The 68,846-nt window shown below is 45.2% G+C and overlaps 4 protein-coding genes and 3 long non-coding RNA genes across 15 annotated transcripts; 6 read left to right on the top strand and 1 right to left on the bottom strand.

Annotated features, from left to right (window-relative positions):
* Window positions 1-1,384: 1,384 nt before the first annotated feature.
* Window positions 1,385-2,577, top strand: LOC135328779 (uncharacterized). Its single transcript, XR_010389826.1, has 3 exons — window positions 1,385-1,451; window positions 1,712-1,804; window positions 2,514-2,577. It is a non-coding gene; the product is annotated as an uncharacterized LOC135328779 (long non-coding RNA).
* Window positions 2,578-3,479: 902 nt separating this feature from the next.
* Window positions 3,480-6,504, top strand: LOC135328778 (maestro heat-like repeat-containing protein family member 2B). The gene is made up of 6 exons (XM_064514443.1): window positions 3,480-3,547; window positions 3,694-3,813; window positions 4,867-4,974; window positions 5,332-5,482; window positions 5,938-5,978; window positions 6,317-6,504. Exons 1-6 carry the CDS (start codon window positions 3,494-3,496, stop codon window positions 6,488-6,490), a joined length of 648 nt encoding a protein of 215 aa, XP_064370513.1. The 5' UTR covers window positions 3,480-3,493; the 3' UTR covers window positions 6,491-6,504.
* Window positions 6,505-6,917: 413 nt separating this feature from the next.
* LOC135328792 (maestro heat-like repeat-containing protein family member 1) lies at window positions 6,918-9,983 on the top strand. The gene is made up of 7 exons (XM_064514469.1): window positions 6,918-7,014; window positions 7,121-7,173; window positions 7,489-7,596; window positions 7,937-8,056; window positions 8,224-8,346; window positions 8,876-9,028; window positions 9,843-9,983. The coding sequence occupies exons 1-7, from the start codon at window positions 6,918-6,920 to the stop codon at window positions 9,981-9,983; spliced, it is 795 nt and encodes a 264-aa protein (XP_064370539.1).
* Window positions 9,984-10,325: 342 nt separating this feature from the next.
* Window positions 10,326-11,243, top strand: LOC135328777 (uncharacterized). Its single transcript, XR_010389825.1, has 3 exons — window positions 10,326-10,409; window positions 10,890-11,022; window positions 11,157-11,243. It is a non-coding gene; the product is annotated as an uncharacterized LOC135328777 (long non-coding RNA).
* A 452-nt stretch (window positions 11,244-11,695) lies between these two features.
* Window positions 11,696-19,153, top strand: LOC135328791 (maestro heat-like repeat-containing protein family member 2B). Its single transcript, XM_064514467.1, has 12 exons — window positions 11,696-11,843; window positions 12,212-12,335; window positions 13,097-13,200; window positions 13,792-13,944; window positions 14,972-15,126; window positions 15,389-15,551; window positions 15,861-16,054; window positions 17,365-17,502; window positions 17,699-17,810; window positions 18,001-18,147; window positions 18,453-18,654; window positions 19,008-19,153. Exons 2-12 carry the CDS (start codon window positions 12,242-12,244, stop codon window positions 19,151-19,153), a joined length of 1,608 nt encoding a protein of 535 aa, XP_064370537.1. The 5' UTR covers window positions 11,696-11,843; window positions 12,212-12,241.
* Window positions 19,154-19,825: 672 nt separating this feature from the next.
* On the top strand, window positions 19,826-20,836 carry LOC135328776 (uncharacterized). Its single transcript, XR_010389824.1, has 3 exons — window positions 19,826-19,886; window positions 20,379-20,501; window positions 20,750-20,836. It is a non-coding gene; the product is annotated as an uncharacterized LOC135328776 (long non-coding RNA).
* Window positions 20,837-35,787: 14,951 nt separating this feature from the next.
* ALDH18A1 (aldehyde dehydrogenase 18 family member A1) lies at window positions 35,788-68,223 on the bottom strand. Of its 9 annotated transcripts, none has more exons than XM_064514437.1 (20): window positions 68,054-68,223; window positions 66,752-66,859; window positions 65,937-66,048; window positions 58,809-58,932; window positions 55,294-55,517; window positions 54,149-54,298; window positions 53,952-54,056; window positions 52,888-53,046; window positions 52,187-52,277; window positions 50,411-50,535; window positions 47,326-47,470; window positions 45,805-45,878; window positions 45,021-45,120; window positions 43,697-43,917; window positions 41,996-42,133; window positions 41,691-41,886; window positions 41,433-41,554; window positions 39,387-39,573; window positions 37,749-37,844; window positions 35,788-36,693 (listed from the first exon to the last, which is right to left on the bottom strand). In XM_064514437.1, exons 4-20 carry the CDS (start codon window positions 58,900-58,902, stop codon window positions 36,512-36,514), a joined length of 2,409 nt encoding a protein of 802 aa, XP_064370507.1. In that variant the 5' UTR covers window positions 58,903-58,932; window positions 65,937-66,048; window positions 66,752-66,859; window positions 68,054-68,223; the 3' UTR covers window positions 35,788-36,511. The 9 variants fall into 9 exon arrangements, with proteins under 9 accessions (XP_064370507.1, XP_025971644.1, XP_064370511.1 ...); XM_026115859.2 differs by lacking the exon at window positions 68,054-68,223 and adding an exon at window positions 67,464-67,618; XM_064514441.1 differs by lacking the exon at window positions 58,809-58,932.
* Between the last annotated feature and the right edge of the window lie 623 nt (window positions 68,224-68,846).

Genomic DNA, 68,846 nt, shown 5'->3' with positions numbered 1-68,846 from the left:
AAGGGCACCCTTGCTGAACAGCTTTCCTGACAGCAGGTTGTTTGCTTTCCCTCTGCCCTTCTCTGCAGCACTGAGCTGCATCCCGTTTCTGGAAATGACCTGGAATGTCATGTACACCATGCTGGGGCGAGTACAGAGCAGCAGGATGAAGCAAGCCTTCTGTGCTGGTAAGTGTCCACCTCTAGTGCCAGGGCTGCACTGGGATGCAGAGGGAAGGGGAAGTTAGTGAGCGGCAGTCGGCACCCAAGTCTCTTCTCTCTCAAGCTGCTACTGCAGGTTCTGAACCTCTAGGGAGCTCCAGCCCTTTAAAGCTCCAAACAGTCTGTACAACATAAAAGAATGTCTAAAGCTCAGGAGATGGCTGTGGCCAGGAAGGGAATGGAGTTGTTGGAGTTTTACTACTCAGCTAATTTTACTACTCAACAGCTAATCTTGGAGGGGGGAAAAAGGACTAGCAGGAACAAGGAGGAGAAGAGGGAGGAGAGAAACAGCTTAGCATTTCAAGGAAGGCATTTTCAAACATTTCACGCCTGCCCCAGAACCCAAAACTGCTCTGGAGCTAAGTGCTGATGAGCATGGGACGGCAGTTTGAGACAGGCTGGAGTGATAATGCAAACTCTTCTCTCTGGGACATACTTGACAGAGTGACCTTTCTCCCCATCTTTCATGCAGTTCTGGAAACGTGGTCGAAAGGGGTGACTGTTTACTTCCAAGACTGGGCAAAGTGCTCCTTCCCTCGAATAGGGGAAGCCCAGCTTTGTGAGAAGACATACCCTTTCTTCTGCTACGTGGTCAGAAACTGGCTGGACTGTGAAGAGAAGGAGGTGAGACTGGCTGCCTTTGTGGCCCTTTAGCAGCAGCAGCTGCAATGCTGGAGTTCACCTGTCTTTCTGGGGAACAGTGGTGTCACGTCAGGAGAAGTGCTTTCCAGGGAGGAAGCAGGTCGTTGAGGCGTTGTCTAGAGCTGGGAGCCTGCTGCAGCTCGACAGTGTGGAAATGCTGTGGGCCAACAGGCAGTGTGCCTGGAGTCCCGCTTTGCAGCCTCGCGATGAACTAGTGAGGCCAGGCCGGGTCTGGAGAACCGCCGCTGGGAACCAGCCAAATTCCAGTGGCCTTTGAGCCCCAAGGGTCTTGGGTTTAGAAGAGGGGAAATGTTCTCTCTCTTCTCGAGCAAGACCGTTTCCTCCAGAGGAAGCTGGGAAATGGCCGTCTTTGGGAAGGGGGAAGTTTGTGTCTGGGGGATGCTGCCTCCTAGAGCAGAGCTTCAGTCGGAGCAAACAAAGGTCTTCTGTCTTCCTTGTGTGCAGCTCAAGGAGGACATCATCAGGGCTGTGGCAGCTATGATGGGCCTCCTCCTTCATCAGGAAGAGTATCAAGGGCATGTGTGCGACCAGCTCTGCTGGCTCTTGGACCAGTATGAAGAGGTCCAAGATGGTTTTCACGTGACCAAGGTGAGGTGTCTGGCAAGATACGATGTGGCTGCATGGGTCAGGGTGAGTGTGTGCTGGGATCAGGGAGCTGTGGGAGTTCCTGGAGGAGCTGGGAACCTGTTAGAGAAGAAGCCAAGACAGTCGCACACAGATGGAGGGGGAGGCTTGATACTGCCTGTTTTTTCAGGGCAGAGAACAGCCAACTGTGGAGGCATGCTGTCCTGTGTTAATGAGCTGCTCTCACTCACAAGCCACCCTCTCGTTTTCACTTTTTCTTGTAGCGTCTCAGGCATTTCTTGGAAGCTGTGGAGAAAACTGAGCCCTTTATCCCCAGGGAAAGAGTTTTTATCATCTGCATTGTTGTGCACAACCAGGTAAGCAGGGGCTGAACATCTTGCACTTCCCTCTGGGTTAGCAGGTCTGCCTCTGGTTGGCAGGAAAGACCCATGGGGTGGCAGGGCAGAGTTTCCCTCCTTTGGGCTTTTCTCATACCTTGCAGTCAGGTCCATACAGCTGTTGAGGCCCCCATTCCGGCCAGGTGCCCACGGACTTTTCCAGGGCTGCTTTGCCTGGTTCCAGGGACAGCTCAGTTCACAAAGGAGTTTCCTGCTCGGGCAGAGAGCAGGAGGAATCTGGAGCCCAGAGAGCTGAAGCTGAGCCTTGGAATCCCAGCCAGCCCTTGTATCCTAACGGCCTTTTGCTGCTGCGGAACTGACTGGAACTCAAAGGTTGCTCTTGCCTCTAGGGCGTAGCCTTTGTTTTGGCTGTGGGTCCCCTGTCGTAGGCTCAAACTCCCTCTGGAGCGTTAGAGTGGAGCTGACAAGACGCTCAGGAAGGTGTTCATCTCTGACTCCAGGATCTAGAAGCTGTCTGTCAGAGCACAAGCTCATCTCTGGCCTCTCCGTAGAGTTCCAGAGAGACAGAAGGGTGGGGGGGAAGCAGAAGACAGCTTTGAGAGGACAGAGCACTGTCCTTCTTGAATGGCATCTTTCCCTGTGAGTCCCCAGGGAGACAAGACCTCATAGGAGCGATTCTTTTCAGTCTCTCTCAAGACTGATCCTAAAACGTACCTCATTCCCACAGCTCTCGGATGTGACCAAGAAGCACCGCATTGGCCATAAAACAGAGCTGTGCCACTGCATGCTGCTACTAGGTAAGGAGAAAACAGAATTTGGCTGTGGTTTCTTTGAAAGCTCTGCAATGGGAGAAGAGCTTGATTGTTAACCTAGAACATGATTTCTTCCCTCCAGCCCGAAGCTTCCCTGAGGAGACCATGGAGTTTCTGTACTCACAACTGGAGGCTGAGAACGAGGCTTCTAGAATAGCAGCCCTGTCTCTGCTGAGATTCTTTGTTCATTGTGACTGTAAGTAACACTAGGAAGAAAATAGGAGGAATGATGTACTTTGGCTGAGGGACTACGAGCAGAAACAGCCAAGAGCTGAAGCCATGAACTGCCAGAGCCTGATCAGAGGAGGTGTTCAGGCTGTGCAGTTGGGCTGTGGTAGACCAGACTCCTCTGCAACCTGAGTGCACAAGAAGTGCACACTCCCTGAGGTATCTCAGAAGTCGCCCGAGTCCCCTTCAGCTCTGAGAAACAGGCCAGCAGCCTTGTCAAAATCCATGGAGGGCACACGCTTAGTGTGGACCAAGCACCTTACCATGTTTCAGCTGAGAAAGGGTGAAGCACAGAAATGCGTGGGTGCTTACAAAGACTATGTTACCCAAATGAATTGTAGTCTCCAACCGTATCAAACCCAGCCGAGCAGTCTGTCTGGATAGTTATTGACCACGCTTCGTCAGGGGTGACAGCTGAAGCTCAGTAACACTCCGAGCATAAAGAGTAGTGAATTCCAGTGTGGATCCCATTTTTCTAACTCTCTGTGTTAGGCAGTCCCTGTTGCTCCTGGCTTCTGCTGCTTCCCCTGAAGTCAGATTTTGGCCCCGTGCTTTCTGTCTAGCTGTCCATGAGAAAGCAGAGACATTTTGACAGTGCTCTTTTGGAGGGGTGGGCTCTGCCTCAACGTACCTGTACTTCCTTTCAGCAATGGCGATAAGAAAGAACATGTTCCTGGTTGTCAAGGCAGTGGAAACTGTCTTTGGAGACCACCGGAGTAAGGTGAGGTGGCTGGGGAAGGGATGGTAGCCTGATGAGTGACAGGGGAAGCATTTCCCTACGCAGTTTGGATCTAGCCTAGGCATATGTTTCCTGCTTCGGAGAGAAGGACTCATGGTTACTCTTGTTTGCAATCTCCTCCCCGGCAGGTGAAGGTGGCTGTTCTTGGTTTCATCAAGGAACTGTTCAGCTCTGGTGTCGAGAACTGTTCGGCCTGGGGTCTGGTGGCCTATGTTTTCAGGGAGTTCAGTCGGGCCACCAGCAGACTGGTAAGAGGAGAATGTGACATTTGGGGCTTTGTTTTGTGCCTTTTGTCCACTGACTACTGCACTGAGCTTCCCTGAAAATGTGGAGGCCCCCAAGCAGCAGCCCTTGAGTGCCTGGTGCCATGACCTCATCAGCATCCCAACCGACTTGAATCGTGGGTCTCTCTGTTGCTGTCAAGGGTGCGGCTGTGGTGCTACACCACCATGTCATGCAATGGGAGGCACCGTGGGAGAGTAAGAAAAGAGCAGTGGTGCTGCCAGGGATTTCAGCAAAACTGCTTGGCAAAAGCCACCCTGGAAAAGTGGATTCTCAGCAGGATACAAAGGTGGACAAGTCTTTTCTGAACTGCTGATGGATGATCAGCAAAAGACAGAAATTGTGGGCTAAGCAGGACAAGCCGGAAAAGCTCTCCAGTTCTTTCCTTGTCCTCCATATTTCTGTCCGAACCTGTCCTGCCCTCCATGCAGTGCTTTCGGGCCCTGTGTGCTTTCTGGAAACAAAGGGACCACAGGCACCTCTTTCTTAGGTGTTGCCAGCCAGGTCCACAGGGAATGACTCCTTGTAGGTGGCTCACCAGAACAAGGACTTGGTGAAACTCTTGGCTTTGGCTGTGCCTTTCCTCTTGTTCAGTCATTTGCTGTGAGGCTCCTGAAGGCTGCATTTGTAAGGAGAAGCGTGTCAAGAACTCCCACCTCCTCTTCCTTGTCCTTGGGGCCAGTTCTGCTCTCCTTTCAGTGCAGGAATTGAGCAGAACTCCTCTGAAGAGCGTTTCTTTGGTGTCATTAAAACAGAGCTCGGGCCATTGAGCATCTGCTGTCGCGAATAAACCATTTACCCCCATTGGTTGGGTAATTGCAAACAGGCAGTTGCTCTCTCTGCATTCTGTGTAGTTTTCCTTGCAGTCCAGGATGTGACCCCTACTATAGGATTTCCCATTGTCTTACCTCAGGTGACCTGTGCTCCCAAAGCAAAAGCCAAGTCTCCTACTGAAGCCTCTAGCCTCTTCCTGAAGAAACAGTAGCTGATGGGAGTGTTTTCAAACTTGTGTCTTGCAGGAGACAGGAAACCTCTCTGAGAGGGAAGCAGTGGCAGAGACCGCGCTTCAAACTCTCTGCTTACATGTCCTCGACACCCTGGACGTCTCAGCAAGCGGCATGACAAGAGTAAGTCATCCCACCACCTGGTGCTACTCCTTGCCTTGAGGATACCTTCTTCTAGCCCTCCCCCTCCCTGCTGACAAGCTCTTCCGAGCACGGGGCTACCAGAATGTCTTGTCGGAGGAGAGGGGAAATGAAGCCTTGTGAATAACAGTCCAAGAGATGGGCTCAAGTGGGGATTAGGACAGTGGACTAGAAGGAAGAGAGACAGAAGAGAAAGGGTGGGAGAGACATGAAGTAATGCCCTGGAGAGGGCTAACAGTGGAGGGGCTGGGTCATAGCCACAGAGGACAGCCACTATGAAAACAGGAGTTGAAGGGATGGAAAGAATGACGTGCTGAATTGCTGTATTTTGCTCTGCAGCTCCTATGGCCAAGGCTCCTCCAGTTCGTAGTGCCAGCTCAGTACACTGGCACTCTGGTCCCACTCTCCCGCTGCCTCAGGGAGCTCGTGGAGAGACAGGAGAGAGCAGAAGAGAAGGAGGAACCCAATTACCTGTGCTACCAAGAACGCGGTAAAAGAGAGAAACTTCCAAAGTATTCTGTCCTGCTCTGTCAGGTGGACAGGCTGAGCCTGTGTGTGTCTCTGTCCCCTGGCAGACCCAACTGGGAGGCTGGGAAGAGTGAACAGCACAGCCTTGCCCTTCTGCTAGGTGACAGGGAGTCCTGCCCTGTATTTCCTTTGTGGAAATTTCCTCTGCATTTCCCAGAGAAAATGCTTTGCTCTTCATTTCTCAGCATTCTCCCTGTAAAATGGAGGACTCCTTGCTGGTAGTGCTGGGGAGCTACCTTCCTTTCGGCACGTTAATTGCATGGATACCCTAAGATGGGAAAAGCTGGGGGAAGGCAAATTTATCAGCAGATTATCAGGCCCCTTCAGTCCTGTCCTGGAGGCTTTGCCTGGGATGGACGGGTGATCATCTTGTGTGGGACTTGGCCTGCTGAAATGGATCTTTTTTTCTCTTTCCAGCCAAACTGCCAACTCCCCAGGCTCTGCTGGTACGTCTCCTGGTGAGTAGTTGGGGACTCCTCGGGGCAGAGTTTTCCTGACCAAGGGAAAGGGGGAGAGCTCCGGATGGAGACTGCTTTCAAGGCAGATGCTTGCAGCCTTCAGGGAGGAACAAGCCTGCCGGAGGGCGTCTTGCCCTCCAAGGACTGCCTGGGCATTCCCAGTGTGGACCTCTCGAATAGCAAGGACGCGCCATTCCTCAGGGAGGCAGTGCAAAAAGAGAAGCAGTTCTGCTGTGTGCTGCCTGCCATGGCACCTGCAAAGCCCCTCTCCTTTCTCAGACAAACTGCTGTTCCTCTGTCAGGCTGGAGCTCTAATTCTCTCTCCTTCCCTCTTCCAGGTGCTTGCTTGCTCTCCTTATGAAGGAGGTGGCCATGGAGCTGTTGCCCTGCAGCTGCTGAAGACCCTTCACAGGGCAATTCACAGAGCGGTGGGGATTCCCTGGATGGCACAGATCCCTTCCTTGCTGCAGTACCTTGAAGGTAAAGTGTCCGCTGGGAGGGGATTGATTTGAAGAGGACAGAAGGGAAGTCAGGAAAAGGCAGGTCCCCAGAGTGCCTGAGGACAACGGAGCCCTTGAGTGTCTTAAAGCTGTCTTGTTCTTCATCCCTCCCAGTTCCAGGGAGTCTGATCCCTGTGTGGGCTTTAGCCTGGCATATTGCATCAGAATGGCAGGCTCTGGCAGCATCCTCCCACCCTTGCTTGGACAGTGTTTGTGAGTGGTTACATTCCCCCTTGAGGAGATTTTGTGGCACTGCCCTCTCCTTGGAAGTTCAGAGTCACCAGTCGAGTCCAGCTTGGCAGTGGCAGTTCTCTCTTGCACTAAGCTCCAGCTGGTTGTGAAAGGCCCTTCTGCCTCATTTTTCTTCCTGTGAGGAAATATACAGCTGCTTTGACCAGCAGTCAGTATTCCCCAGCGTTGATTCCATGGTCCTGAAGAAATGGGACTTGGACATACCTTGTGCCTTTGGACTCACAAAGGGGCTGGTGGAGTAGCTGCCTTTGAGCCCGGACAGAACAGGTACATTCTGGGAGCTGGTAGCCTGGGAATGCTGGACTTTTTGCTTCCAAAGGAGACGTGTGGATGCTTCTTTTGGGCTCACTGTAATCAGATGACCTGCTGTTGTGTCCTCTTGTTTCCCAGGAAAAGATGAGAGCTCCCTGAACTATGCAGAATGGGAGTGCCGTCTGCTGCAGGTACAGAGTTCTTTTATGACAGCTGGGAGGTGGGGTCTTGGCAGTGAGGTTTTGGGCAAGCCTGTCCTCTCCCAGAACTTGGGCCTGTTGTCCTAAAAGCGCCACTGCCTCTTTCTCTATAGTTTCCTGAGACCCAGAAGGATCTTAGCTGCCATATTGGAAGAAGGGTCTGGGGCAGATTAAAGGGGTGGGAAGGGAAGATGGATTATCCGTAGTGTGAGCTGTCCCCAGACACCTTCTTGTTACACTGGAATGAGAGAAAGACCTTGACAAAACCTGAGGAAGCATTTGCTTCACTTTTTGTTTTCTCCATAGTTCCTGAGAACATCTCTGGAAGCCATAAAGAATGAGACCTGGAATATGAAGCTGAATGGCGAGTTAACTCAGCAGATGGCCCACTATCCAAACTTTTCCAAGGAGAAGGTTGGTCCTCTGCTAAGACTTGCTCTTTACTTTTCTTCCTTGAGAGGTTTGGTGGCAGAGCCACAGGATGCTTCTCTCCCTGCATGGTTTTTTTCAATACAGTTGCTTTTCACTGCTTCCTATTCTCAGCCCTACATAATGTCTTTTTTTTTTTTTTTCCTTTAATTCTCTGTATAGAGCTGGTAACTGGATTGGGCCAAGAAATGGGCTGTTTTTATAGTCTTGGTGCCTTGGCTGTCTCTTGGTCCTTGAGATGGGGTGGTAGCTGGGTGTTCTGCTTCTCCAGTGATGACAGGTTGATGTGTTAGCAACCTCTTCGCGCTGGCCTCTTCTCTTTCAGAATTTCCTCTATAAGGCTGTGGGGGGAGCACTGGCAGCGTCTCAGAACATCAGCTACATTGAAGAACAGCTGCAGAGCTACTTGGAAAGAGTCAGACGTCTGGAACCTTCTGAGAGAGAGGTGGGTGCTCTCTATCCCTGCGCTCTCCAGTTTTCCCTCGGCAGCTTGGATCTCGTTGCCTGACTTGGAGCTTTTTCCTGCTGATTCCCTCAGGCAATATGCTTGAAAGCTTGAAAGGGATGAATGTGTGGGATGGAAACAGACTCACTCTTTCCCTTGTGTTGCAGGGACCGATTTCGGTGTTAGCATCCTCTGCTGAGGGCCACTTCGACCTGGCCTTGAAGACAGTCCACGACTTTGCTGCTGCTGGGGAGAATAGGAGACTTCCTAGGGTCTTCACCCTCCAGAAGGTAAGGGAAGCAGGTTTTCTCTGTTGTCTTGGCTTTCTTTGCTTGTGTAAGAACTGCCGGAAGCCTGTAGCCAGGAGTTCTGGTGCTTCAGGCGTCTTCAGGACAGATCCCATTACAAAGTCATGGATCAAAATTCCCCAGCAGTGGCAACAAACAGCAACTGGCCATTGGAACAGTGTTGGGTGTGATTTCAGTTCAGCTGGCAAATGGAAATGAGGGATGGTCAATGGGCAGTGCTCAAACTCCTGGTGCTGTCAAGGAAGGAGGTTCTGCACTTCAGCCCTCCTTTGTCTAAGAGTTCCAGCTCTTAGACACAAGAGAGGGAGACAGTGGGAGGGAGAACAGCTCTCTTCCCCAGGGAGTTAACGGAAGCATTGAAGAGTTACTTGGTGAAATGTTTTGAGAAGTGTGGATGAAAAAGGCAAGCTCGTACCTGTTTGGAGGCAGTTTCTCAGCTAGAAGCAAAGGGGAAGTCTAAGGTAAAATGAAGAGGCTCGACTGAATCCTCCTGACTTTCCCAATTTTCCAGGAGCACCAGAAGGAGAACGGAGCAAAGACAGCTGCTGCTGTCATGCTCATCTACAGTAAAATAGCACTCCATGCACCCAAGCAGCAGCTTCTTGCCCGGGTCGAGACGGACATTGTAGAGAACATCCTGTGCCAGTACAGAACCAGCCCTCAGGTAGGAGCTGTGAATGCTCGGTGTCGGGACAATTAGTCTAGAGCTAGCTCCCACCCTCCTCTGAACCGGAGCTTACTGGGACAGAGCATCTGTTTGGAAAGATCTGCTCTCAACAAGAGTCCTGGATCTCCAGTTCCAAACCTGCCACTCTATCCCTTTGACATATATCCCCGTGTCATTGCTGGTGTTCTTTGAGTTTTGGGGGACTTGTCTGAGATGTCAGAGACCCGAAGCACAAGCAGTATCCCAGGTCCAGTTCTAGCCGTTGCTCCCCATGCAGGGGACAGAGGGCTCCAGATGAGTCTCTGCAGCCTTGTAGTGTTGGCGGTAATCTGAACTGCTGCCGTCTTTCGCATACTAGTGTTTTCTGTTTCCCCGACTCTCACTCTTTCTCCTTGCACCTTGCAGGCACCGGGCTTCACTTTCCCAGCCCCAGTAAATGCTCCCTGAATGAGCCTTGCTCCTTGCCCTTCTCCCATTTCCAGTTTCCGTTGTTCCAGATTTGCTTTCCCCACTGCCTTGGGCCAGAGTCCAGGGGGCTCTCTTTTGGGTAGGAAGCTGGGGAAAGCTCCTTTCTGCTTCCAGGTAGTCCATGTCTTCCTAGGATCCCAGGAGAGATCTCCTTCCACTGAAATAAGACCCAGAGGCCCTTCCCCCTAGGCTCCTGGAGGATGCAGTTTCTTCCCTCCGCAGCACTTTGAGAGTAGCTTTGGCCCTTGGGTTGATCTTTTGGCCCTCCTGTTAATCTTTTGGCCTTTGGTCCTTTGAACAGCTCCTCATCTATGTCACCTTGTTTTTCTCTCCTGGTCCTCAGGACACAGAACTCAAGCTGGCCCTAATCCAGAGTGTCACAGAAGTCAGCTGCGCCCTTCAAGGTGTTGGCACCTGTGAGAACTTCAGCTTTGCTTCGAAGAGGGTGCTGCTGGAGATTGTGCTGGTGAGTGACATGGAGTGAGAGAGGCTGTCCTGCAGAAGAGTTTGTGCACTGAGAGGGGTTTCCTCAGAGAGGCACTGTTCTCTGTGGGCTGAGAAAGGCCTTGGGCAAACTTGGGAGTGTCCGAGGCCTAGGCACCAGCACACTAGGGTCCCTTGTGCTGCCAGCTTGTGGGCGATCCCTGGGAAGAGCAGTGGGTCTGTCCTCTCTGGAGCTGCGGTCTTCCGGCAGTTCTGGGAGAAACCTGCATGGAGGCTGTCTGTGTTAGCCACACGCGCGGAAGAAGAATCTGCTCTTCTTGCTGAGGCAAGGCCCTCTTCTTTCCTGCCCTCTGACCTCTGTGTACCTGTCTCTCTGTGACCTGCAGGACTTCATGAAGCAGGAGCCCCTGGATTGTGTGGCTTCTCCCGTTCGCTACAGGGCGATTCTTGCGGTGGAGCACTTGAGGTAGGGCTTTTCCTCCTGTGTGCTGGGTATTCCTCCGCATGTCACAGAGGAGCTGACTGAAGCTTCACAGTTGACCTGAGTGTGGGGTGAGAAGCTGCCTTTGGTGTGGGGTGAGGTGATGGTCCCCGTTTTGTATGATCCTGGAAGATGTGATGCGGTACAGATCCTGGAGCCCAGTGTTGGAGAGAGATGGCCTGAGGCTGTAGATTGGAGAAGTGTGGAACAGAGAGTGTTCTGGGCTGCAGAAAAGCTGCTGGCTGGCTGGCTGGCTGGCTGGGGGAAGAGAGCTCCCAGCTCTCTGTACCCTGGGAGTCTGATGGGCAAGAATCCATGGGAGTTGGCGGAAGTGCTCCCTCTTCATGGAACAGCAGTGTTGGGAACTGGGGCTCCAGCTTCAGATGAACTCTAGCTGCCACTGGACCCCCTCTGGCAAAGAGTAGCAAGTGTCCTTTCTGAACTCTTTCTTTTGTCTTCTGCCAGCAAGATCAAGCCATCTCTGACCCAGAAGGAAAACTGTCATCTTCTTCAGGAGTGCTTCCGAAGCCTATTTCCCCTTCCTCCCCTTGAGCAGACAAAAGAAGGGGAGGCAGCAGATGATGCTGAGCATGCAGAGGTAGCTGTCAATCCCCCTCTGCTGCTCTGCATGTTCAGAGCTGCACCTTATCATGCACTGAATGCTGGCAGCCTCTCTGGCTGAGTTCTGAGGCTCTCTGATTTCAGCTACCACTCCTTCTCTCTTGCTTTTAGGCTCTCTATACACGATCCCTGGAAGCTCTTGCTCGCCTCATGACAAGTCTTGAGGAAGAGCTGACCTTGTCATGGCTCAAGGAAACCTTTCACGTGAGTAGCAAAGAGGAGAAAGGGAAACTCTCTTTTGTCAAGAGGAGAGCCAAGGATGGAGGGCCTCACGCTTTAGGGGATCATCTGAGAATAGGAGATGCTCTGGAGGCAGGTGCAAGGCATGCAATTCTTCCCTGGAGGTGGAGAAAACTATGGCCCGTCGTGGCTGTAGGAGTTGTGTTATTGGTTGTCAGGGCATGTTGCAATGGGAGCTGTTGCCAAGATGGCCATGGTGGACGGATACAAGGCATTCCCAATCTTTGCTGATGAGTGAGTGCTGTGTGCAAGTATCAGATACACTAATATAAGAAGCCTTCAGTGTTTGTGTACCTCACAGCGGTGATGAATTCCCATGGAGGCCAATGTATCCTTAGTGTGGTTCCTGGGGGAAGAAAAGGTGGGAGACTGTAAAGGAGTGTGTGTGTGTGTGTGTGAGTGTGTGTGCGTGCAAACGATGCATGCCCTGATCTAGCTGTGGTCTTCCAACAGCTCCTAGAGGCCTGGCTCCGCTCTGGGAAAGAGTGGGAGAGAGAGAGGGCCCTTTATGCCTGCACTCATCTGCTAAAGACTTACACCGAGAGACTGGAGGATGCTGTGAGTATTGACTCCCTCTTCCCAAAACTCTTTGGGAGTGCTTGTGGGTTCAGCTGGAGTCTCTCGGGGAACCAAGACGAGGGCAGCCCTGGCGAGCCAGGAGGCCCTGCAGGTCTTCTCTGCAGCTCTGCCCTAACCTCAGCACCCATCTGCCACCAAGACAGCATTGCTTCTTAAGCCCTTCTGCTTCCCTGGCAGGGAGGTTTGCTCAGAGCTGTGCTCTGGGTTGCTAATCTCCTGGGAGGATAAAGCTGAGCTTCTGTCGATCCAGATGCCCTGCTGTGGGTCAGGAGTCAGTGTCAGAAGGAGAAGGTTGAAGGGCCACTCCTGCAGCCTGAGAACTTTCTTCTTTCTTTGATTTCTACCAGAGAGAAAACTCTTCTGAGCAGTTTGGCTCCATGATTGGAGTGCTGGGGCCTCTCAGCTGTGACTCCCTGGCCACATCACGCCAGCGGGCAGTCGACTGTATCAGCTGCCTTCTCTCAACACAAGGTGAGAAGAACAGTCATTGCTTCCCACTTCCTTCCGCCTGCTCTTCCCTCTCTTCCCTGTCTGGCAGCAGAGGCAATGTGCAGGGAGGGGGCTCCATTGCCAGAGGAGAAGAGTAATGGACAGCAGACTGCTGGTTTCTTGCATCCAGACCTTGGTCATTCTTTTCCCTCCTGGCCATAGCACAAGGGAGGCCTGGGAAAGTTCTCTGAGCAGCCCTGCCTCAGGGGCACTTCTGGGTGCTGTGGAGAATGAGAGCCCTCCCACATTTCTGTCTCAGGGCAGCACTCTCAGGCGCCAAGGATTAGAGGACAGCACTTTATAGCTTTGTAGAGACAAAGTAATGATCCCAGTTGAGAAATTGTTTAGAAGGGAGTTGTACACCTGGGCTTCTGGAGTGGACTTTGGTCAGCATCACCTGTCCACACTGATGAATCTATGGAGACCCTCCTCCCAGTCAGAGGATAGGTGTGACCTGTGCTTGCACATGGGATGGAGGGGCTGAGAAAAAGAGGAGCCATAGTTGAGGACAATAGGTATAGTCTGAAAACTGCTGTAGGAGAAGGAGAGTGTTTTTTCTGACTGGCATAGAGCAGAATCTGATGGCCTGACTCGTAAAATGCTGCACCCAGAGTTCAGAAGGGTCCTGCACTACCCCTGTGGAATTCCCTACCACCATTTGGTGATTCCTTGATCAATGGCTGTGGACTGGGGGTTCATTTTCAGAAAATGTGCGTATCCTTTCCCACCTGTGTTTCTTTTAGGCAAGGTTATGCACACAAGGGAAGTGGATCTGAATCACTTCTGTGAGGAGCTAGTGGCTGCAGATGTGGATTCGCTGCTGAGGACCTCTTCCAAAATCGCAAAGGTTACTGACTCCAAAGCCAGAGCTGTGGCTACCTGGTGGCTCAGCTCCCATCACTTTTCTCTTCTTTACTTCCAAGATTTCTCTCCCCTTTCAGAGTGGCCTATAGCAATGGGGCCTCTGTTGTTAGCAAGTAGTAAGAGGGTTTTGAAGCATAACAATATCTAGCGTTCCCACTGGGGAAAGAAGTAGACTCCATGAAGTTTCTATGAGTTTGTGTGTTTGTTTTCATCCATCCACACCCAAACACTCTCCATCTGGGGAAAGTGAGCTGTTGAAGCAAAGCAGGGAAGTTCCTTAGCCCGATGGCTTTCTCTTTATTTTAACATGTATTAGCTTGCCAGCTCTTGAGAGTTATTTTAAGAACATAAGTTGTGTAGGCAAGCAACCGACCTCATGGAAGAGCCTTCCAACTCTATGAGCTTCATAAATCAAAAGAAGAAGTTGTATGTGCAATTGGAATACAAAGCACCTGCCACCTTCAGGATTAGCTAATGGCTGAACTGAGAAGCTGCTAAAGTTTTCTTGTCCTTTGCTTGTAAGAGAGGAAGCAGACTTCTGATGTTGTTTCTCCTGTTTCTCATTTCTCTCCAGGTTGCATGCAAATCCTTTTGCTCAGAGCAGGCAAGAGGCTTTCTGAAGGCTGTCCTGGGCAGCATGCTGTCCTTCAGCCCCACTTGTGCTAGGGCAGCAGGCGAGTGGATGCTCATCTTCCTGAAGGAATGTGGAAGAGAAATGTTGCTGGAGGTAAAACACCCCTTGTTTATCTTTAGAGTTGGAACTTTGACACTGAGCTGCTGCACTACCCCTTGTCTAGCTGCTGTGGTCTGCAGAAATGCATCTTGCATGCAGAGCCAAGAATGTCTTGTTTATCCAGCTGAAGTCCTGGCAACCTAATCCAAGAGCTACTGTGCATCTGGTGCCAGCAATACAAACCCTTCTGGAGCAAAGTCTCCAACTGTTCCAGACACAGTGCCAAGAAGGAGCAAATCTGATAGACACAATTTAGTTGAGCCCCCCCCCCTTTCTCTGGTCTGTGCTGTGTCTCGGGGTCCACTGGTGAATGGTGCCAGCCATCTTTTCTCCTGGGCTCTGTTCCTTTCATACGTGGTCAGCAGATCGCTTGGTGTCTGTCCTGTGGGGAAAAAGAGCAGACAGATAGTGTCTTGATGGCTGTCATCCACAGGAGAAGTGAGTAGTTTTGCTCTGTGCAGCCTACGGCCACAGTTTCTGGCGGTGAAAGGATCTGCCAAATGTCTTCCTCCAGAGCAAAGTTGTTCCCTCTGGGGAAGGTGTTAAATCTATGAGAAATGAGGAGGCTGGAGGCAAGGACAAGTATCCCTGGAGAGCTGGTTCCTCCAGGAAGGACCTGAAGGCCCTTGTGCAGGCACTGCATGGTATCTTCGGAAGGTGTGAAGAATGTGTTAGGTCTTGATGTTGCATTATTTCAAGCACATAGTTAGAAGCGTTCAGACTGCTCTGGGTGAAACGTTAAAATGTCTTTTGTGTGCATGAGAAGAGAAGCTGAAAACAGAAGGGAGCCAAGGCATGTGCAATGACAGCACATCTGTGTGCGTGAGAGGGCAAGGAGCACACTTAGACCCAAAAGAAAACCCTCCACTGTGTGGAGTGGTAGGGCTGAAGTTTAGGGTGAGATCTTGACAAATGGTCAAGGAAGCAGGACTTGCTCATGTGCTGAAGAATTGGTCTGGCTTTAAGGGAAGCCCTAGGAAAGGCCTAAAACAACCTGCTGTTCTTTCCTTGTCCCTTCCAGGTGCCAGAAATCCTGACAATCCTTTACGATCATCTGCCAGCTGCTCAGCAGGGCAGCCTGAAGGAGTTCCTCTTTGAGGCAGTGTCTGTCCTGGGCTGCTATCACCCTGAGGCAGTAACCAACAGCCTCCTCCAGAGACACCTGCCCATGGACAGGTAGGTTCCCCTCCCCTCTCCTTCCACTTCAGGAGCCCAGAGACGCCACAGCCTGGCGGCACTAGAGGGGACTCTGTTCAGCAGCCAGTTGTCTCTCTCCCCGAGGAGAAAAGTCCGACTGTTGCCAGAGCATGTGCTTGTGACTTGCCAGGGACTGGGGCTGCTAAAGCTCCGCGCTGGGAGGGGGGGAGTATTTAACCTGCCTTTGAGGGGCTGCAGGCCCAACAGTACACGCGATCACGGGTAAACTGTTCACCTGCAGTGATACCGTGGAGCTGTGGAGGACTCTTGGCAGAGGCATCTTTGCAATTGAAATGCTCCAGTTGCTAATGGGCAAACTGGAGAGCGCTGAAGACACCCCCGCCAGAAGCAACTGCCTCGATGAGGAAGGGAGCGACAATCTGGCTGCGCTGGAGCCTCTCATGGTATGTGAAGAGACATTTCTGCCCCTCTTTGGCTGAGGATCCCGTGGAATGAAAGCGAGGGGTTGGACATCCTCCTGGTACACAGGCACTTGTAAATCCACATGCAGAAGCCTCACAGTGTGCTTTGCTGGGTCATTCTCATTTTGATCACTGTGAGAAGCTGTGAGAGCTTGTTGTTGCCCATCCACAAGCTTGTGACAGAAGTCAGAGCTCCAGAGGAGAGCAGCCAGGCAGGCGGGCAGGCAGGTGGGGTAAATGGTGGCAAAAGCTCTTCCTTTCCAAGCGGTTTGTGACGGCATTTCTTCATAGGTAACCTGTGCCCTCCGTGAGCTGGTGTATTCCCTGGAGCCCCGGGAAAGTGTGTCTCTCCTGCTGCCACGGCTGTTTCCAATGCTGCTGAAACAAATCAGCAACACTCTTGGAAAGGAGCTGCCTTCATCTGCAGGAAGAGTTGAAGACGAGCCAGTCCTTGTGGCAAGTGGTGAAGGCAGCAGTCCTTGCAGGTAATGAGCAAAATGGGCAGAGATGAAGGATGCAGCTTTAGCTCACCTCACCAAGCCAGTCTTTGTCTATGTCTGTCTCCTCTCTCTGCGTTCTTGTCAGGCTTTGCTCCACTTTCTTAAAAAGCCTGTGAGTTGTCTCTTGTGCCCTAGCATGAGCTCAATATGCTTTTGAAAAAGTAGGCTGGTGGGAGCTAGTCTGAAGAAAATCTTGTGTGGCCCTGGTGAGGAAAAGCTACAGCAGAAATGAAGGCGGAACTGGCCCTCTCAGCACAGCTAAAATTCACCTATTGGTTTACTCTGTGTCATGCACAGGGAATTCTGCTGTTTCATCTATTTCTTTGGGCTTGGTTTTTGTCTACTTTGTTATTAGTCTTCCCTGGGCATCCTTGGTTGGATGATTTTATTCCCCTTTGGAGGTGCTTCTGAATCAAAAGTCTCAGTTATTCAATGATTGGGGTTTGATGAAAGCAGGAACATTCCTGCCTCACCAGACATGAGTGGAGACAGCTACCTGGCCTTCAGCTGAGTCGACCCGTTTGTCAGCATTGGAGGATATGGCAGGACATCCTTCTGGTCCTTCCAGTCTTATAGCCTTGAAGGTAGCTGTTCTTCCTATGAGAGAGGCTTTTGTGCTCCATGGACAAGATTTCTGCTGTCACCATGTTTAATCCTTTCCTTAGGAAACCAGAACTGAATTTCTCTTTGTCCAGACAGTGGCCACAGAAGGTTTCCAAACATTGCTTGGGGTGCTGTTTGTTTTTCTCTCTCTCTTTTTTTTCTTTCTGGTGTATGAACCCTGAGAGACTTTGCTTATATGAATGATAGAGAACAAAGTACCTCTTGGCCTTGCAAGGGCGACTGTCCCCTCAAGCTGTGCTGGGCCTCCTGTTCTGCTGTTCCTGGTCTGTTCAGGGAACTCACAAGTGGTGATGCAGCGACAGCATGGTGATTCCTGCCCACTGCAATTCATTTCCCCAGCTCGGAGGACCTTGTTGTGCATCTTTTGCATAAATGGTACTCTGGTACTGCAGAAGACCCCTCAGGTTCTAGCATCAAAGAAGTTGAGGCTTCTGGGTTTTCCCCTGTGTTCAGTGAGTTTGGGGGCATCAAAGCGAGTGATCATGCCAGTTTCCTTTTAGCCTGATGCCCTTTGGGATTATGAAGTGTGCTTTCAGGGGGTGCTTTGAGTATTACTCGCTGGGGCTTGGAAGAAGTTAATGAGTGCCTCTGAAAGTGGCTGAGCTTCCTTAGTGATCCTGACACAGTCTCAAGTGCTCCGATTCTGATATATGTATATTCTTTTCAATCAGGCTTTCCATCAAAGCATTAGATACTGTGCTCTGCAAGTGCATCAGTGAGAAATGGATGGGGATTCTCCGGAAGCAGAACACATGGGCTTTTCTTGAAAATCCCCGGACATACCATGAGGGCATGTGTCTGCTGACTAGGTAAGAGCCTTGTGGAGGCCTTCTCTCCTTCTTGGGGGTGACTGTAAGCCAGAAACGGTCTGGATGGGAACCTCTCCAGCATATCTGCCTGGGGAGGCTGTCCTGAGTTGCCAAAGATGACCGTCTGCATCACAGCAGCTGACTGTTGGAACCTCATACTCTGTCGCCTTCTTGTCTTCTTGTGTTGTGTGTGCAGTGTTCTCCTCCAAACTGATGTGGTCACGCTGACCACCATACGTGCTGTCTTGCCATGGCTGGACTCGCCATCAGCAAACCTGAGGATCATGGCAGCATCTTTCTTTGCTGAGGTAAGACAGAAGGTGGAAAAGGAAGGCTTGAGAGCAGCTGTCTTTGCAAGCTGCTGTCTCGGCCATCTCTTTCTCCAGGAAGATCCTAGCAGAAAGTATCCCAGCCATGCTGGAATCCATGAACAGTTACGCATGTGCCATGAGTGCTCAGGATCAATCTAATGCTAATGGTCATGGTGCTCTTTTCTAGCTGATGAAGGCGCCAGTGCTTCAGAAATGGAAGCTGCTTCAGCCTGTCCACCGTGCATTGGTGGACAAATCCCTGGATGCCAGCAGCACTGTGCGCCGGATGGCAGTGAGGGGCCTGGGCAATCTGGCCAGTGGAGCACCTGAGAAGGTGAGCATGAGCTTGCACTCACTACAGAAAGCTCCTAACCAGACAGGTCCTGGTAAAGAGCTGCACAAGGCTTACAGAAGCTGGACCAACCACAACAGGGAAATTCTGGTGTGTCTTAAGACCATGCTCCATTCTCCGACATCACTCTGGCTTCAAAGGTGCAACTGGAGACAGAGTGTGTAGCCTTGGGCTAAGGTGTGCTCTGGACTGGTTTCTTGCCAATTCTGTTCTTGGGAGAAATGGTAAAGAACTTCTGCTGTAGGCATGAATGGTGAGGAGCTCTTGTGTGCCTTCTGCTTTGACAGCTGAGAAAGCACAAGAAGGCCATTCTGAAGGCGTTAATGAGGGCCATCAAGGACGTCACCTCTTCTGAGATCGTGGGCGAGAGTTTGTCAGCTCTGGCGAAAGTGGTGGCAGAGCTGGGAGAGAAGGACATTGGAGTCACCTTTAAAGAAATCGCCCTTTATACCAAGACTTTCTTTGATGTCGTAAGTGAACGAGCAGTAGGTAACTCTTGTTTTAGTAGTCTGTGAGATCATCTGAAAGGTATGATGTGAGCAAGCACAGATGAGGACTGTTTGGGTTCAGGGAAGAAGCCTCATTCCTAGAAAAGCCTGAAGAGAAACTGATGAGACTTGGGATGATGTCTGCTGATTCCTAGCTCCATAGCGAGCTAATCACCTTTGGATTGCCCTTGGGAAGGAGTGAAGAAAGGCTGGACACTGAGGGAGGACGTCACCTCCCTTCACAGTAGTTCTCCATGTCTGGTCTAGCCCTCACAGGTTCTTTCATTGTCAATGGAGAGGAAGAGCGGTGTTGAGGGTCTCCTTTGCCTAGCTCTGTACCCTGGGTCTTTTCAGCATCTACCCTGGAAAGGAGGGCTTGCGCCTTGGACTGCCTCTTCCTCTCCATGGCCTCTACAGTCTGGAAGACTTGCTTAGATGCTCCTCGCAAATGGCAGGAGTTCACCTGCTCTGACATGAGAGGTGCCCATGCTGTGGTATGACAGACCACAACAGAGTCTTCTGAGCCGGAGTTCTTCCACTGAGCAGTACCAACTGGAATCAAGTATTCCATTTTGTAGAGCTTTTTGAATGTGAGGGGTTTTTTTTCTTTTTCTTTTTCTGAGGGAAATGGAAACTGACTGTTTACAACTCCCTTACAGGCCACCTGGAGGGCTGTCTCTGTCTGAAAGCCCTGAAGCCTTAGGAACGTGTGAGGCTGCCAGGTGGCTCTGAGTCTGGGAACTTTGGAGTCCAAGAGCTTCTAGGTTTTTAGCTCTCTGTCAGGTGCCAGTAAAGTGTTTGAGGACCTCGGAGACCAAAAGCCTAAGTGCCCAGTAGCTCAGGAGGCACGGTCCTGAGAAGCTGAGCAATGGACAAGGAAAGACTCAGCATAAGGCAACCCTTTCTTGATGCCAAATGGTGTCTTTCAAAGAAATGGATTCTCTTGATCCTCTGGCCTTGGACAAACTGCCTAGAACCATTGCTCAGGATATGGGCTCAGCATTTGGCTGGCCAGGAGATGTTTGTTTTGGGGTCCTAGGCAGCAACTTGGTGACTGGGGTTTCCTGATTGCAGGACGAGGCAGTCCTTCGTTCCTCAGCCTTCACCTTGTATGGAGTCCTGGCCTCCTCTGCCAAGAGGAAATGGAAATCTTTTCTCGACAAAGAAATTACAACTTCTACGTGGACCAGAATTATGCTCCATCTTCAGGACCCAGATCCAGAAGTTTGCAATGTAAGAGCCACCTTTCACTTCTTTCTTCATGAGGAGGGTGCTACATGGTAACAGCAGAGCAATACTGGCCTTCCTGATAATGTCTCTGCATGGAAAGACAACCTCAAACTCTTCCAGCAGCATTTTCTGTTTGAGGTGCAGGACAGTCTTCCCAGACTCTGCAGTGCTCAGGCCTCCAAGCCTTTGCTGACCACGTCCCTTCTGATCTCCCCTGCTTCCTGAGATCCGGGGCTTCTCCCAAGGGCACATCAGTTAACAGCTATCACGTGGCGACAGCTCTCAGGCACCGATACTCTCTCTGGAGTGCCACATACCAGGCCAGGGGAACGATGGCTGCTGTTGCAATCCCTCCCCTCTCCTTTCTATAAATGGCGTTGAGTGAAACATCCCCCCCTTTTGAAAGAGAACAGCAGGGCTCAGCTCAGTGAGGTCCCTTGAAAGGCACCTCGCTGGTCCTGGGGAGGGCTGAGCTGGGGCAACGCTCCTTTTCAGGCCTGTCGAAGCACTTTCCTGCTCTGCACTCCATTCCTGGGCCTGCAGAAGCTGCAAACACAAGTTGCTCTGAACACTGAGAAGAGTGCAGAAGAGCTCCAGGAAGCTGTCTGCAGTCACCTGGTGAGCAAGCTGTGGCCCAGGGTGAGACTGCCTGGTGGCAGTGACTTTCTCTGGCTCAGAGACCTGGAGCATGGAGTGGCCTTCAGGGAAGTGGTAGGGTGGGAACTAGCATGGCAATGATGGGAACTGTCAGTCCCTTGCAGCCTCCGTCTCTTTTCTTCCTCTCCTAGTTCATCTGCCCTCTTTGCCAAGGGTCAATGGCAGGGCCTTTTCAGCCAAAGAACTCCTGTTTCTCTGTTTTCTACCAGGCCAGAGACATGCCAGAGCTTCTGGAAAGCGTCTATGACACCCTCCAGACCTACTTCTGGAGCTCGTGTTGGGGGATGCGGACTGCAGCCATCCAATTAGCTGGTAAGAGACAAAGCTGATATTCTCTTCTGCTCCTCCCTGCAAGGGACAGCAAAGGACAATCTCCACTTTCTCTGCAGTGGCACCAGGGACAGTCACCTGCCTTAGGAGGGTGGCAGCAGGAGGAATTAGTTACAGGCTGTAAAGGGGCTGAAGTCTCTAGCAAAGGCACAGTGGAATTAGTGCTCCACATTAGGCTTGGCCCCTGGCGCACACAGTTGCTCAGCTCTGCCTCCTGCTTCTGCCCAGGAACTTTAAAGCGGGAGGGACCCTTCTGGTTTGGTATTTCTAGCTTTCCCCTGCGCCCCAAAGCCTACCATCCATTGTCCAAGACCAGGAAGCGACTAGATTGGGAATTAGGGCTACCACAGGAAGTGCCTTGATGTTTACTTATTTGCATTGTGCGACTAGGTGTTATCCTGGAAAACGCAGACAGCCAGTGGCTGAGAGAGCACAGTACAAGTTTTCTGAGCACAGGTAGGTTACAGTTGCCCTTCCTGCATTCCATGGAAAGATGTCACCACCTTCCACTGCCCAACGCTGCCCCTTCTCTCTGGTGTCGTGCCCCAAAACTCATCCTGGGTATGACTTTATGTCAGCTGCACATGGCCTCCGTGCTCTTGCATCCCCAGAGAGAGAAGCTCCTGATAAACTCTGAATGTCTTTTGGGTAACCGCTGGGAAAAGTCAGGCTCTTGAGAAACTAAGCTTTTGCACACATTCGGCCAAATGGCTGAAGTAGAAGAAGCCTCCTGGCCACTTACAGGGAGGTGGAAGACTCCTGATGGAGGAAGCTTTGGTGCCAGGAGAGAGCTTCTCTCGCTGACTATGTGCAGAAGGCCAAGGGTTTGCAGTGACAGTGTGCAAAGCAGACCACTCATCTCCCACCCTTCCCTCCCTCTCCCAGGACTGAGCCCAGGGAAAGCTGCCCAGCTTTCTCGAGTGGTGCTCGCTCAGAGAGTCAGGGACGGCACGACCGTTTGGTCCTGGGCTTTGGCAGTCATTTAGGAATCTGCCTGTGTCATTTTCAGCTCTCCACTTGTTCCACGGAGACGAGCATCCCAGCGTGCAGCAGGCAGCAGCTCAAGTCCTCAGAGACAACTGGGTGGAGCTCAGGAATCTTCGGAGCAACTAGGAGGTCCTCCAAAAACATCTTTGAGTGCAGAAAGTGAGCAGCGGGAAGGCAAGACAGGCAAGGCAAGAGCAGGCAGTCCACAGAGTGTTACCACGGAGCCAGTGCAATCAGCTGACTGAAATAAAACATTGCCTATTGAACAGAAATCCACGAGGTGCTTCCTTGGGGTGGAGGGCCTCTGGACAAGCCACTGGCCAAAGCAGGGCTGTTGTGTGCGTGGCCCAGCTGTGCTGGCAGTGTGCTTGAGCTGTGTATGGCAGGGGGGAGCTGGAGAGGGCTGTGCGTCTGGAGCTGACCTTGAACACCGTGAGGTGGGCGAGTGATTCCAGAGCATATTTGTCTGTGGGGGGGGACTGCGTTCTGGCCAGATGGGGATTCGCTTTCTGGAGTCTGGAGTAGCAGCCTCTGGCCATTCCTGTGTGTTTTGGCTCTGCTTTTTACGGCCCCAGCCGTGTGGAAGTAAGGACTGACTGGAAGACCTTCTCCTCTCTGGTGCCCCTCCTTAGCCATGTAGAAAGCTCAGCAGAGGCCCACCAGTACTTCCAGCACCCAAGCCTCTGTTCAGAGGGTACTTGTGTGTGTCGCACACGCAGGAGTCCTGTACTCCTCACCAAGCAAATGCCAGTCAGTAGAAAGAATGTGAGACAGCAGAGTACTGCTAGGGCTGTCTTTGAACTGTCAGGTCCTGCTGCTTTCAGTGCAAAGCGATCTTCACAAAAGGGCAGAGAAAGAACAGGCCGTTCAAGAGGCTGCCAATGTAAGTAACTGGAGAAATGAAAGGAAGCCCTTTGCAAACACCTTCAAGGACTGGATAAGAAGTCTTTGCTCTTTTGTGACGCTCCCCAGAGTTCTCAGCCTTGCGAACTGTAGGAAAGAAACACAGAAAATGCAGATTGTGCCTAAAAGGCACAGTGCAGAGAACTAGGGTTTTGTCTCCATGTGCCTCAGCGGTGGGTTGTGGAAGGTGATGTTCAGCGAAAAGGCTTCTCAGAAAGTCCACTCCAGGCAGCTGGAGCTAATTCTGATCCCACTCCTGATGCTGAGTTTCCTTTGCCTTCACTGAGCTGCTGTGCTGACAAGGACATGCAGATTTACTGCCATGAAAAATGCCAGAGCCACTTTCAGTGTGTCACAATTCCACGACACTCATGTTGGCTCCATGCTCCAGTCAGGTTCAAAACAGTAAATTCGCCTGTTCACACACACGCCAGCACACAGGGCCATTCTCACAGCCTGCTCCTGCTCCTGGGCAGCACCGGGAGGCACCAGCTGACGGGGCTTCTGAGTGCGGGAGGGGACACGCGCGTAACCAGCTGGGAAACGTCTGTGGGCCAGCAAAGGGACATCTAAAACCCAAAGAATACTGCAAAGAACCACATAATAAAGAGTCTTAGCAGTGGTTCCTTGGAGCTATTTTGTCAGGTTTCAGTTTTGACACCACATTCTCTGTGTGGGGAAGCAGCTAAGGACAGGTTACCGCCTCTGAGTTTCTTTCAATTCATATTTAAGCATAGCAGCCTAAATTATAATTGCTAATAAGTTGCTTAGAGGCTTATCTGAAGCTGAAAGTAAGCAAACTGTTGCTGTGATAGAAAAGCCATATCCAGTAAGCAAAGTAATGGTGTGTATAGAAATCAATACAGTTTTAGGTGTGGAAATTCTTCACGATAGCTTTCAATTTGATTCTTCTAACAGAAGCAATTGATCCATTATTTTTTAATGAAACACTTCACCAAGTGTAAATTCCTGTTTTAGTATATAAATTTTCTGATGTAGGCAATGTAGTTGACAACTTAGTAAGTTCTGTTATATTGGCAGATATTGGATGCATTGCAGTAGTGACCCAGGGACTGGAAATTTTACTAGAAACTATCACAGAACCCAAAGAAGCATGTTGTACCAAAGATCTTATATTCCAAGTATGTTTTCATTCAACAGAGAGTTATCCATCTAATAGACATTTTAGAAAATGTTATGGACTATTGTGGCTCCTGAAGATAGCTTCCAAATTAGACATTAAAATCAACGATAAAACCAGAAGTCGTTTAACTATATTCCACCTACTTGGGAAGCCATATGCTGAAATTTACCAAAATCTCAAATAGCAAGCCAGAAAAATGATCTTTCTTTATGATCTAAACCTCAAATACTCTATGTCCTTTTGTGATAATCAAGTAACTAACCTATAAGTTGAAATGTACATGATTAAAGACATTTTTTGAGTAGAAAGAGCAGAAAGTCTTCCATCTCCTTCTTAAAATTCATTACTGTCCAGATATGACTGAAGAATTTTCAAAACCTCTCATCTTCAGAAGTCTCTGAGAAGTTGCATGTGATCAGATTTTGATCAACATTTTCAGTGTTCATTCTGGAGTGAATAGGGCCAACAATCATTTTGTAATAATCTAACAGTTCCAGCACTGTCCCAAGGCATTGGAAATCTGAGGCCTAGACTTTCACCAGGTTGCTGAGGATATTCACCCAAGTTCCTAAAATTTGAGAGAGTACCCTAAGCACAAGGGTGAACACATTGTTCAGTTTTCCCATTGAAAATGCACAAAAATGCACCACTGTATAGCCAAGACCATAAGAGAAGGTAAGAGAGATCAGGCATTTATCTGAACAAGGGCTTTCCTGAGAATTTCTGACCTTATTGCTAGATTATTCCTATTTTATCCAGTACTGTTTAATATAAAATTGCATGAACAGTGCTTGGAACCATGCTACCTGATTTTCATAGTCTGTGTTTCACAGCTGATGACCACAGACTACTTATTAGACATTTCAATGCTGAAATTAGGCAGCTAATTTGGTCAGATTTTTTTTTTCTCTTGAGAGATTTCCATAGGTTATGTGGTTCTTAGTGACTGGCATGGGGTTCTTCCTTGTTAACAGTCTTATTCTCCTGGATAGAATGACTAGCAGAATATCATTGTGTTTCATACAAGAAATATTTACAATTCAGTGACAAGTGAATTTAATCTTCATAGGCCACAGTCTCAACTCTAATAGACATAAGCACCGCAGTTAATTGTTATTACAATCACTGTGAAATTGATCTGAAAAGCTCTAATCTATAAATTACAAAAGAAAAAAGAAACCCTGAAAAATACTATCTGAAACCTCTCAGATTCCAACCCTGGGCAGCTCAGAAGCTTATCTAATGCAACGACAAGAAAGTAAGAAACCCCTTCAATCCCCCCACCAACACATTCTACTGCGGAGATCAAAACTGACCATGATCTAATGAAAAATATTTTCAATAAATATCTCTGAAGGAGTACATCGTGTTCCTTACATTTAATAGATGAACAAAAGGCTGAAAATTTCTTAGAGCAAAGCTATGCAAAACACAGAGATGGGGCCCACAATTTACATAGTTCTGCATAGTATCACCATATGAGGACAGAGTTTTGATAGCAGTATCCAGTACAGAAATACCCTTTTAACTCAATTATTCACTCTAGTTACTAGGAGGAAGGGGTTTTTGTTTGTTGGTGTGGGGGGGAAAGGGTATTCAGTGGGAAAAAAAAAGAAAGACTAAGTTATGTTTGATAATTTGGGAGAAATTAAGGCTTTTTGAGTCATGAAGTTCTCTGTGATTGCTAGCATGAATTAATAAATACATGTATAAATAAACACAAACAAATCTGTATTATGTTGGATTAAATGCTAGAAGGATATTTGCATGTGTCTTGGTATGATCCATACAATTCATTCTTGTCAGTAGGTCCCATTATATTAATAAATGATTTTTATGTAGCACAAAACGAAATATCATTTCTTACTTTATTCCCTGGTTACACATTATTTGGGAAGGGAAAGATAAGAATGGTTCTTACAAAACTAATCTTTTTGTTGTGGTGGGACTGATGTAAATGAAATCCGTGGTATGTCAGTACGTCTAGCTAATTACTGCTATGAATCATGATAAATTTTTGTTTATTTCATGCTGTTAACTTAAAGCAAAAGTAGCAGAAATGAGCTTTCCTCCTGTGTCAGAGAAGCAAATTTTAACCATGAATGCATGAATCCCCCAAGAACTAGCAAGACCTCAAATTTTAAGTGAAATAGGAGTCATGCTGCTTAATTCTGAAAGCAGCATATAATTCTATTGGTTTTGGTTGATACATGGGACCAGTGATGAATTTCTCTGGAAAAAAAATCATTTGTATTCTAACATAGATACTTTGCTATATAGGTACAGGTTAATAACTGCACATGTTGATTCACATAACAGCTCTTAAAGATGTAAAGAAAGAATGTGCTCTCATTATAAGAAATTGTTGGGAGAATAAAATAGAGGAATCTCATGATATCATGCAAGTTAAAGGTGGAGAACTCTTACATCAGAAATATCACCATCACTGAACTTTAAGAGCCTACAAAATCTGTGAACAATATGGTGGAAAATATTTTTCTTTCAGTTCAATTAAAGATATGATATCTTTAATAGTAAATGCAATTTAAAATACAGATTTCTTTGGAGAGATGTTTATATAAGCTACTTACATTTCAGGATTTCTCTCTCTGGTACACTCTTATCTTCACAGAAAATTACTTGCATAATAAGTCAATCATTAAAATCAAATAAAAATGCCATCTATTTTTGGCCCCTATGATGTTATTAGTCCACTGGAAGTTAAAGCCTACAGGTCTCTAAAGAAATTATTGTTCACTTCTGGTTAATCATTGCTTCCAGTAAGGATTTATTTCAATTTATTTTATGTATTTATTTCACCAAAGTGCAAGGGGCCATTTAGTTACCTCTAAAGACTATGTCTTTTTCTTGCATCAAAACAGTCATCAGTTGTTTGCTCTGCCCTGATCTTATAATCGGATCATCACACCAGAAAAGCAGCCTCTGCCAGCTGCGACCAGGACTTCCAGAAATTACACCACTGACAGCCCTCTCCTGCTACTGTGAAAATTACATTTACCTGCAGTGCTGAAGCGCTAGAGTCATCTAACTAAATTTGTGTTTTACAGTGTAGCTGTCTGCAGCTGAGCCAGTTAACCTTTGCTTACTGAACAGGCATTGGAAAAAACACTGTGTAAAACAGTGTAACTCACCTTGTTCTGTCCAAAAAACATGTGAAATACATCAAATGAATCTAGAAGTAACTATTTCTTTATACAAAAGGAACACAATGTGACTGTGATAGGTGTAGATGTCTACATACAGGCACCTAAAGTTTAAATGGGACCCAGCCCATAGCCTCACTGTAAGGTTGTGGTGGAACTAGAGACGGCAAATGGGCTGACTCTGCTGAACTTACTGACTAATATAAACTTATTTCCCATAGAACATCCTGACAGTTTAAACAAAGTTGTTTCAAAATGATCTTTTATATTGTCCTGCAGGGTCACCCCAACTGTCTTAAGAAGGGCAGGAATGAGGATATGGGCAACTACAAGCCAGCCAACCTTACCCCAAATTCCTGCAAAGGTGTATTATTTCCAGCCGTATGAAGGACAGAAAAGTGACTGGGAGCAGTCAGCATGGATTTCCAAAGGGGAAATAGTGCTTGCTCAACCTGATCCCCCTCTATGACGAGATGACCGGCTTGGTGGATGAGAGGAGAGCAGTGGATGTTGTCTCCCTTGGCTTCAGGAAGGCTTTTGGCACTCTCTCCCATAATATCCTCCTGGTCTTGATGAAGTACAGGTCAGAAAAGTGGACAGTGAGGTGGACTGAAAACTGGCTGAACTGCCGGGCTCAGACGATTGTCATCAGTGGCATGAAGTCCAGCTGGAAGCCGGTCACTGCCGATGTCCCCCAGATGTCAAGGATGAGGCAAGTTCTCTAACATCTTCATTAATGATCCAGATGATGGGACAGAGTGCATCACCAGCAAGTTTGCAGATGATACAAAGCTGAGAAGAGCAGCAGATACATCAGATGGTTGTACTGCCATTCAGAGGGACCTCGACAGACTGGAGAAATGGGCAGAGAGTGACCTCACGAAGTTCAATAAAAGGAAATGTAAAGGCCTGCACCTGGGTGGTGGTGGGGCAGAGTAACTCCATGCACCAGGACAAGCTGGGGACTGATGGGCTGGAGAGCAGTTTTGCGGAGAAGGACCTCGAGGTACTGGCAGACAACAAGTTGGACACAAGTCAACAACGGCCCTCGTGGCAGAGGTGGCTGATATCGTCCTGAGCTGCATTAGCTCCAGCTCCAGTCTGAGCTTAACAGCTGCACGAGGAAGAGTGTTGCAAGCGGGTTGCAGGAGGGGATCCCTCCCCTCTGCTCAGCACTGCTGAGGCCACACCTGGAGTCAGGCTGGGTCCGGTTCTGGGCTCCCCAGTACGAGAGAGACATGGAGCTACTGGAGCGATTCCAGCAAAGGGCCAGGGATGTTTATAAATATCTGATGGGAGGGTGTTAGATCACAGCATGTGTAGAAGAGTTTTTAGAGAATGTCATCAACCAGAAAGACTCAGAACATATCTTGTATTTACACACTCTTACCAGCACCGCTTTGTCTGCCTGTCCAGCTGCGGTGTCCTTAAATGATGGCAGCTACAAGCAGCTTTTGCCCCCTGGTCTCCAGGACTGGCTCTTTAACAAGTATTGTTCGTTCTGGTAGAGCCCAGAGTGACCTGCCACTGACTGCCTCAGTGCATGGTGATGCACACAGTTGTGGTACGATGCCGAAGTCAGCCTTGTTAGCAAGACTGTTTGTGTCATCAGAAGACAAATACACAGCCTCTTTAGTAATAAATCCAGACAACATGTTTAGTATTTTGATTCAGTGAATTATTCATATATATGACTTTTTCTGTAAGAGGGGAGTTGAGAGGTAATATTTCTCTTACCAAGCTTACAGCTGAATTAGTCACTCAGATCACTGCTTATCATCACTGGAGAGAAACTTGCAGAACACAATTTTTATTATCTTAAACATTTAACATTAACTTTACCTATTCTTTGCCTGTGTCTCTCCATCTGCTGTGAGGAGAGCTTAGTTTGACTGGTTCAGCTGTAGACATTCTGCATTGCTTAAAATTAGGTGAATTAAGTGAAATAAATATTAGTCACATAAAATCAGTGGGACAATTAAGAAGCTTAGAGGTGAGCTGGTTTTTGTCAAAACAGTGTTCTGAACCAGAATTTTATGTTAGCTAAAAATACATTTATAATTTTATTTGAGTAACTGGCTTCTATAAACTCTTTGGTGTCCACATGAATATATGTTTGTGAATGCAAAAATAGATCTCTGTGTGTATACATGTGTGTATGTATAAAAATTCACTAAAATCTTCATTAAGGAATATTTTATTATGCTTTATAAATTAGTATATAGAGCTTATCTCACTGGGATTACTCTTAGTAGTATCTTAAATGTTTTTCTCTCAGTAGAAATAAAGAAATAAAGCTTGGCTGATTGATAGCTTTTTACAGTATTATTCTATTGACTTACAAGGCATCATTTCCTCCACAATTCCATCTTACTACACAATTGGACTTCTTAAACCCAATTCTTTCAAGAGTTTTTTGCCTACTACCTAACAGTTAAGAATTGCATGGAGAAGAGACATGGAAAGGGAAAGGGGAAAGAGAAGAGGAAATGGAAGAGGAGGAGGAAGAGGAAGGGGAAGGGGAAGGGAAAAGAGAGAGAGAAAGAGAAAAGAGAGAGAGAAAGAGAAAGAGAGTGGGGACATGACAAATCTATGGAAGTCAATGGGATAAGGATCATGGATTTTTTTTTTTTTATTATAATCTCATATAGCATCCCAAATAATATTTGCTGAAATTTTAATAATAAATGAAAGCTTTGACTTTAAGAAGAGTCTGGTACTGTGTGTCTTGTACAGATACATCTCAGGATTATGCTTCTAACCTGAACATTAATATTCGTAGAGAACTCCACTGGTGTCTTATTCTGTTCTATTACTGAAGCAAAGAAAAAAATAAGAAATTATTTTTTCATTTATATTATTAAGCTTCAGTACACTTCTATTCATAGAACAGTATAAAGTACCCTCAGGTAACTGAAAATGAGGCCTGAGAATTTTAGTTATCTGTTTGTATTTTGGGGCATTCAGTAGTAATGATAAACCATTATACTGCAGGATGAGCTGGTCTGTTAAAGACATATTGACATTCAATAAAAGTTCTGTCTTCATACAACAACTCTGAATAAAAAAGATTCTGTATATGGTTAAAGTGAACAAACATATGTTTATGACTCAGTACTTAAGCTCTTTCATAGTAATTGTAAATCTTTTTTCTGCTTTCCCACTATCTACCGAGATTTTTCACTTGAACATTCACCAGCATTTATAAATTGAATGTATTCTGTTCAGTAAGTTCAGAAACTGATTTAAAACCATATTAGGCGGCAAATGCAAGTAAGCATTAATATTGGAGGTCATCATTGCTCTCATTGATTCACAAGTGCTATCTTGCTTATCTCTATCTAACACAGAAAATTCCTTCTGAAGTTTAGTCAGATTCCTTGGATTAAAATCATTCAATTAAAAGTATTTTAAATTAAAGTTATTAAGGTAAAATTCATTTTAACAGCAACAGGAAAAAAATCATGTGCGGCTCATGTGCAAATTCACAACTTTCAAAGAGTAATGAAGACAATTTTAAAATAATTTCTATTTTAGAACTGAATCTAATGGATTTAATTCTGTAAATTTAGTGCAAACTTACAAGTGTTGCATAGGATAAAACTTAGCCCAGGCAGCTTACATTAGATTGTTGAACCCAAAGCCCAAGGAGAAAAGTTTTACTAAAACCTCCCAGGTAAGGAAAGAAAAAAAAAAAAAAACCAAAAAACAAAAACCACACCCTGTGGGAAAAACAAAGCAAAACAAAACCCAGAAACCAAAAATAACACTTGCCAAATTTAGAAGAACAGGAAATAATCAGTTATAGCTTTTGCTCTTCAACCAGAAAGGTAGACTCTTAAAGATACCTACAGGGCTTATTTTATAATTTTCTATCACTCTGTTCTTCTCTGTCTATGCAGTACCCAAGGGAGAAAAAAACACTTAAAATTTGTTTTTACAGAATCAATAACATGCCCATTTATTCCTTTTCTCAGATTTCTTTGATTTTTTTATTGTAATTTCTGTATGTTTCTTTTTTTTTATTCATCCAGAGAATCTCAGAGCCTCATTAAACTCTATAGATTTTCATGACAGATATGAAATAGCCAAAACACATTGGATTGACATTAGGTTTAAAGACAGGGATCACATGCCTAATAAAGAGAATATAAATGTATCCTGCCTATATTCTCAACCACTTACACTTTTTTATTTGTTAATTATGATATTTTGCCTATATGTTAACATATAATATTACTAGGATCAAAATAAATAATAGTGTTATGCTCAAAATCTTGTTTATGGGCAAAGAGGAAACATACCTTACATATAAAGCCAAGAATTTAGTGTTAATATAGTGGGAATCTTAACGGTCTAAATGCAGGATCGTTATTCGTCCAGAAGAAATTGTTACATGAAAAGAAAGGTTCTATACACCAAAAAAACTCAATTATAATAATAATAATACTGTTAAAATTGTTACACTTCAGAGTTTCTACCTCTTATCCCAGTATTATGTTCACCCTTCCGCTGCTCCGTAGGTCCTAGGTCAGTGGTTCATTTATGGCGGGATGACAGTGGGTGTTACTGCGAGTTGTCAGCGTCGGGGCTCCTTTGCCGGGAGGAATATGATGTTCCTGGTGATGATTTCCTCTTACTCACTCTAGGATTCATCTGGGGCTATTTTTATGTGTTTTCTAGCATGCTTTTACATCATTCTTTCTTCATTGGTCTGCAGCCCCGTGTTGGATACAAATTTCTGGTGTTTGGGGCCTTTTACATAAGTTAAATGTGCATTTTTTGTTGTCCTGTTTGTTTATCAACCTATGGTTCTACCGTACAAAGGTAAACACAAGTAAAATAAAATAGCCATCGCCATCCAGGCAGTTAGAAAAACTGCTGCCCCAGCTAAGCCGAGGGAAGCAGAGCTGCAGGCGAGACGAGTTCAGACAAAACTTGGGCCAAGCCTGACCAGCCGCAGTCCTGAGGCCTTGCAAACTCAATGCGAAGCTCATGGCCAGGAGCTAGCAATGCCCATACTGTATTACAGGGCCACAGGGTTACAGTAGTAATTGTAATGTTTTTTCATCTGGTAAAAATCTCTCATATTACAAAAATTCAGATTTGTTTTATAAAAACAAATTTAGACATCTGAACTGCCAACGTCCGCATATGAACTGGAAACTCGGAGCAGTCGAACGATAGGCGAGACAAGTCATAAAGCAGCTGTCTTCTCATGTGTCTGACTACGCTTAACCTAAATAATCTGGGAATTTAAACTGGTTCCCAAGTCTGGCACACACCACTTTGACCCATTTACTCCAGTTTTTGACAGAGACTAAACCTGGGTTCACCGCCTAGGAGGCAGCCAAAACACATCTAACCCGGACCAGGCGAATCCTTGTTTTCTCTCCTCTCTATCACCATTCCCAGCAAATCTATGTACAGCCTGAATGAGCAGCACATGCCAAATTTGGGGGCTGACTCAGGTGAGAGTCAGAACCATTTACCAATAGGTAAATGCAGCAGAGATAAGGCATAAGGGTTCATATACACCACATAAGAAAATGCAAAACTCCCCTGTTGTTCCTGCTGCAGTTCATTACATCTCTTCTGAAAGACTGAGAAGAATAACTAGATCTCTGTTTTCGTAGTCTTCTGATAATTAACAGTTTCTATAATTAAAAAGCATTTTTAATTTTTTTTTTATTGTGTAAGTACTTCGAAAGATTCAACTGCAAATGTTCTTTAAAGTTTAAATTAGATTTTATTGCTATTTCTACAAAACTGATCATGATTTAATGAACTTTGCTTCATAAGAGTTGTTTGACTTCATAATCAACCCGTTTCTTATCTTTCCATGTGTTTATTGGCATAAAAAAGGGAAAAAAGATAAAAAGAAAAATGATGCTTTTTTTTAATATATATATTATTCAAGTCTATTTGGTAAAACCAAGATAACCAACTTATTTTGGTTTCCTTTGCTATTTTTCTAAGAATTAATTGTAGTCAAACAGAAATTAATAGCTGATATTACATTTTAAACAACTTTGTTTTTAGATTATTGCACCAATTGAGAGGAAATGATACGAGGAAATACCCAATGATTTCTCATATGGAAAATCAGAAAAAAAGAAAAGCTGCTAAGATATAAGCAGTATACAAATGTTGCTGCCGATTTTGGCTCTCAGAGGCACAACGACTTCTTATCCTGTTGGCACATGTACATTAAAATCCACATGATTTGGCAGCTTAAGTTAATGCCAAACTTGTTCCCATGGCTTTTAAAAAGCTGACTGAAAAGAGTTAGCTAGAACAGGGATAATTATTACCATTTCTATTATTATTAGGATTGCTAAGGGCTGAAGAAGAAATTATTTTGAATAGTTTTCTACCATGTAGATTCACAGAAAATCATGGAGATTTATAAACATATTTTTATGATGTCATCCCATAGAACGACATTCCTTTAGACTATTTCATGACAATCGAGGATTCTGGCTCAAGAATTCTGGCTTAGGTTTCTTCTGCCGGATGTAGTCAAACGTACCTGAACGCAGTGGCCTCGCGAGGCAGTGACACGGTGTCCGTGGGGTGGCTGTTCCAGGGTCTCTCGGGCTGTTCCAGGGACCTCGGACAGCAACGGTGCTGGTCGACTTTCCCTTGTGCTGCACAGCAGGACAGCTCCGCACCGTGCCCTCCCAGCACCGCCACTCCTCCCAGCAGCTGCCTAACCGGCCCCAATCCTGAGCAAAGCCACGACCCCCAGGCGCGGCCGGGTAGTGGGAACCCCCCTGGCAGGGAGCTGCCTCCCCTGCCCGCCACCTCGAGAGGCGCAGCATGGCCACCCAGTGGCCCCGCCTGAGAAGACTACACCTCCCAGCATACCGTGCACGCGAAAAGGGCGGCCCGGAAGCCCAGTGACGGAAGACTACTGCTCCCGGCATGCCATGCCAAGCAACATGGCCGCCCGGAAGCCAAATGCCGGAAGACTACCGCTCCCGGCATGCCATGCCAAGCAACATGGCCGCCCGGAAGCCCAGTGCCGGAAGACTACCGCTCCCGGCATGCCCGGAAGCCCAGTGACGGAAGACTACTGCTCCCGGCATGACGCGGCGATAACAAACATGGCCGCCCGGAAGCCCAGTGCCGGCAGACTACCGCTCCCGGCATGCCAGGCCCCCACTCCCGCCCACCACCCGCAGCGCTAGGGGAGGTTTGACTCTGTGGAGAATCCGTTCCTTTCCGTCCCGCCCCGTTTCTCCTCCCGGAAGCCCAGTGCCGGAAGACTACTGCTCCCGGCATGCCGCGGCAAAAACTACGGCTCCCCGCATTCTCGGCCCCCAACTCCCGCCCCCCACCCGCAGGGCTGGGGGCTGGTCTTCCTTTCTTGAGCTACTCTTTCGAAGTTTAGTAGGGAGCTCTTTTAACACGTCCATAGTTGTATTAGAACCGCTAGTGACAAACAAAATTTCAACACTCAGGTAACGAGGGTCACCTCAGGTTCCTAGGTGAGAAAGCAGGCAGTAGTATTAGACCTGATTCACCTTAGCAGCTTTCCAAACAGCTATTTTACCAGCCTGCTTCCCTTTCCTATGGCTTACATTTTTTCCAAAGGAGCAGAGGTGATAACATGGTAGTCTACCTAAGCTCACCCAAACAGCTTGTAATCCATCTTTATTCACATCATCACCCACGTTAAAGATGCTAGGTTTCAGTTCTAAAAATTAGTTCAATATTTGCTACTTGAGAAGTAAAAAAAATGCCTGAGAAGCTAGGAAAAAGCCCAAGAATCACAACCATTCAAGTACTGACATCACATGACCAAAACATATTACACCATCAAAAAGTACAACTGAATAGAACTTCCCCTTGAGCCCTGTGCCAGCCTAAGGCTTTACTTCGCTTTCCAGACAGCCCTCAAGTGTCTGTGTAGCTTGTAATAAGGCTTATGAGCATCCTAAAAAATAATAAATAAAAAAAATATTTAAAAAAACAGTCTTGGCAAGTTTGTATTTGAAGACAAAAATCTTCTGGCATTCCAAAATTCACACTAGCCATTATAACTGACATCAGACAAAACAGTTTTCAATGCAAATCCAAGATCAGAAGTGTTCCTGACATTATCTGTAATTAAAATGAGAAATTAGTTATTTTGTACTGAGTAATCTGTCTCCAATTAAGAAACTCAGTAACACAAAATAACCTAAGACTCAATGACTGATCTACAAGTCAAATTCCATTATTCTTCATTTAAAATAATTAAAAAAACATAGAGTCTTCATTTATGCACAGATGATGTCCAGTGAGATGACAGTTAGCATATAGCATATATTGAAATGCTACATTTACTAAGCAAGAATAAAAAAGTGGTAGCACAAACTATTTCCACATATGTTCCCAAAATCATGGAAGAGATTGTTCTTAAAACAAAAAAAACCTCATTTAAGCAAAAAACAACCCCCACCCAAAAGTTAGCCATTTGTTGAGTCTGGGATTAGATTAGGTGGGGACAGCAAATCTATCAGCTGTTTAATATTAAGAACTTACTTGGCATTTTAGAAACAAAGGCCCCACCATCCACTGAAGGATCTATAGTTACTTATTTGTTGTGAAAAGTGACAATATTAACAATGTCTGAATACACATAATGCCAGCCTCCACTAACTTGACAAGGAGTACATGCAGAAACTTTCTTAGAGAATTACAGCAGTGCCAACCACTACACATTCTAAGATATTTTAAAAATAACTTTATTCAGAAAAAACAGCTTTAAAATAGTCTTGCTTGGCAGGGGAGTGTTGGTGGAGATTGTTTCATATAAAACCCATGAGAAAAGCCATTTAGTACAAATGGGTAAGAAAATCCACCTAATATACAGCTGTGATACTTATCTACAATAGTCAACAATTAAAAGAAATGCGATATAAAAGGTCTCTTGGTCAAAACATTCCTATGCATTTGGAAGATCTATTCCATTAAATCATAGAACGATCAAATACAAAGAAAAATAAGTATCAAAGCTTCAGAGCTTTCAGGAGCTGCTAAGATCATAAAACTGAAGAGAAAACAATCAAGTTTGTTCTCCAAGACAAGTGATGTTGGAATAGAACAGAAGGGCCTGAGAAGAAATTCATGGTACACCACCAACCATACTGTACACATACTTTACTACAGGGAGCAATAAAAACAGAATGCACAGAAATCTAAACCTTTCCTTGTGTCATTTGTATGTTTTGAAGGAGCATGGCTCTGGGAAGAGAGAGGTTAACTTGCAGACAGGAAAGGGTAAGTGGCAGCAAAAAGTCTCACAGATGGTATCGTTTTGTATTCATCATGCTGCACAGTGATGAAAAGCAATGTGTCTGAAGATGAAGAACTACCTCCCTCCCCAGAGGGTGTCCTGAAGCCTGAACATCCGCAGTAAACACTTACACTCCTGAGTCTTCCCCCAGATGTTCTTAGCTGATATTTCTCTGCGGGAGAGGGAGGCTCTCATGAAGATACTTCATGCTGCCATGCTCTGAGAAGTCAGAAACAACGTGATTGTCCCCTCTCAGCAACCATTTTGTAGTCAAGAGTCCTTCAATTCCTACCGGTCCCCGTGCATGGATACGGGAAGTACTAATTCCAACCTCAGCACCTAGAGGAAACACAAGACAGTTCTCTCAGAAGATGTTTGCTTTTGTACTATGCAGTTTTGCATTGTTATGAATAAGACAAAGAACAGCCATTCACTGACCTTCCTTTCTTGGCTCTCCCCAAAGGTCAAAAGTAATGTTTACCTATTCTGATTTAAAAGTTAAAGGAACCAAAGTATTATATTATAAATTGTAACGTTTATACTTCTAGCTGCTACCACTATTAGACTTGCTTTTAGAAAGAAAGAAGCAAGAACAGTAGGTATGTCTGACATGAATCTCAGCCTTGGGTCCTGAGGGTTTACCCTTAAAAAACTAACAGCTGAATTAGTCAAGTTTGTGATCTTATGCCCCTTTTTATCATACTGAGGAGGAGATCTGCTAAGACCCTCAGTAGAGTTTTTTAGCACATGGAACACTGAATGGTCCAGCTTCCACAGTAAGAGCCTGCTCCAGAGACTGTATGAATTTCTGCCTCAGGAAAGGATGTTTCCCTTGCTTTTTGCAACTCCCAGCAGCTCAGCAGTGCATCTGCTCCTTCAAGCCGTCAGCGTTCAGTTGAGATCCTGCCTTTTCTTCCCCCAAAACTGCAGGGCTAGCACACTAGACAGCAGCTTAGTCTGCTCAGCAGGAACAAAGCACGGCACTCTTCAGAGCATCAGTACGAAGACGGACAAAACGAAAACTGTCACAAATTTCAGATGCCACGCTGTATTGCTCTATCACTATGTGCGTGCACCATACTTCCTTCCCATTGAATGGAGCTTCAAAGGAGCCCAAAACATCTTTGTTCCCTATTGCTAAACTAACCTAAATACTCTGTACAGCAGTGTTGGGTAGTTCCAGCAAGAAAGAGATATTCAACTATTTGCTATTCTGCTTGGAGGAAAGGTCGAGGTTTCAATTTTTCCTACAGTACCTTTTCTGAAAACTTTATTTTAGGGAACAAGATCAAAGTTAACTAATCCTATCTTCCAGGATTCAGAAGGAGATTTGCTATAGTCTGCACAGAACAGCAAACCCTACAGTCACACCCCTGAAGTATCTTCTCCCTTACCAAGTCCAAATCTATAACCGTCAGAGAATCGGGTGCTGGCATTCCAGAAAACGCAAGCACTGTCCACATGCTGGAGAAAGAACTCTGCTGTTTCCTCTGTGGGGCCGGAGGTGGAGAGAGGAAAAAAAAAAATCAAATACATACAGAATGAGCATGTGCTTCAATAAACACAACATAATACAATGAACAGATGTAACATTAAAACTTACATACGTAACATCACATAGCATTTAAACAGCCTGGGCCAAAATATGTTCATATGTACCTTCTTCCCAGTGTGCTTACCAAGTAGAGACAGCTGCAAATGTCACAGGAAACTTGCAAAAATTATAAGAAAGTCATAAAATGACTAATCCAAACTACGGTCTAGATTCTGCAAGCAGGGAGTTTTATATGACTGGGGAGAAAAAAAAGCAGTTCCAAACAGCATTTTGCGGTCAAAGTAATACAGCTGAATTACAGAGTCAGCACTCCATTATCTGGAACATGCAGTTGTTCCAAATAATGAAAAATCCTAATATTGCTATTATGGATAATATTTGAAAAATATAATGCAGAAATACCACACGAAATCAGCTTACTAACCCAGTTTAACACTAAACATGCAACACCTGAGCAAGCTCATGTAGAGTTATGCAAGTCTTAGTACTTCAGAAGAGATCTTCTGTAAGGTTGTGAGCTGCAGGTCAGTCACCCTTAGCAACAAAACCAACATTAAAGACCAGCTTAATTTCCAGCACACTGCCTTGCAAACCCCCAGTGCACCAGGTCCAGTGAAAGTGGGTTACGGTATCAAATGTATGCCTTTTAGTGGCGCTGGTTTAAGTTCTGCAGGAGTTACAGAAACAGAAATTTGCACTCACACTGATCAGCCATAGATCGGCATGACCCGACTACGGCTGATCCTCAGGAATTCCAGGCTGGGACAGACTCACTCTTTGGCTGGGGGCAGCAATAATTAAGTCTTGACCTTGCACAGTGTTCACACTGCATGCAGGACAGGTGCTATGGATGGGGGCGGCTCAGAGCTGCAGGCAGGAGCACAACTTCACTGCATCAAAGGGTCAGGAAACTGGGAAAGCTAGAGATAAATGCAGCTTCCATACTAGTGATGCAGAAGTGGGGAATAAAGGAATGGGAGAAGTAGGGAAAAAGGGTTTGTGATCCTTGTTTGCAAGATACAAAAGACGCTGGAAGACAAGGTAGTGGATAATAGCCTGATCCTCTCCCCACCATACTCCCTAGTCCCTCCAAAGAGGGACTACAGAAGCTCACCTCTTCAACCTCCACATGCCTAAGGGCATCTCCAGGAATCAGGAGATATTCCTGGCAAAACCCTCTGTTGCAATAAGACTGCTCAGTACAGTAACATAAGAGCAATTTGCTTTGCAAGAGCATGTGCTGATATGTCATCTGCCAGTCAGTCAGCACATGCCTCCTGGTACTGGAACGAGGGCTGCGCAACATGTTTTCCCCGGGCTAAACAGAACTGTCTTGTACATTTAGCTCGTAGGTCTCCAGTTAATCACGCCTACTGCAAAACCAAGCGACGCTACTGCAGAATAAGTAGTTATACTAACACCAAGAACCTGCTGTCAAACCAGAGCAGTAGCTCAAGGAAGCAGACTGGTCACTAACCATTCTCTGTGATGATAACATCGGTGTGAGAACTTCCATACTTGTGGATATGTTCAACAGCCTCTTGGACACTGTCCACCACCTCAATGCAGCACTCCAGGTCCCCATATTCGATGCGGAGAGATTTCACTTCTGAGGGGCTGAATGTCAAATAAGAGGCAAACTTGGGGCCAGCATGAATCTTCACCTGCAATACCAGAAATATTTTGTACTGCTGATCATACCAACACCTTCCTGGTGAAAGCATGGCTTGTAAATCAAGTATTCACTCTATGCTAAGAAAACTTAGCCTAAGTTTTGGGAAACTTAGCGGATCAGTGAACTAGCAACAAAGTACTAGGACAGAAGTGCTAAGTTGGCTACCTACCACAACAAGCTCATAGATCAGAGCTCATTTTAAACTGTTTAAAGCAAGAACATCACTCTAGGTAAGCCGTTGGACAGGATAGTACAACACTAGTACTGGCAAAACAGCTAAATGCTGTCTCCTTATAATATAGGTATAAGGGCTAGATGCAGTAAGTGCAACGCAGAGAATAATTACAGAAATGCTTCCAAGTTTGCAAGTCTCACTCAGAAGAAACTTAGGATCTTGACCTGCTTTTACCCTTCTTTTCTGTAAATTGACATCAGCTGTCTTTGAAGCATGGGCTTCAGACCAAAAAAAGTTACTGAGTCCAAAACAAGAATGAGTCACACAGATATATCACACTTGCTATAAAGATCTAAAGCATTATCAAGCTCAGTGTTTAATAATAGCAGGTAAGACACCTATGCAATGAGGGAAACCAGGATACTTTAGAACTGATACAGTAGAGAAATCCCCATGCAAGTGACACATGAGATGTTTTGATTAGGCAAATGCAAATGGAAAATAAGGTACATGTCTGCTAAAAAGGGGAGCAGAGTTTGAAATTTATGATTAAACCCCCAACATCTGAAGGCTTTTTAAGAAAGATATCTGTAAAATGACATTCTTGTGCAACTACAAGTTATGTTAATAGCATAATCCTTCCCAATAATCACATTTTGTGTTATTAAATCATATTAAACAGACATAACATTCCCCCCACTGTATCAACACAGTGGAAAAAAAAATGCATCAGTCCTCACTCATCTCCCCTCTTCCCTGCACCCCCACCCCAAAACCAGAGATTTTCCCTCTACTCCAGCCTTCACAAAAACCAAACAAGCAAAATGCAGGGGAAAAAAAATCCATCAAGTGAGGACTTGCTCCTGACCAGCTGGGTCAGGACTGGGTTCTCTCACTGTGCCCCTCTGAAAATTACCAAAACACATGGACTCTAAACTTAACCATGCATTCCTGCATTAATCACTGCCTGTACACTCTAATTGCCAAGTGCATACTGTGTGAAAATCCTTGTTTTCCTTGCAAATCACAGTACTTCAAGAATATTTACGCCCTGATACATCTCTGCTACCTTTAGTGTTTACTGTTACTCACGTGAAGATAATTAAACAATGTACTGGCCTTTCACTGTTGCTTGGACATACTAGGAGAGAAAATGGGTGGAAATAAAAGCATGCAAGACGTAGGGTTTAAAAAAACCTGTAGATAAAGTAGATTCAAGCAGGAGAAAAAAAAAAGAAGGGAATTGACTCAGGTAAGAAACAAAACAAATAGATTCAGGAAAAACAGGCTTTGGATCTGAGAGATTACCAGAAATGAAGTCAGAATTAAGAAGGGTGGATAAAGGGTTGTGTATATGCTCTAAGGCAGAACACAATTTTTGTTATCTAAAAAGAAGTATCTGTATCCTAACAATAGCATGTAGATATCCTGAAGCAGCCACTTTTAGATCATTTCTGTGAAGAACCTTGAGGTTGTGTGGAGAAGCAGAGAAAGTTCTCCAGCAGTTCATTTATATGTACTAAGAGACACATGGATAACAAGTGTCATGCCCTAACAAAACTGCAAAAGGCTACGCCAGCCAGACCAAACACTTCTAAACTGAAAGAAAAAAAAAACCCACACAGACAAACAAAAAAACCCCAGAAAACCCACACAAACAATACTTGACTAACCTGTTCTACTCTCAGCATGTCTATGATCTGATCAAACAATGGGGTTCTCAGCAAGTCTCGATGAATTAAGAGAGTTTCCAGAGCATTACAGGCAGCAGGATATTCACACTTTGAGTCTCTGACTGAGATTTAAGAGCAAATAATTGGTTATACATTTATAACACAGATTTTGAACAGCGTATTAGTTAGCAATTATCATACTCCAAATACGAAGATCAGTTAAGCCCACGAGATTCAAGTCACCCTCTCCCAACTTACTTATTCTCGTGACCTTCTCAACACTGGCATCCGTGTCCACATACACGTGGCAGATCCCTTCGCTGTGTCCCATCACTGGGATTCCCTTAGCAGCTTTCTGGATATCCCTCACTAGCTGGGATGAGCCACGTGGAATGATTAGATCTATCAGTTTATCCAAGCGGCAGAGATCTTCTACTTCCTCTCTTGTGTTTACCTGTAGTAGTTGTGATACAAATGGTCTATGGTGTGAACTCTGCATTCTGCCTGTATTTTTTAATGCATATCATAGCAAAAAAATTGTCAACTTAATTCTAGGCACTCACTAATTGCACCGCATCTTTGACTCCATGAATGGAGAGTGCTTCTTGTGTCAGATGATGAAGGATTTGATTGCTAGATGCAGCCTCTTTCCCTCCTTTAAGCAGTAAGCCATTTCCACTGGCTATAGCCAAAGCAGACACCTGTTGGAAAGGAATTAAAGAAAAAAAAAAAAGTAGTGATCTGTGCCTTCTGTCGGGATAACACATGAAAAATACAGTAAGCTCAGGATTTTGAAACCCACTGATTTACTCAATGTCAATCTATAGTTTTCATTTTACAGCACCAAGAAATTTTTCCAGGTAACAATACATATGACTCCAGAAATGAACTCTGTTAGTATTTCAGGTACAAACTTGAGTTTTCAGGGTACTATTGGCAGGGGGAAGAAAGCCACGAGCAAGTCGAAGGACACCCTGCATACAGGCTCTGACATGAGCTGCACAGAAGGAGAAGGAAGGAGACCAGAAGGAGGGAGAGAGTAGCTAAGACAGACAAGAGACTGGGGTGGAAACACAGAATGGCAGACTAGAGCTTGACAAGGAAACTGGTCATCTATGAAGAACAGAGCTGGCAGCAAAGAACTAATGGCAGACAAGGGAGACTACTACCTTTTCCTTCCGTACAAACTCTGCCCGGAGCATACTCCCCTTCAGTTTGAAATGGAAATCAACATCCACAAAATTCAGTTATGAAATACTAAGTTGCCCACTGGCAGAGTCTCACTTCCTTTTTAAGTGCTTGTACCCTCACTTGCTCCTCAAGCACCTGTTACATAGAAGAGATCTGCTCAAAGACCTACATTAATCATCAGAAATAGTGTTGATAATGACCTTTTTTGTTTGCTTTTAAAAAAAATCTAGTAGAGTTGCTCAATCAAGTACTCAGGAGTCAGGAACTGCTAAGACCAAGGTTGCCTATACAACCTGAGTTCAGGTCCCATATTTTCATGCATTAGTATAATAATCAGTCACAGCAATACCTCTCTCACACAGCTCTGCAGATGCAAGTGTTTGCCTGGAAGATGCCTGCCTTATTCTTAACACAAGACGAATGATGCTCACTTGCAGTACATTATTCAAGATTTTCACTCCAGCATCTTCAGTACTTCAGAACTTAAAACACCATTTTTGCCCCACATCAATCTCACTATGGCTAAGGAAAGACACTCATTCTGACTTACTGCACACATGCAGTATCAGTATTGGACAGACCACCTCAAAGCCTGGAACTTCCAAGCTTTGTGTGCTAAGCTTAATTTTTATCACATATTCTTAACAGTTACAGTTAATAATTAACATCTGTGTTAAGCAGTTCTGGTTCAACCCTCACCCCACAGCTCAGCTGTACCCAGCATGGACAGATAAGACAAGTGTTCATTGATAGGAACCTCCTAAGTTGCAAGCTAGGCAGGGAAGGGACATTCATTAGATGCATGCAAGAACTGCACGGAGTGCAAGCTAACTCCTTCTACATGCTGGGCTATCAAAAACCATTCCTGAATAAGTCTGAAAACCACAGAAGCAAGTTCTGAGAATGTGTCTGTAGAAAATAGGGGTGCCAACAAAACTCATATTATGAGCATCCTAGCAAGAGTCCTCTGAGAGACAAGACTTCTTGCAGACTCCCAGTTACGCACCACCAGAAATACATCTTCTTTTGTTATCAAAGAATTCCCACAAGTGTATTCTGCCCTCCTTCCATACCTGTGGAAGACAGTCGGGACGAGATTCAAAGATCACAAGAAGGACCCCAATAGGCACAGTCACCTGCTCCAACTCTAAGTCTTTTGCTATTCGTGTTCTCCGAATAACACGACCAACACTGTCCCGTGAGGATGCTGCAATCTGACGCAGCCCAATAGCCAAGCTGTTCAACTTCGATGTAGACAGACTCAGTCGTTTCAACAAAGGAAGTGCCAGTCTTCCTGGAAGAAAGAAAAAACATGCTGGAGATAGATCTGCCTGTCTAGACTCCTGCAAAACTGATCTAAAGAAGTGGCAAACCTATGGAAAATTCAGGTATTTTCCACCACTTAGCAAGAAACCTACCCCAGATGAACAATGCAAGGCATTAAGTCTGGCAGCCACAACAAAACTGCTCAAGTCTGACTATGATTTCACATATCACCATGTTCTCACATAGTGTGGTTTAAACAATTTGTATATGAAGACATGTTGACATCCACAAAGATAAAGTTTGTCCTACTTCAAGTACCTGAATCTCTTACAGATTTTATCTTTACAATATTTCCAGAAGGTTTGGACAGTAATTGAAGCTTTCTATTTTAAAGATGGAAAACCCAAAGCACAGACATACATATAGCATTTCTGTTCGGACTGGGAAGGAACTGCCTAAGTTTTCTGGTCTGAACATGTTCGGTCAATAAATTTACCCAAAAACATCCCTCCAGGCACTATGATCAGTAATCGTGGCTCCCTGGTGTCTTACACAAAATATTACAACTCACACTGTGTGATTTTCTTACATCCCCCCCCCACACACACACACACAGAGCAATCACCTGAGAAGTTGTGATTAGTGTAACACAGAAGAATGGGTTTAGTCCAACCACACCTACACAGAACCTTCCTCAGTAGGAAGGGGATATGGCTCTTTTTGTAGAGCATCAGTTTATGCATAGAGGTGACAACAGTCCCCTCAGGAGCCAAACGTTATCTTCACCAACCCAGCAAATGCTCACTTTGTGCATGACAATAACAAAAAGATGTTTGTTACGTTCCATTTCCATGACGAGTCTCCCTTGCCAAATGGAGCACTAAGTGTTTTCAATGCACTGTTCAGTGTATTACAAGGCCCCAGGATTTTCTCTGACACAGACATTAGTTTTCTGTAACGACACACACTGCGGCTGTTTACAGTACCAGCTCTCAAGGTCCTGGGTTCACTAATCTGTGACAGCCATACTACCCAATCTCAATGACAGAAAGTTCTAGTTCTGCTCATTTCCTTAGCGGCTCAGATAAGTTCATGATAAAAGGGCTACCACGGGAAGACCTGTAACATTACCTTTATTTTCAGCCTCTTCTAAGTCCTTTTTGTTTGCCAAGAGAATTTCTTCTCTCTGATCGGTTAGTAAGTCGGCAAGACGATAGATAATCTCTGCTCTCTGAAAGAGAAAATTTCTGAACTGTCATCTTACTCAAAATCCAAGCTACTGGACTACTGGTCCCTTCTAGTTCACTTCCACTGACCACATTCTCTTACTGTTTGGACTCCCGAAATACTTGTGGACAGCTGATTTTTCTAGTCTGCATCACACTGAAAAATGAGGCTGAAGAGTAATGAAACCTGCACTTTGTTTTTTTCTTTTTCTTTTTTATTATCTTGCTTTCCACACCCAATCTTCTTGCCTAAACCCCAGAAACTCTTCCTTTAAAACCACCCTATCTTCTTCACAACAGATGCCTCCCTTTACCTACCCAGCTGCAAAACAATAATTGTCTACACCCCTCTTTTGCATGTACTTGTACAAGCAGGAGTGAATGAGACAAGTTATTCCAGTCAATTCTTCAGCATCTCTGATTACAAATAATTTCCATACGATGTCAGATGCTCTTAAAATACCTAAATTTGTATAAACCCAACATGCAAATACACATTACTTCATAGCTCTGAAGCACACCATCTTTCTGCTCTTCCACTCTCTTACAGCGTGCTACAGTCCAAATGATGGATCTGGCACACAACAGAGAAGAGATTCCTGTCCCAAGGGGCTCAGGAAATAAGTTTGTGTTTTAAATCTTAACACACATTCATTAGTTTAATAAGTGAGGCCACATTGTTCTGTCACCTGTTCAGGCTGCAGAGCTGCCAGGGTCCTGCCACCAGCTCGAGCCATTTCACCCTGCTGCTCCACTGTAGGGCCTGCAAAAAGCAAGCAAACCCAAAAACCTAAAAAATCCACAAAAACACCACACCAAGAATATGGCACGCAGACAAAGTTACAGCACATGTGGAAGTCAACACTAGCTCTCACATCTTCCAGCTCTCTACTCGGAGCAGGAAAGCTGGTATAGAGTCTTAAAAGGCATATTCAAGAAGTGAACCGTCTGTCAAAACAGGAAGATCTGTATCGGATACAAAAATATTTCTATGGTTCCCAAGATTACCCTTTCTAAAGGGACATCATACAGATTCTGTAAGGTCACCACATCAGGGCCAGAAAAACAAGTGTACCCCAGGCATTAAAAGGATATGACAAAGGGCAAGAGAATACCAGGATGGCTAAATCTCAGGGTATAGCAGGCTATTGAAAACAAGGAAGCATCCTTTGAAAAGCTTAAATAGCCAACTGAGGACAACAGAAATGATTACAAAATGGCATGGTAATGTACCAACAATAATGGAAGCCAAAATTCAATCTAAATAATAGCTTGCAAAAAGACTGCTTTCCCTCTGTCTTTCCCTGTGTTCGCTTTGGAAGGGTTCCTAAACAAAAAGTGTTTTGCAGCAGGACCTCAAGGGAACTGTCTCAAACTGAAATGATATGGAACGGGTTTTGAAACAGAAGTAACGTGTCACTGGGTTCAGACAGCGTTTCACCTAAGAGTTCTGAAGTAGCTCACGGATAAACTCACTAAACTGTCTTTTTTAACTCTCTCCTGGAATTGCCTGTAGAACAGAGGACTTGAAGGTGACAATTATGACTACTTCTATTTGAGAAGGGTCCCAGGAAAATTGCCAGAGCAGGATTCCAAAGTCCATACCAAGAATTATACCGGGAACTGTAAGAAAAGAACTACTGGACGCATGATTAAGCACGGTATCTTTTGGCGTTCTTTGAAGAAAGTGACATGCCTGTGTGAAAAGAGATATGGCTAGAAGTTACTGGAATTTCCAAAACCTGTTTTAGAAGGCAGAAGGCAAAGAAAGGATGAGAGCGAGCACTATCCACAGTAGAGGAAGACTGCTAGTAAAATTCCACAGGGACTTGTGCTGTCTGCCAGATTTATAAATGATTGAGAAAGAGGTAACAAGATGAAAGCCTTCACTGTTGATAGAAATTGATTATTAGTGGGACTAACTGAAAAGCATCAATTTCCTCTGCAGCCAAACCACTAGGCTACAAAATAGCAAGTGAAATTCAATGCAGATAAACATGAAGAGATGCAGATGGGCAGAAAGGACCATCAGGCCTTGGTATTATAATAAATAGCTCTATGAAAACATCAGCATCATCAGAAAATACCTTTCAATAGACATTTGTCAAACGGAGCACACTTTCCCAGTTGTTTTACAGGTCTAGTCAAATTAACTCATTCTAAACTCTCAGGAAGTCTCTGCAACTCAGACACGTTACCGCTGTACTCACCTGCAGGTTTTACTTCTGAAAAAAACGTGCCAACCTTTTTCCCCTCCACAATATCTGTGATGACATGGCCCGAGATCTTTGGGTGGGTTCCATTCGCAATAACTACAGAGGTGCCTCCTTGGAGGGCCCACAGAGCTGCTTTCACCTAGGGTGAAGGATAAAGCCAGTTCCAGGAAATTCACTTGATATTTGAATCCCCACACTTAGCAAGAATTCCTGTTGCTCTCTGTTCTTTAGATTGGTCCTTTATGCTTTCAAAGAGCATTCAACACGCTACGGGAGCTTCTATAATACAACATTGAAAGAGATCATGTATTTGAGCTTTACCTTCCCTTCCTTAATTAGCTGCCTCTTTATGAACATACTTCAAATTTCCCTAACGGCCTGCTTTTTTCAAGATGTCTGCAAGTGCACTTTGGTTGCATGTTTTTTTCACTGTTATCTCAAATTGCAAATTCTTCTTCCTAGGGCAAAGAGACCTCATTTTCTTTATCAAAAAATTGTGTTGCCAATTTTCCTGGCATTGGAAGCAATTAAATGAGTGATTATGCGATATTACTTGTACCACAGAGCACTGTTCTTGTTCAGGTCCTAACCATTACCATGTAACATTAAAATATTATTCAATGCCTTTAGCCATTGTAATTACTCCCTTAAAGTTCAATTGGCCTAAGCATTCCTCATGGATCTGTTTAAGATGTAGAAGAACTCTCATTGTTTATAACCCTTTGGTGAAGCTATGAAGTACTCTGAAGAGTCACTCAGGTTTCCATCCAAAGTTTTTACCTGCTTTTTTCACATTCTGTTACTGTTACTCGTTTTTTTTGTCCTTGTTGTTTTTGCTTCTATTTTTGCCTGGGAATAGAACAACAGTCTTCACAATCCTTTTGAGTAGGCTATGTTTGAAGATTTTGCATTTATTCAATTTTGATTTAAGTTCTTTTTATTTGGCATGGTTCCCCACTTCTGTCATTGTTTCGGAGAGGGGTTCTGTAGCATATCATTTAGGAGTCATCTTCATTGGTCAGGATCCCTCTGTACTAAGTGATTTATACACAAAAAGCCCAAAATAAGATCTATGGCAAGAATCAAGTCTAAAACAGGAACAGTCTGACGTACAGACAGATGGGAGTTGAAATCAATAAGACTATCAGAACAACTGCATGCTGAAGGCTGCTGATTCCCTCCCCCCTTTTTTTGGCAGGCAGGCATCATGGTCAGGAAAAGCTCTACTAGATTTGAGGGCAGTTATCTTTGCAGGCATTCCTCTAACAAGAGAGGCATGAGCTCCCTTTCCAAACATCAGTGTTAGCATGCTGAAGTTTGTTTAGTCCTTCTAAAGCAGGTGAAGCTTACAGCAGGACCAGCTTATCAGTAAAATCCCTTGAAATCCCCATGTACTGATTCGTCCTAAGATTAGCCTCTCTCCATACGCTTGAGCAAGTGTTTATGGTATCACAACATGAGTTCTCTAAAATCTCCTTCTGCAACATCTCACTAGTTTATGCAAATATACAAAACCACAAAACCAAATACCAAATGTTACCATTTGCTGGTGAACTGCCCGTGCTCTCCTTCATTTCTCTTCCCGATTAAGGTATTAGCAGCATTATCCCACTATTACGTTTGTGTCATTTACATCATTACAAAAGCTGCTAGTCACAATGCCGCTCCCTCACTTCTGTGTTTTCCTCTGTGGTTCTACAACTACGTATTACAGTCCATATTCACTGGGAAACTACACCTGTCAGACATGCCTATGACACCAGGCCCTTGACTACCACAGGACTTTCAACCGCTCCATTTTTGCTAAAGTTTCACTCTGATAATCAAGACTTGTACTTTTGGCTACTATTTCTTCCTTGTATTGACACCTCAGGTTTCCATTGTAACAAAAATGTGTTTTTGCCTCTATGGAACTCAGACTTACCATATTAAATATCAAATAGCCTTTTTTTTTTTTTTAAACACATAAGTACCCCCTGACTTTGGCAGCTTTCCACTCAACATTTGGAATCATTTAATCTAAACTATAACTAAATTAACTCACCCTGAACTATATCCCAAATAGTACACTCAAGGCCTCCTCCTTTCGTGACCTTCCAGTCCACACACTGATACTGAAAATTGCCTTATCTAGTTGATTCTTCAGCAAGGGAAATAAATCATAAGATACGGGCAAAGAACTTGACTTTGGTCTTTCCCTGCTCAGTCAAAACCTACTTCAGTTTCTACAGACAACCTCCTAAAAGTTTCCTTAGGAAACCTGCACCAGACTGCAATGACAGCATTTATCCCGGCCTCATGAGAAACACATACCAAAGCCTCACAACACCACCATATTTATGCACTCACAGCAATGAATACTGAGGGCATCTGACTGTACATAGCTCTAAAAATCAGCCCTTCTACCTCTATTAATCTTATAACCCAGAACTAAAGTTCTTCAGTCTCCACCAATGTCATTCAGAAGCAAACAGCATGCATACAAACTCAGGAAGGAGGCAGGGGTAACTTAGCGGATTCAAATAACAGGGATTCCCAAACTCTTAGGATTATCATGGGTGGGGGGGGGGGGGAGAAGGGGAGGGAAGCAGTGAGGACTGGCTCCTACTTTAATTGGAATTACCAACTTAATATGGCTCTAAAGATCACATTTTACAATAAACTACTGAAGTGTGATCCATTAGGTGTTCTTTTTAAACCGCATGGACCGAAGAGAAGTCAAAAGAATCCTACTCCACTGCACGACACTCAGAATAGTTGACGTTGGAATGGACCTCTGGAGATCACCTAGTTCCCCCCCACACCCAAGTCCTTTTATGCCAAACTGTTCTCCAGCTAGTCGGCCCCCAGCCTGTATTGCTGTAGGGGCTTCTTCCTCCCCAGGTGCAGGACTTCGCACTTCCCTTTACTGAGCTTCACAACGTTACTGTCTGCCCATTTCCAGCCTGCTACAGTCCTCCTGAATGACAGCATGACAGCCTGGTCTCTCAACCACTCCTCCCATTTATTTAATCTTCTATTTCCCCCTTCCACATCCCCCTTTCCCTCCCAGGACAGAACAAAGGCTCTGAGCTCCCACCTTGGCTTCCATGCCTCCCATTCCTACTCGGGATTTGGTTCCAAATGTCACAGACTGCTGGTCTCCCGGGTAGAATATGTCAATGAGCTTTGCATCATCAGATCCTGGAGGGCTGTCAAAGAGTCCTAAAATAAATAATAAAAATTGCTAGCATTATGTACCCTCAGCTCTGAAGTTCAAGGAGAAACTCCATTCTGTTTCATAGAATGGAAAATTTTCAAGTTCCACAAAGAGAAGGGTTCAGTGAAAGTGTGAAACGCTGGCAGGCAGGCTGAAGAAGTATCAGCTATGCTTTTGGTAAAGTTGTATCTCCATAGGAAACAATACCCACACATTGAACACCATGCAAGTTGGAAGTACTGACATTAGAGTGAGGTTAGAGAGAAAGCTGGAAACAAGTTAACAGCTTTGATATGTCCTAAATCATGACCTACATACACAAGCACACAGCCAAACAGGAAAAAAGGTATTCTTCCTCACCAAAATCTCAGACAATATGCCTGAATGATGGCTTGTAGAATGATAAACTGAGCAATGTAGAAATATGTAAAAAGGTGGGTTATTAGATTCTGCTAAGAAGGGACCCTTAATACTTAAAAAAAAAAAAAAAACTAATAATTTTATGTAACAATGCTCTGAGTTGAATGACCCTTTCATTTACCCAACACATAAACCCTAAACTACCACTACACTTCCCAGAAACTCTGCGTGAACAGACACTGGTGTTATGAATTAGAGCACACAAGCGTAGACTACCCGTGCTCTTCCTTTACAGCTTAGGAAGGGCAGGACACATCTTTCTGTAAACAACACACCACACTAGATGAGTAAGTTTATTTTTTGAACAAGTTGTTTTGACTATTGCTTTTATTAATTTTTATCATTTTGACTAGACACAACCATCAAGTCCAACTGAACCTCCTAGAAGGAACTGTTTATGGAAAGGCAGCCCCTTCCTCCTCAGGACCTATGATATGGGCTGAAGACCAGGATCCACTGAAGCTTAGGTGCAGATCTAACTTTAAAGAAGCATGTCTGGAAAAGGTGAAAAGATTACATGACTTGGATGATGCAGAAGTAAGAGCAAACTGCACCCCCTTTCCAGCACCAATAGATGACAGACTTGCTTCACAGCAGCACAGGTCACAAGACTAACACAGTATCAGTCAAATATCTGGAGACAGAAAAACTAGCAAGCTCCAGACTTCTGAAAAGTAATGTCCAGGGCATTTAAGATGCTTATAACACACAGAAACAGAACCTGCTGCCAGAGGAAAGCTATTTAGTGTTCAGATTATCCTGATTCTAAACTCTGAGCCCTTGTCATGCATACTACTCATGACTATATCATAAAATCCTGAGTAGCTAGCAGAGGAACCACAGCTTGGATTCTGGAACAAGTCTCAAGTTCACTTGCATTCTCACCCACCCAAACTCAGTGATGTGGCAGACAGTCTTTGGCTCACACAATAACATCAGGTATATGCCTTAAGGAGCTATGTGGTACATTACAACCATCACTGTAAAAGATGTGAACTGAAGAGATCAGCAAAACTCAAGTATAGCTTGGTTCTGCTATCTGTGGGACTTCAAGGTGTGTTTTTTTCCAAGGATTCCTATCTATCCGATACCCAAAGCAATACAAGGTGTCTCGGACTGCAGAGGAGTGTTCAGATGTGACTCCAAAGAGTTCTTCTACATGTCATTTCCTTGACAGTAAAAATAGCAGAGTATAGATTGTCTCGATCAAAGAAAGTAAAGAAATGGTTCACAAACCTTCTACATCTGAGAGAACAATCAGGAGATCAGTCTTCATTTCCACAGCCAGTCGTGCTGCCAGACTATCATTATCCTTCACACTAATCACCTGGAATGCATATACAGATCAACAACACAACATAGGGAGGGATTAGGAAATATATGGCCATAACATATACAAAAGCAAGCTCTGTCAGTACTGCCAAGCCCTTGTGAGCTGCTTTGCTCACACTCTGCTGAAAACTCTTAGGAGCCGATCTTTGTACGAAAGCAAATACCCTTTTGGAACGCTGTAAAGAGCATCAAAACAAGAGATAGCAGGAGCAGTGCCCACATTTTCCACCTCGGTGCCCAGTGACAGGACAAGAGACAATGGGCACAAACTGAAACATAAGAAATCCCGTCTGAACATGAGAAAATAACCAACCAACCAACCACCTTTTTTACTGTGAGGGTGGTTGAACGCTGAAGGGGTTGCCAAGAGAAGCTGTGGAATCTCCATCCTTGGAGATATTAAAAACCCAACCGGACAATGTCCTGAGCAACCTGTTCTAGCTGAACCTGCTTTGAGCAGGGGGGTTGGCTAGATGATCCACATTACTAACTTCTTATGTTTGTTTCCCTGCTGCAGGTTTCACAGGATTATGGTATTAGCAAACCATGTATTAATGCTGTACCATCTACAAACAGGATCCATCCCCTTGCAATACTTTACCCACATTTACCCCCTGCAGATCACTATTTGGCTCTGGAGGTGGAACAACAGCATCATTAGTGTTAATTATAGGGACGATATTCATTCTTAAAAGTTCATGCAATGTCCCGTTTAGGTTCCGACGCTTCTGTTCATCATGGAAATCCAAGTTGGTGACTAAAATCTGAAAAGAGGGAAAAAAAATAATATATACTTAGCCTGCCATCTTCCCTGATAAGAAGGGCATAAAAGCCTGTATTAAAGTATTGTAACAGCTCAGTCAAGCTCTCTGGCTCACCACACAAACATAAGCTACAGTTAAAGGATAAAGAATGCAAGTGAGAAATATTCTTTCCACAACATTTTCAGGTGTATATGCCTTAACTTCCGCTGGAACCTATAATGGCCTTTCTCAAGCAGACAGATCACAGCAATCTATGGTAATTGTTAGCTATACTAGAAGCAGTTATATTAGCAGTACTGTATTACAGTAAGAAGTTCCTCTAAGTGACAACTTCGTAGCAGGCTCTTAAACTCATTAAAAGTGTTTACAAAAGTAACAGAACTGCATCAACTCTAAAGCCTTCACAGGATATTTAAGATAAGCATAGTCTGTTGTCTTACAGCAGTTCAAAACAGAGTTGTAGCATTCAGCAGAGACACACCCACGCTAGGTGTACCACCAGGTACTGGTTAGGTTTGAGCAGCAGATGGACAGCAAGTCCTAAAGTATGGATATGTACTTCTGTCAGCTTTACGGAATGTGGGGCAGATCAACCAGTCATGATTTTTAAACGCTCACTTTGAATCACCAACTTTCTCTTTACAGTTTTTATAAGGAGAGCTTAATAGAGGGGGGGAAAAAAACCTGTACATAAACCACATACAAACTCCAAAAATATAAAGTATTTTTGCTCCACCTAGTATGAACTACCAATTATGCCACAATAATAAGCCTCCAAAGTAGGACAGCAATGGAAATCTAAGACTATAGTAAAGACAGGAGCATATGAAGCTTGGAAAAAATTAATAGCAATTACATCACTAACTGAAGTATCAAGCCAGCCTAGGAAAGAAGGAATCCCTTACTTGAGCTGCACAGATGCTGTACTGCGTAAACATGGCCTCATACAGAGCCATGAGTCCACTCTGGCCAGCTGCTGCACAGGCTCGGGCCTCCAAGACTGGAATAGCCTACAAAAGTAAGAGAACAGCTGTCAAGCAGTGACTTGAGCAGGTTCCACCCGACATTCAAGGGAAAAAAAGGGACTGCTGCAGCCACTCACCATATCCTTTAGCTGGCTCTGGCCTGAATGAAGTGCTTGCCTCACACTCTGAGAAAGCAAGATCTCATGACGCAATCGCTGTTTTCCAAAAGCTACAGCTCCACTGGTGACAATCATCATCTCTCGGCCCTGATTCTGCAGCATTGACACCTGTAAGTACAGAGCACGAGAAACAGGAGCTGGAGCAAGATCACTCCTAGTCTGACAACTCTGTTTTACAGATATGTTATGCCTACTGGTTCCTGCTGACACAAGTGTCTGCTTATCTATGGATGCGCACAGCAAGGCAAACACCCTTTAAGATACTCCTGCACAGCTTCCTGAGCAGTTATGAGCTACGTCTACAGCCTGAGATAAACTTTCTTTTCATAGTTTTTATGATGGAGTCATGCTTGAATTTTCACAATATCTATTACACGGTAACATTTCTATACCCCTTGACCCTCCACTGCTATTGCAGAAGATAGAGAAAAGCCATATGGTAGCAGCTTCTTCCAACCTTCTTATTCACCATCCATTCCCAGGGCTGTTATTATCTAGTATATAAAATTACTATAAGTGAAGAAGCTAACTCCAATGGTAAACAAAAAGTTTTGTATTGATCCTTCTAGAGAGCTTTGTGGCCACGGTTCCTTTTAAAACTCAAAAGCTCAATGTCTTATGTGAATTTAATTTTTTATGCATGTGTTTCTTCCCACAGAAGACATATCCAGCTCCCTCCTCCCTTCCCCCCCCCCGCCCCCAGGTCTTCATTTCATTTTGTACAGCAGAACCAGTCTATGAGTTGATCCCATCAGCTGTTCCAACAAGCAATGAGGTTTCAAGCCTCCTCTTAGAGGAATTAGCAAATGGTCAGGTAATCAAGAAGGCTCCACTCCTTCTGCAGACCTCACACTTCAGTGCCACTTTCCCACAAGGTCAAATTAGTATCCGAGTCCTCTTACTGCACAAAGTCTCACTGTGCAGAATTTCTTCCTCAAATACTGATTTACTGAGTTACATGGTCTACACTACTACATCACATGGTGATGGAGAAGGGAAAGCCCAGCATACTGATTTAAAAGGCCAACACTGTTTTATGAGTTTTTCCAACAATCGCCAAGTTCTGAAGTTGAAACAAACATTCCACTTCAGCACAGAATTACCTGCTCCACAATAGATGCCAGCCTCCCGAGAGCCAAGCCACATTCATCTCCTCGAGTCACAACAGCACTGCCCAGCTTCACCACAATCCGCTTCGCGTGTTTCAGCTCACTGCGGTGGGCAAATGATTTGCCATGCGCACGGCTGAGTGGCATGGTGATAAACGGGATGTTGCTCCAGCAACGGATGGATTCATTTCTTAATCTCTGGGTATGGCGAGGGAGATCTGTGATTAAAGGAAAAAAAGGAAAAATGCAACAGAAACTTGCCCAAACAGTTTTAAGTGCTTCCTTCAGACTTCTGAGCCCTTTATAAGCCACATAACATTTCCTCCCTTCCCAGGGCTGAAGCTCACAATACACACTTTACTTCTCAGTGACTGGGAATGAGAATCTAGCTTTCAAGTCACTGGAAAAAAATGAAGACCAATAATTTCTGAGCATCCCTAAGGCATAGAAGGGAACATCCCATGAGTCAGAGAGCTTCGAGTCTGGGCTCTAGAAGACCAAACTGAGGGGCACTGTAAAAGAGCCCATATAGCTCACATCAGAAGTAAGAGCGCTAGCTTTAAAAACACCCTCCTTTGCCTCACTAGGTACAGCTAGAGAGTTCTCCTGCCAGTAGCACCGCAGAAGCACTTGACTGCTGGGGGGGGGGGGGGGGGAGGTGAGGGGATTAGAGCTTTTACAAAGATACACTACAGTCAGATGTTTTCTCACATTGTGCAACTGGGGAAGCAGAAGGGAGAGACGGATGACCAACATACGAACTGCTCGTTGCCTTCCTACAGGATAAATAGGCACTGGAGCACAGACAGTCACAGCGCTACTCAGGCAAGATACAACGCGTGCAAGGCTGGTATCTTACTTAAAACGCTGAGGAGGCAGTGCCCATGCAAAATCTGTGTTTTCAAACGCCTGCAAAGGACAGTAGAGATGAACCAGTCTACTATCAGCACAGCAGATTAGAGGTGATAGTGACTGTGAAGGTGTAACTGCAAGGAACAGTCTAGATCCATTCTAAGTACCAAAGAGGTTGGATCAAACACATAAAAGTCCCCAAATTAAGTTGAAATTATGAAAGCACTTTCAATATACTTAGGATAAAATTTTGCAGAGGCACAGTGAATTGAGTCTGAAGAGGGAATGATGCCAGTAAGACTACTCACAGTTGCAAAACATGTCTAATGATATAAGATGCAATGGAATAAGCTGTATAAATTTTGAAACTACATGGCCTTATCCTCCACCTAGTTCTTTTCATGTTACTATTCAGAATCTACATTAAACCAGGTCAACTTCTAGACAGTCTCAAAAACATCAGTACTGCAAGAAAGGGGAGAACAGTTCTGAAGTTACTAACAAGGTGGCTATGACGCTACAGTCTAGGACCAAAAGTGCATCCTAGTCAAAAGATGGCACAGATACAATCCTGACCAATATCGTCTCTGAAGATGTAGAGACTCCTTTAAAAATCAGTGAATTGAATCCTATGCCCTGGTCAGATTTTATCCAAATTTGTCTGTTCAGCCTCTGTAATTTTGTGTTCTATAATATAACATAGATCCATCCATAAGTTAAATGAGTATTCTGGATATTACTTCTGCTGGAGTAAAAGAGGAAAGAACACACAGCTACAGAAAAGGGAAGCCAGGCATTTATTCCTGTAAAACATGGTTAAATCTATTTCCTTCACTGTACACAGAAGAACCTTAACCGGTTAATCATAAGGGAGGGCCGCCTTAAGACATCACAGTTTTATATGAAGTAGAAGACGTAATACGGAGAGTTGTTTTATTAACCCCTCATTTTCATGAGGTAATACTTGTGAATGTAAAGAAGGCCCATAATAAATAGGCAAGAACAGGTGACGGAGTTAAGCTGAACAGTTCTTTCCAGCATTAAATGTTACTATGCGCTATTTGCCTATCCTACACAGTATGACCAGAATGGAGCAAAACAGTTTAAGTGTTTTCAGTTCTTGCAGCTAGAGCTCTAGGGTTTAGAAAGTTCCAAGAGGCAGCTATTGAAAGACAACCAGTATCTGAAAAAAAAAAAAAAAATGCTTGTTTTTCAGAAAAGCAAGGAGAAAGGTAACAATTCTGGAACGAACAGATAATTCCATTCATCTCCACTAAAGTTATAACTGCTAAACTAGCCTACCACTGTGCAAACCTGTCTTTTTTAGTTATTTTAGACTGCACTGAGAGAGAAAATCAGCTCCAAGGTTATACATACAAAACATTCCTGACGATGCAAGTCCAGGAATTTGTTTTACATGGAATTAGGGAGAAACTAATATTGTCATCCAGTCAACTTTTCAGTCAAGTAAGTTTCTAAGCACTCCAGTTTTTTATAACCAGTACCTTGCCAATAGTTTTAATTCTTTAATAAAGAAGGGAAAATACGATAATACAATACAATAAAAAAATACAAATGCATGAGACTTTTGGCACTGCAGATCCTTTTCTGCAACCTGCATGAGGACTGCTTCTCAGGAATGAAGATGCAGGACTTTAAAATACACTTGAGCTGAAGAGAATCACAACAGAAACAGCAAAGAGCAAAACAAAACTGTTAATTTTCAAACCAGCTTTAGAATGTAACTGATTGAGTAATCACAGTTGCTCCAATAGTGGCTACTGACTACTCTCAGTTGTTCCAGAACTGAGGAACAATTCTCACAATGTCAAGGTTAACTATTGGAGAATTTTGCTGACTTCGGAAAATGTAGTATGTTTAGAGATACTACAAATGTAGAAGTCAACTGAGCTATAGCTCAGAAAAAGAAGTTCAGGATTTAAGATTTCATTATTTAATAATTCATATAAATACCAACAAAATAGAACTATTGGGTTAACACATAGACAACTGGGAAATGAAATGAAGCTTGCATGCAGTGGTAAACAGTTCACATTTTTATCCAGCTGAAGAATCTATTTATCCCTGCATTCTCTATTTCAGTCTGCTAATCATATAGAGAGTAAAGGCCTCTCTCAGGTTAGGATTTCACAGTAGGATGGGGAACAATAAAAATGTCATATTCCTAACCACTGTCCACAGGACACCCGTGTATTTATGCTCAGGTTGCCTGCAAGTATCTTTGCACTTTTGTCTAACCCAAACAAATTTGAGTTTCCCACTTTCCAACACCTGTTTTACTCAAGATATCTGTAGGCTGGAAATGGGAACAGGGGGAAGGGGACATCATCAGATCTTGTTTTCCAGGAATGCACCAGGTTGAAACAGCAAGAATTCTTTTACACCAGAATTCTTTGATAAAAACACATATCAGAATGAGAAATACACCCTCTCAGACGTTTGCCTGAGTATTACTGAGTTAAGGGAGAAAGTAACAGTAAGAAAGTAGAGCTTCACCTGCAGCTCACCTCAAAGCCTGTAAGTTTTGAATGAGGTTAATGAGGGAATATTCTTTTCATTATAGGAAAGAATATAAGGCAGGCCCAGGCACATACTGACCAACATTATTAGAAACGCGTGCTTTCTCTCATACATACACAAACGGGAAATGGCTGCGATGGCATGTGGCGATAACACAAAGCACCATCCAGGGGAACGGATAAGAGGGCTCAGAGCAGCTCGACACAACATTTTGAGATGCCTTCTGCAAATCAAGGATATCTGCAAGTTAAAAGGGGGGAGGGAGGGAGGGGGAAAACTGGTTAAATATCAGTGAACTTCCATCTGTAGTCTCTCTCCTTCCCCCACACCCCCCTCCCTACATCCAGAAGGACTCTTTAGAGTCTTAATGCAGTTTCCTTGCGGGAGGGACAGCCCACTCTCCCAGTTTGGCAGAATTCTCAGGCTGTAACTCAGAGGAGCTGGAATGCCCCTGTTCCCTACCTGCTTGCAGAAGATTAATACTAAAGATTAAGAACAAAACATGCTTCCCCAAAAAAAGGAAAAGAAGGACTATTAGTGAGAGCAGCTACAATGAAGAGAACTCAAAAATTCCTCTACAAAGAAGCCTAGAGGAACAAAATACATATATGAAGAGAAGTTGTAACATCCAGACTTCTCCAGACACTCTACAACAGATCTACTACCCTTCTCATAAATCTCAGCCCTACTGAATACACAAGATATGCTGGCTCACTTAAAGCATTCAACCCCCTCTTCTCCCAAACACCCACAGGTATTGCTCTCTCAACATCAGTTTAGCAGAGACTATTTAAGTCCTCAGAAACCACACCTGGTTCAGGAAGTCCCTAAACCAAAAGTGGCTGGAGGCTGGGACATCGCTGGGAAGCATTTTAAGCACTTACTCTGCCTTATACTCTTTCACAGGCATGCACTTTGAACAACTGTAAGGAGTTGACTACATTACAACGATTCTTTGGCATGACCCAGTAAACCTGTTCTTATGCTAAATCCAGCTTCAAAGACAAAGCTCATCACCACTGTAGCTGTTTCACAAGCATTAATAAATTAATTTTCCCTGAACACTACAAAATGGCAAGATATTAGCCCTGGTTACAAGTGAGGACATAGAAGCACAGGACATCACCTCCCAATTTATCTGGCATTACTGCTTCCCTCGCCTGAGCTTGTAAGCACTCCAGATTCTTGTAACTCAAAATCCGCTTGATCAAGTGCCCAGCAGATGAGGGATACACAATTAGCAATTTCCTGTAACAGGTCTAGTTGAGGTGATGCATGCAGTATCACAAAGGAAACAGCAGAGATGAGCAAAAATCCAGCTTTCCTGGGCAATGCTTAAGCTATGAAGCCTCTCTCGCCATGAAACCTCATTTTCCCCTTTTACAAAATCTTGCTTTCAATCCATCCCTCTGCACCATTGGATTAGAGAGGTCACATAGGCAACATTGCACAAGCTGTGGTAGGGAGAAGATATTGAAGAGAAGACAAACAGAGCTCACAGTAACCATATTGAAAGACTGCTATTATGTTCTGGCATACATGTGCACGACCACTTGAAGCTGCTTCAGTACCCTGCATCGCTGCTTTAGTACCCTGCATCGCTGCTTTGTTACTGCACCTCATTACAACCCTTAACAAAATATACACCTCTGCATACGACGAGGTAGCGATCAACAGACAATGGCTCTCCTGTTTAGGCTGGTAAAGTTACACAGCATGGCCTTTGAACAACATGAACCTACAGTGCCCCTCCAGTTGTATGTTCCACCTGAAATGGCATCCTTGACCACTGCCAGGATAAGGCAGACAAAGGACTTGGAGCAGATGACAGAGCTTAGCAAGCAGTCAAAGTTTCCTTCTTAGGGCAGGACAAGCTCAAAAGAGCTGGTGAATGGTACCAACAAGATATTCCCTGCTTGTGGAGATTACAGCAAACCTTCCTGGGGCCCTCTCTGCCACATATCATGTGTTTCATGCAGCTGCCTCTGGGGCACAACAATTCCCCGCTGCCCTCATATGTCTGGCTGTCTGACTCTCCCACCTTGAAGTCCACCTTGGCATCCACCGGCAGCCACCATCTTCCCAGGAGGCTCTCAGCTCTGCCTTAAGGTCTCTGAGAGGTGCTCACCAGTCCAGGCACTCCCGACAACTCGGGCTGGTGAAGGGCCAGAACCCCTCCCAGCACAGCTATCTAGAGTGTAACTGCATACTCCTCCTCAGCTCCTTCACAGTCTCCCTTAGGGAATAAACAAGGCACCTGAAAGATTCATCCCCAACCATGTTCTGTTACGACCTCTCCTGTCAGGCCTTTGACTCCCATTACAGTCACAGTCCCTTGCTTGGTGCTGCATTGTCACTACCATACAAACCATACTGGCTAGATCAAGCCGTGCTGTCTCCTTGGTTGCTCCGACCCATTTGCCAGAGAAGCACTTCACATGCTCTCTACAGGGCTACTTGCAACTAAGAGCAACATCATCATCCTGGAAGGCTGCCTCCTGCTTTCCTTTACCAGAGACAACTTTGCGAGGAGTGAACGGAAAAGGAGGTAGGTGTGAGAAGTGGTAGATAGTGTGGATCCTTTGTAGGAAACAGATTGGAAAGAAAAAACATGCTCTTGAAATGAGCTTGTTGAGGAAAGGCAAGCAGACTAAGACTACAGTAGGACCGGATCAGAAATTCTAAAGTAGCAGACATCAAGAAAAGAAGAGGAGATATGTGAAAGGGGAATGATGCTGTCAGAAAGCACAGACAGACACTAAACACAGGGCCCTCTATGAGCGATGAGCTTTCTTTAGGGCTGCTGCAAGGCTGCGGAGCTCCTTCCTCTCCCTTCACTCAAAGATTTCAAATTAGTTTTCAGCCCTCGCCTTCATTCCATTCACACTCCATTCCCATACCTGGAATGGCTCTACTCTTCAGTAACAAACCAAAACCCCACTTAATCGGGGGAAAAAAAGTAGCAACAACAACAAACTTCTTGGGGGGGGGGGGGAGGCTGAAAAGAAATGCAAAGTGAATTATTTGGGTACTTCTGGAAGACTTTAGCATCAGGTTTCAGAAGTCTCTTCTTCATTACTAGGCAAATCTACTCTCTCCAAACTAATCTCCAGAAAAAATGCAGTTCTCCAATCACTTAAAGTGATGAGAGTTACCCTTATATTGTTTCTTATAGAAAGCACTACCTACTGGTTCATTTTCAAGGTTTTACTATCTTCATAACAGCTGTTAAGCGGCACAGTACATTTAGATGCTGTTCCATATCCGTGCTATGAGACTGAGTTAACTTCCTAGGGCAATCTGAAGTGGAACAGAGGTCTCAAATGCTAGAACTAGCACCTTTACTCCCCCCCCCCCCCCAAAAAAAAAATAAAACCCCAAAACAACAACAACACCCACTCATCTATATCACAAGTTTTCAGTCTGTTGGCTATAGTCCCATGGGATGGCCACACCTATAAGGTTTTTTTTTTTTTAATCAGCGGAAGGCTAAACTTATTCCCCAGTTCTATATATAAAGGCCCACAATATATATAAAGGCCCATAACTCAGGTATGAAGGGTTTAAAAACGTTCCACAAGTGGATGCTCACTTTCCCGTAAAAGAGCTATAGTGTTCCACACTCAAGCAATAAAGCAGAGGTAAGTCTGGTTTCAAGGAAATACACACAATTTTGAAGAACTAAGTCTTTGCCCTAACACACAAAAATGTCCTCTGGAACATTTAGGGATTTTGTTATTTAAATGGCTTTGTTATCTTACCAACTAAATCTTTCATAAGAAAAAAAACCCTGCAGTAGTAAGTGCAATTCAGAAATGAGAAACTTTCCCAGAGGAAGCTGTACATTAGAACTGATTAACAAAGAAAAACTTCAAATACACTGTCTTTAGAACAGTTCATAAATAACTTTGCCCAAGTTTTATAGAAGTTTACACACAGAGAGAACAAGCAACGCAAAACAACACATCATGCAATTACTTTTCTACCAAGAATCCATTCCAGTAAGACAGCGGATCACAGCAGTCTGCAACCTAAGACGTTACCTTGTGCAGCTGTAGGAACTTCTGCCATTGATTTGTTAGAAGAACTGTTCTAAGTATCCCTTAATACTTCCAATCTTAATATCTCAAACCAAAAATAACATCTGTAGAAGTTCAATACTGTTCCATTTCGTTACGCCTAGTACAAATATTGGTTAAGCGACACACGCAGGGTTGTATAGCAACAGCACTGGGGACAGGAGGAGGACCTGCAGCTGCCTGTCCTCCCCCTGCACGGGGCAGGCGCTAAGGAAGCAGTTCACAGTGCGGGCAGGCAGCAGAACCCACTGGAGCACAGACAGGAAGTTTAGCTGCACAAGATAAAACACACACACACAAGTTATTCGTTGCAGTTATCACCTACAGGTGTCACTCCTGCCCCGAGCACTTCGATGCACCAGTTTCCATACCTGACCCCTCCCGCTGAAACGGTAAAAAAGATTTCCAACAGAAGCAGCAACTGCAGGGAAACCAGGAGGCAGACGAGCCGGAGCTCCTGCGAGCGCAGCCGAAGGCAGAGGCAGCTGATCCGCCGCAGCCAATCCCGGACGCTCCGGCTGCACAAGCCACATCAGCTCCTCCAGAACAGGCTGAAAACCAACCGCTGGCTGATGTAACCGCCGCCGCGCCAGCTCCATCCCTCCCACCGGCACGCACCTCTTCCCATCCTGCTGTCCCAGCAGATGATGTAACTCTGCTCCACGTTGCAGCACAAAATCCAGGGCTTTACAGTTACAGCACTAACAGCTGTTTTCTGTCTAGTCCCAGACGAGTCCAGACAGCCCTACCCACAGCACAGACAGCCTACCCATCTCCCACACCAGCTCTCCTCGACCTTGATTCTTCCCATTTTCAGATGTCTGCGAAATCCGACGTGGGTAGGAGATGAAAGGGACTTACACGGCCAAACTTCTGAGACTGGCTTTACCTCTGTTGTCTCCTCCACTCCACCCTAGACCCCACAAGGGCAGAAGGAGTACTGGCTTTGCTCTTATCTCCCATTTACATTCATTTCTAAATTAAGAGAGAAAGCAACCTTATTGTTCTGATTAGTAGAAGCCACAAATGCTGCAATTTCTCATCTTTGAAAGATACCACAACATTGACAGCAGTTCCTCAGTTCAGCTGAAGAATTATACTGTCTCCTGTCTATACCATGCTGTTATATTCCTATGTGCTTACTGTAGTTCAGACTCCAACTTCACTAATTCTCCTGTTGTTAGAAGTCAATATTTGGTCCTTTTTTTAATCTTTAAAGTTTTACCTTCTGGGATCAGAAAACAGTCTCAGAAAATCTCAGGACTGTGGAAAAAATCATGGAGAGTGAACGGTATTTGAGCGACAGGGGTAGGGATGGAAAACTTCATTTAAAAAAAACCTCAAAATCAAGAATTTATAGAGGACCTAACTCACAGTTATTGGACATTAGGAGTAGCTACACTGGATTTCACTAACTCCTCATGAGGGAAAACAAACCAACCCCCCAAAAGCCCCCAATAAATACAGGGATACCTCTTTGTTAAAGGACTCCCTGCAGATCGCCACATGATCAGGTGCAGTATTTATTTTTATTATTGTAGCACACGAGCCCTGCTGCTCCCCTTTGCCCCCCAATCCAATTATCAGCAAAGATAATGAATCCTGCCGTGTATAAATGCAGAAAAACAGACAGTTCCAACTCCAGAACTCCAGGTCATCCACACGCAAGAAGAGAGCCAAAACAATGATTAGAGAGGCGAATCAGCACAACAGCTGATCTTCTACATTACGCTAAGCCTTTGTTTTGACTTTTAAACAGGTAGCAAAAAAGGGAAATGCCCATATTTTAGACTCACGTGGCTAGTTTTTAACATATGCAAGTCCTTTGAACTGTGTTTCCAAACAAAAACTAACAGGTTCCCCGTAACCCATGCTGTTACTTAGAGGCCGCTTTCTCCAGATGCTGAAGTAGAAGGATCAGTAAGAGAAACTAAAGAGAAGCTAAAAATCAAATGCTTTCATTTTCCCCATGAAACCAGCAGCTCTTATGGAAGCTTGTTGGCTGCAAGGAATTCCCACCTGGTTAGCAGTTCATTACCTCAGCGTACAGCAAGTCAGCAATGGAAAAGCGTGGTTTCAGACAGTTCAAGGCAGTGAATACCCTGAGAAATCTTAAACAAAATTCCATTTTCTAGAAAAAGCACAGGAATCACCACGCTGTATTAACAATCTGAATTGGCAGGCAGACTTGCCACAGTTCACCTTCAGCCCTAGACACAATTCAGTCCTGGACACTGTGCAAAGACTCAGCTTTTTATTGCCCAATTAAAAAAAAGTCACACACAGAAAGAGGATGCTTTAATCAAAATTACTAAGTGGGGAATTAAGGACACTGGTTAATTTAAGCAAGTGCTAGTCCTAAAATGCAATATCATTTCTTAATAATATCTTTCAAGAATTTCCTTCCTCTTACCATCATCACTCTACTCTTGCCTGAATCAAATCTGGCTAATCTCTTCTATCGCCTGTTTCTACTGCCCAGCAGCAAAACATCAGCCTCTATCAGCTCTTAAGCATAAAAATGCTAGAGCTAGCATCCCAGTTTAAATCATCAATTTGCATATAGCCATCAAGTGAAGGCTGTACGGGTACCAAAGGTCATAGAGGAAAATCAGTGGAGAGTGAGTTAAAGTTTTATAAAAACTACAGCTGGTGCAGTAATAAAAATCAAGTACCTGGATACACGTTTGTATTCAGGAGACTCTTTGGTCAGAGAAATGTAAAGACAGAGAGAGAAGATGTCTGAAAAATATAAACTTAAGTCACCATTCTAGTTCATATTTCAGAAGACAGACAGATATCTACACTTAGCACTCTAGGTGTCCGCTCTCTTCCAGAACCTCTTCCAGAAGCACTGATTGCACTTTCCGCCCCCTCATGAACCTTTTGATTCATACCCTCCACACACATGATCCCACTGTGTAACCTCTTCAGCAAATGCCTTCCGGACATTATTAAGCCAGTCAGCCACAATCTTCTGTGGAGGAAGGCTGGGAGAAATTCATTTGACTGTAGAATCTATTTCTAGGCCCTCGACCTGGCATTTCTCCAGGCACAGCATGACTCAAAACAGCATTTATCAACACCTCAGCCTCAGGGAGCAGTGAGTGCTTAGCCCAGCACTCCCTCCATTACCTGATTTTTGAGCCATTTGCCTTTACCTACCTCCTTTTTTAAATTCTCTGTCCCTCACAGTGATGTGTCCTCCTCTTCTCTTGTGGTTGGAGAGAATCAAAAAGGCATTTAGTTTTTATGAAAGATAAGCTGGCAGCCCATCCTAACGGGAGGGGAGGAGGAAGAAAATCAGTAAGGACAGCAGTCGCTGGCAGATGCCCAGATAAAGTACATAGGCAGGACAAAGAAACAGTTACAATTCCCTCAAGTGTCTTCTGGTTCTCCAGCCTGGTGTGGGCTGGGGCTATTCACCTTCTCCACATCACTCATGATTTTACAGACTTGTAATGCGCCCTCTCTCATTCCTCCCTCCCACATCTCTTTTCCAAGATAAAGCTGGCTGTGATATTCCAATTGCCCACAGACAGTTTTGGCACCAGAAAAGCCAGTTTCACCACCCTCCTGATCAAAGCTGCAGTTCCCACCCCCCTCCTAATGTTAATGCTCAGCTGTATCACTATAATATTCTGGTAAAAAAAAGAGGCGACTCACCTGACTCTGTAATCTCATGAGAACTAGTGCCAACAAGAGAGAAGCACAGCAACTCCTAAGACTACACTGCCACTAATAAATCAGCTTAGGATGCTCATGCCCTCGCTATCTCCGTATATGAATGCTATTTCATATCTATCATCGTTTCTATTGCTCTTCTTACGCTTCCCTCATATAAGAGGCAGACAGCAAATTAGTCATGGGAAAGAAACCAGAACTACACATACAGTACTAAAATATTGATGAAACTTGAATTTATGCAGTGGTATGATATGCTTGTTTTTTTTTTTTTATTTTGCACTTCTTTTCCTTACCTGGTAATTCCTAATATTCTATTTGCTTTTCAATTTCCACTAAACCTTGAGCTGACTTTTTGGAGTACACATCATCCACAGCGACTCAGATATTTTCTTCCCTGGATGCTGCAGAAAAACAGGAAAATACCATTGCTTTCATGGTCCTACTACTGCAATGAACCATAAGAGCAGCTGAAAAATGAATAAAGTTAAGCCTGCAAGATGCTCACTCTGCTATTGAGTGCATTTCTTACAAGAATCTGGGCAAAGAATAACTTATAGGAAAAAGGTAGCTATACCCATGACGGGACACAGGTTAAAAAAAAAAAAAGTTGCTGTACAGAGGCCCTTGTCAAAGGCTTTTAGAAATCTGTGTAAGTTATGCCCAACAAGACACCTTTATCTACAGTTTTATTACTTCTTTCAGAGAACCATCAGGTTTTTTCTTACAAAAAATCTAACCTGGTCCTGTTATAGCTCCTGTGAAGGAACACTGTGTAACCAACAGAGGCTTATCACCAAGTGTTAAACCAAAACCTAGATAAGAATTGTTATGTGTCACACAAGTGTCGGGAGGGTTTAAACATTTTTTTCAGGCATGGAGAGTCCCTGTAAGCAGATGCAAGAGATGAGGAAGGGGAAAAAAAAAAAAAAAAAAAAAAGTCCCAGGAGGGCTGATATGCTCTGCTTTCCCAAAGCCCCAGAAGATTGAAGCCAGTGCAGCTCTCACTGATCAGCCTGATGCTTGCAGAGGTCCAAGCAGCAGTTTCGCTCTGCCAATGACCGCTCGCAGGAACAACGCTGTGCAGCCGTCAGGAAAGCTGGAGCTCAGGGGAGCAGGGAGCACCCAGAGGCGGGCAGCGTTTCGGACACGGTACATGGAGCACCGCTGCAGCGGTAGGAGTCAACTCGATTATTTTGGGGGTTCATCACTCCTCCGCCAGGCTGGGAGCTGCCCCTGATCCTCGAGCCGCAGGAGGGGGGAGCAGACCCCGAGGAAAGCACGGCCAGGCCTCACCCCGCGGCCCTGGCCAGGCGGCACCTCCGGCAGGGGACCCCGCGCCCAGCTGCCGGCGGCCGCGCCGGGCCGCCACCTCCCTCTGGCGCGACCGGCAGCAGCGCCGGCCCCTCAGCCGCGCCACGCCGCAGCCCCGGCCGCTCCCTGCGCCGCGGCCGCCCAGGCAGACGCTCCCCCGGGACCGGTGGGCAGCCCGGCCGTGGCGGCGAGGCTCAGGGCGAGGCGCAGGCCCCGGGCCCCCGGCAGCCCCACAGGGGCCCCGCCGGGACCGGCAGCGCGCGCGGCGCAGCCGCAGCACTCACCGAGCCGCCGCACCGCCGCCGCCTCCGCCGGCAGTCGCCAGCTGCGCCGCTTCCGGCGCCGCCGGCCCCGCTCCTCATTGGCCCGTCGCCCGGCGGCGAGGTGCGCGCGGCCAGGGCTCCCGCACCCCCATTGGCCCGGCGGCGAGGTGCGCGCGGCCAGGGCTCCCGCACCCCCATTGGCCCGGCGGCGAGGTGCGCGCGGCCAGGGCCCCCGCACCCCCATTGGCCCGGCGGCGAGGTGCGCGCGGCCAGGGCTCCCGCACCCCCATTGGCCCGGCGGCGAGGTGCGCGCGCGAGCAGGGCCCCCGCACCGCCGTTGGTCCGGCGCGCCCCGCGGCCCCGCCTGCGGGGTTCCGGCAGGAGGGCGGTGCGGGCTGGCGGGGGCAGCGGTGCCCCGGCGGCGGCGTTTATGCTCCGTTGGGGTGTGGGTTACTGTGACTGTCCAGCGTTGGTGTCAGCAGCGCGCCGACAACACCGATGGATAAAAGAGGAGAGGGGAAACAAGTTTTCTAGTGAAATTCTCACGTTTTCTAGTGAAATTCTCAGGCGTGAGGTCCCTCTGGCAAGAGGCGTTAGTGGCGAGACGCGCGCTGTGCCGCCTGAGCCTCGGCCGCGTGGTCTGGTTTGGAAGGTTGCGGCAGTGTTTTGTAGGGTTGCGTTTGTTAAGAAGTCGTTCTTATAGCACTTGTTGCTTAAAGTATGCAAAAATATAGTGGCTTACTGAAAAAGCTGGGCAAGAAGAGGCAGACAAGTGTGGGGAGCACAGTAAGGATGCAAGAGACCACTCCTTTCT

This window comes from Dromaius novaehollandiae, chromosome 6, assembly GCF_036370855.1.
Source record: "Dromaius novaehollandiae isolate bDroNov1 chromosome 6, bDroNov1.hap1, whole genome shotgun sequence".
NCBI classification, from domain to species: domain Eukaryota; kingdom Metazoa; phylum Chordata; class Aves; order Casuariiformes; family Dromaiidae; genus Dromaius; species Dromaius novaehollandiae.
Note: the sequence above shows the minus strand (reverse complement) of the source record. Positions and strands in the feature narration are given on the sequence as shown.

Bases quoted from the DNA above. Each gene is read 5' to 3' on its own strand.
- LOC135328778 (XM_064514443.1), top strand. From the start codon at position 3,494: ATGTTCCTGGTTGTCAAGGCAGTGGAAACTGTCTTTGGAGACCACCGG. The intron at 3,548-3,693 runs GTGAGGTGGCTG...CCTCCCCGGCAG, and splicing joins TTGGAGACCACCGGAGTAAG to GTGAAGGTGGCTGTTCTTGG. The intron at 5,979-6,316 runs GTGAGTAGTTGG...TCCCTCTTCCAG, and splicing joins CTCTGCTGGTACGTCTCCTG to GTGCTTGCTTGCTCTCCTTA.
- LOC135328792 (XM_064514469.1), top strand. From the start codon at position 6,918: ATGGGACTTGGACATACCTTGTGCCTTTGGACTCACAAAGGGGCTGGT. The intron at 7,174-7,488 runs GTACAGAGTTCT...TTTTCTCCATAG, and splicing joins GGGAGTGCCGTCTGCTGCAG to TTCCTGAGAACATCTCTGGA. The intron at 9,029-9,842 runs GTAGGAGCTGTG...CCTGGTCCTCAG, and splicing joins AGTACAGAACCAGCCCTCAG to GACACAGAACTCAAGCTGGC.
- LOC135328791 (XM_064514467.1), top strand. From the start codon at position 12,242: ATGATTGGAGTGCTGGGGCCTCTCAGCTGTGACTCCCTGGCCACATCA. The intron at 15,127-15,388 runs GTAGGTTCCCCT...GTTCACCTGCAG, and splicing joins AGACACCTGCCCATGGACAG to TGATACCGTGGAGCTGTGGA. The intron at 17,811-18,000 runs GTAAGACAGAAG...GCTCTTTTCTAG, and splicing joins CAGCATCTTTCTTTGCTGAG to CTGATGAAGGCGCCAGTGCT.
- ALDH18A1 (XM_026115861.2), bottom strand. From the start codon at position 63,370: ATGGAGCTGGCGCGGCGGCGGTTACATCAGCCAGCGGTTGGTTTTCAG. The intron at 47,471-50,410 runs GTGGGAGCTCAG...CCTTCACCCTAG, and splicing joins TGGGAGGCATGGAAGCCAAG to GTGAAAGCAGCTCTGTGGGC. The intron at 43,918-45,020 runs GTAATGTTACAG...TCTTTCTTCCAG, and splicing joins AGAAGAGGCTGAAAATAAAG to GAAGACTGGCACTTCCTTTG.